The sequence below is a fragment of the Lacerta agilis genome, chromosome 7 (genome assembly GCF_009819535.1).
Source record: "Lacerta agilis isolate rLacAgi1 chromosome 7, rLacAgi1.pri, whole genome shotgun sequence".
In the NCBI taxonomy this organism is placed as follows: domain Eukaryota; kingdom Metazoa; phylum Chordata; class Lepidosauria; order Squamata; family Lacertidae; genus Lacerta; species Lacerta agilis.
In genome coordinates, this window is record NC_046318.1 from 8,897,253 (window position 1) to 8,969,097 (window position 71,845).

General features: G+C 46.0%; 1 protein-coding gene across 6 annotated transcripts; it reads left to right on the forward strand.

Annotated features, from left to right (window-relative positions):
* The first annotated feature begins 21,726 nt into the window (after window positions 1-21,726).
* On the forward strand, window positions 21,727-35,495 carry IRX2 (iroquois homeobox 2). 6 transcript variants are annotated; one of them, XM_033154316.1, is made up of 5 exons: window positions 21,727-22,364; window positions 24,203-24,734; window positions 25,664-26,467; window positions 27,446-27,516; window positions 35,348-35,495. In XM_033154316.1, exons 1-4 carry the CDS (start codon window positions 22,122-22,124, stop codon window positions 27,487-27,489), a joined length of 1,623 nt encoding a protein of 540 aa, XP_033010207.1. In that variant the 5' UTR covers window positions 21,727-22,121; the 3' UTR covers window positions 27,490-27,516; window positions 35,348-35,495. The 6 variants fall into 6 exon arrangements, with proteins under 6 accessions (XP_033010207.1, XP_033010209.1, XP_033010208.1 ...); XM_033154318.1 differs by having other exon boundaries at window positions 27,446-27,512; XM_033154317.1 differs by lacking the exon at window positions 35,348-35,495 and adding an exon at window positions 28,464-29,321 and having other exon boundaries at window positions 27,446-27,512.
* Window positions 35,496-71,845: the final 36,350 nt, after the last annotated feature.

Consider the following 71,845-nt stretch of genomic DNA (forward strand, 5'->3'; position numbering starts at 1 on the left):
GATTGTTAGCCACTTTGAGACTCCTTCGGGTAGTGATAAAGCAGGATATAAAATCCAAACTCCTCCTCCTCCTCCTCCTCTTCTCCAAAAGAAAAATAAAGTTGCACTTCGGGTTTGTGTCACCTTCAGACCTCAGGTATGACTGTGGTTAGCTGGGGCCATGGAAGCAGTGCCCTCCAGCTCTGCATTTTGCAAAGGTGTTGTAGATCAGGCCGTATGTCTGTAGCATGTATCAGTTTTGGGGGATAAATGTCATAGCAAATAATAACAGAGCGTGATCCAGCCAAGGGCAGTTCTACCGTTAAGCAAAGTAGGTGTTGGAGGACAGAGGCAGTGTGGTGTAGGAGAGCCAGTGTGGTGTAGTGGTTAAGAGCGGCAGACTCGTAATCTGGGGAACCGGGTTCGCATCTCCTCCACATGCATCTGCTGGGTGACCTTGGGCTAGTCACACTTCTCTGAAGTCTCTCAGCCCCACTCACCTCACAGAGTGTTTGTTGTGGGGGAGGAAGGGAAAGGAGAATGTTAGCCGCTTTGAGACTCCTTCCGGTAGTGAAAAGCGGGATATCAAATCCAAACTCTTCTTCTTCTTCTTCTAGGAGATGACTGCCTCAGGAGGCAGATGCTGGGGAGATACCAAGGTGTTGGAGGACAGAGCTATGTGCCTGGCATGACTTGGTGTGCACCACCAAACCTAGCTTGCTAATCCCAGTGATACCTGAAGATGCTGTCCCATTTGCACTGCTGAAGTCAGATTGAACTGCCAGTCCAGTTGGCTTCTGCACATAGAAAAGGAAAGGGCACAATCTTGTTTTCCATCATCTCAGGCACAAAATGTCTTGAGCCAACCGTAGGTCTGGACAAATCTAAGCCACATTGATTTTCATGCAGTAATTAAATGTGCACTTACTTCCATCCCTTTGAAATCAATGAGATTTCCCAGTGCTTAATTTTGGCTGATTTATGTCCAGTGATCTTTTCAAGAGAAGAAAAAAAGGGGGGGGCAGAATCAAACTGGTATACCAGCTTTTTCTTTCCCCTGTGAAAACCAATATACCTCTTTGTTTTTCAAAAGGATACTGAAGTCCTTTCCCCCCTCACGCTTGTTTGTTGAGTCTACTTGTCATTCTTTCTTTGATATTCATTTGTTTTAAAACCTTGTGCCCACAGTTGGATTAGTTATTGTAAAAAGGAATAACCCCCAAAGTTCAAGTGCTGCTCCTGAAAACAAATAGCTATTGACTTTCATTAGGAGATCTGTGATGTTATCTAACCCCGCAAAGGCATTCGAGGTATGCAGTTTACATTGTATCTCCTGATTGTATAATCATTATTGATTTTCCTGGTGTGTAGTACCTATGTCAAACAACCTAATATATTTAAATGGTGATTATTTCAGCCATCTATCTATTATTAGATAAGATCAAAGGCAGTTAAGCTTGCCGTAGATTGTGATAAGATAGGCGTTGGGTCTCCAGCCCAACAGGTACTGCTTCTGTGCAAGCTCCATCTCATTGCCTTGGGGCCTGTGGCAAGGGAACATTTTGTAAACCCCACTGACATGAAGGGAGCTTTAGAAGCAGTAAGGTTAGGTGGGTTGTGTTATTGCACACCTCCAGGTACCGTTATACCTGGAGATGGAAACTTGAAGCAGCCAAACGCGAATTCCAAGTTGCAGCAGGTGTACTACTCTGTTGACTAGCAAAGACCAACCCAAACCAGATTTCCAACATTTATACCAGGCTGGGCCAATCCACAGTCTTCGTGTTGTCTGCCAATCTTCTCTGCCTGACAAAGGCTTTGAGTGGCATGATGCATGTGCCTAGTCTCTCTAGGGGCTCATCCAGACTTCCTTTTGTGCCACGCTTTCCAGGCATAGCTCCACACTTTAAAACTCTGTGTAAGAGGGTTTTTGATTGTCCGGCACTTTCCCTGGGAAACCCACATTTTAGTGCTAAATCGGAGCAACCAGAAACTCACAGAAAACCCAATTGACATTCGCTTCGATGCAGCAGTCAAACACGGGTTTTCCCGGAGAAAGCACCGGGATAAACAAAGCGAAAGAAAACCCAGACATAGAGCTTTAAAGTCCAGGCCTGTGCTTAAAAACGCACCACAGAAGGAAGCCTGGATGAGCCCTAAGTGAAACCCCAACTTCAGATTTTGCTTCAAGTCTGAGTTATTGACAAAGGGCTCATACATACAGAAACAATATGCACAACTTTCTTCCATAGGGCAGTGGTGAGCATCCATGCTAGTCCTACTCATGGTAGTCCCGTTGAAATAAATGTATCTAAAGTTGGCATGTCCATTCATGTCCATGGGTCTACTCTTGTGGGCATGTTGAGAATAGTAGGAGAGGATATATTGATTGGATATTATCCTCCCTCACTCGCGCTAGCAAGCTTGTAGCAGAGCACATTCCCTTGCACATTGCTGGAAGCTAGTTGATAGATTCGTTAGAACCATTTGAGTTAAGCAGTCCAGTCTGGCTTGTCCAGATTGGATTGTTCCTGGTAAATCCCCTTTAGTTCCCTCTTAAAAACAATGATGACATAACAGTCTTCTTTTAAAAGTAATGATAAGGTTTACTTACATTCAGTTCACAGTATGGTCCTGAAGGCAGGCTTTAGCTTGTAGTTACAGTTACAGAGAAAAGTGTGGGTTCATCCTCTGTAAGGGATGAGCCCATGTGCTGCTGGCTGAGAGCCAGCACACAGCAAAAGGCAAGATGGAATAAGGCGGAAAAGGGAAAGTGACTGCGTGACCAGCCCTTTTATAGGATCTGTCAGGGTCACGCCCATCTACCTGGTCACAGGGGGAGGATGCTCCAGACCAGGTGTGTCAGGAAGTCCTCCTGGCTGGAGCAACATTCCCCTGTGTGTCCACTCTGGGCAAACAGGAAATGTTGAATTTAACTGCTTCAGTGATGTTACATCCCACAACTCTGAGTAGGACCAGCATTGGATACAGATCTTTGATGGTTTAAAAAAACAAGAGACCAGAGGACCATCAACTGGAGCCAGGTGCAACCTTATTCAGAAAGGAGGGGGGAGGACTTTGTGTTGTTATTGAGAGTCACAATGAAAGTTAGTAGAACCTAGACCTTGGTGGTGGGGATGTTTAGCTTCTGAGAGACAGAAAGACTGGAGTAAGCCCTACAGCAAGCCCTTTCTGTGTGAGATAGTTGCTTATGGGGAGTTGGAAGTCCTTGCTGGAACAAGTTTAAATTTTATTTAAAGAAATATTGTAATATATGAATTTTGAAATTCTAAGGAAGTATTAGGGGTTCCTGGGAAAACTGAGGAGTAAAGGAAATAATGTGATATAGAGGATAATGATATATGAAAGTAAGTTAAGGATAGTAAGGATATAGGATAAAGTTATTAGAGGTAAAATTTAGAGGTTTAAGTAACTGAAATAGAGAGTAAAAAGAAAGATGAAATTGTGTAAAAGAAAGATTTATATGGTTGGGAAACCAGGAGGGAGTGGCTGGAGGAAGCCCAACAAAGATGTGAAAGAGAAATTGAGATTAGTGTAGTGTTCTTTTTTTTGTATTGTATTATTGTTGTGATGTGTTGTTTTCTAATATATATATATATATATATATATATATATATATATATATATATATATATGGGGAAGTCCTTGCTTGGTTTCTATTGTAAATCACCAATCTACACTTGGCTTGACCCTGCTGTTGGAAGCCACACACATTTGAGCCAATTCAGCCCATGTGGGCAAGAAACAAGGGTGCAAGGAAACATTCTGAAATTGCATCAGCTGAAGGATGTAGGCTTTTGTTATAGCAGAGATGGAGAAACTGTAGCTGCTCCGAATGTTGTTGGACTCTGCCTCCCACCAGCCCAAGCCAGCATGACCAACGATGGGGGGTTAATGGAAGCTGTAGTCCTGCAGCAACTGGAGGGCCACTGGTTCCTCAGCCCTGGTCTGTAGTCTGAAGTTCAGCAATGACCCTGCTATTGACCAGGTATTGGCAGAAGGAGAGGCTGTGCATATTTATTCCAGGCCTGACCAATCCAAAGGCTTTATCCCATCTGCCTGTCAATGGTGCTGCCATGGTACATCTCTAACACCTTTCTGCAACACCCAGTCAATATATAGCTTACTTGGGTAGGCCTAAACTGCAGATCCTGAAGTTTGTGGTTCACACCCCGGAGTCCCTCATGTGCCCTTATAATATTTGCACCACTGGCTGCGCCTATTGTATGCAAACGTGCAGTTCATAGTTTTAATCATTAAACTTTCTGAGGCATGTTGTGATTTCTGTTCTAAAGAATAAAATATGACAGATGGATGGGGGGGAGGAACCCATTTGAGAAAAAAGGCATTGGAGTTATGTAAATGTAACACAATTAGATGAATTGCTTCTCAAAGACCCTGGGAAATCATTCTATATACTGCACTTCTTGTTCCCTTACAAGTTCTTCTGAAGAAAACTCAAAATGGATTTAGAAAGCACTGTGATTTCCCAGAGGATATAATCACTGTTAATCCCATGAGTACCATTTCAACAAAATAACTCACCCCCAAGCAGCCAGTGGTTTCTTGGGCTAATCTCAGGAGCGGGGTAGTTATCGCATTTTATTAGTGATCAAACAGTATTCTACTTATACTACAGTCAGAAAGTAGCTAATCTGATGCATTAATTTAATATAAAAGACAAGGATACTTTATATGTCTATATATTTTGGGGAAAACTTTCTTATTTGAACTAGCATAATTTGATTAGAATGCATGTTAGTCAAAATAGACGGCCTCATTTGTACTAAGTGAAATACCTGAGCATAATGTAATGAAGTAATGGTGCCCACAAGATGATGAGAATCAGTAGTGAAACCTGGACAAAGGATGGATGGGTCTTTCTATACTGTGAATAGTGGCAGAAGGGCAGTCTCAAATCACCCACAAGTCCAGCGCATCCCCCTAGACTCTTATAGGGTCGAACCGCAGCTGAAATGAACATCCAGAAAAATTCAGCAGATTTTCAATTTTTTGCTTTATATGCCAAAATCTGAACACCCCGCAGCGCACAAATTGCCACGTGAGTTCCAGAAATGAAATCGTCATCAACATTTGACATTTGCCAACTTAATAGAGTTCTTAGAACATTTGCTGATAAGTAATAAAGGCTTAGGACAGATCCTGAAGTTGAGGCTCCAGTACTTTGGCCACCTCATGAGAAGAGAAGACTCCCTGGAAAAGACCCTGATGTTGGGAAAGATGGAGGGCTCAAGGAGAAGGGGATGACAGAGGATGAGATGGTTGGACAGTGTTCTTGAAGTGACTGGCATGGGTTTGGCCTAACTGTGGGAGGCAGTGAAGGATAGGCGTGCTCTGGTCCATGGGGTCACGAAGAGTCGGACACGACTGAACGACTGAACAACAACAACAACAACAACAACAACAACAACAACAACAACAACAATAAAGGCTTATACGGACTGTGTACTTTGGGGCACTAACACCAAAACCAGCTTTTTCTCCTCGCCCCCGCTCCCCACTGCAGTTTGCTTAATATCCAGCCTGGGAAAAATAATTTCAGGAAAACACAAAAACGTGGTCATTATTTTGTGATTTCCATTCAATAGGTGACCATCCTCTCCCCAAGCCCCATCACCTGCTCAGTCCCCTCTCTTGTTCTCCTGAGATTCTTTACCTCCTTTCAGCTGAGCAACCTTGGTGGAAGAGATGCAGGGGACGGAAGCGGATCAGATGATTAGTGGGAAACCACAGAAAGAACCAGGTCATTTGAAGGACTGCATATGAACCTGCCCAAATTTGGATTCAAGTCACAGCATTAAGAGGGCGGGGGGAAGCGGTGTGGGACAGCCCAAGTTTAAGATCTGAAAGAGAGCCCCTTCTCTATTATGGACCTATCTGCACTATACTTACAAAGTAATGTCATACCTTTTGAAACTGCCCACAAAGAATCCTGGGAACTGTAGTTTGTTCAGGGTGCTGAGAGTTATTCGGAGACCCCTATTTCCCTTCCTCCTGCCAACCTAGCAGTTTTATACTCATACATGGGACGTGGGTGGCGCTGTGGGTTAAACCACAGAGCCTAGGGCTTGTTGATCAGAAGGTTGGTGGTTTGAATCCCCGCGACAGGGCAAGCGCCCGTTGCTCGGTCCCTGCTCCTGCCAACCTAGCAGTTCCAAAGCACGTCAAAGTACAAGTAGATAAATAGGTACTGCTGCGGCGGGAAGGTAAACGGCGTTTCCGTGTGCTGCTCTGAGAAGTGGCTTAGTCATGCTGGCCACATGACCCGGAAGCTGTACACCGGCTCCCTTGGCCAGTAAAGCGAGATGAGCGCCGCAACCCCAGAGTCGTTCGCGACTGGACCTAATGGTCAGGGATCCCTTTATCCTTTACCTATTTCCATTAAAGAGCTACAATTCTCATGTTGGTTTTACAGCCAATTCCTGTTCACAGGGCAGTATATAAATTTTATTAATAATAATAATAATAATAACTCTAGGAAGAAACTACAGTTCCCAGGATTCTCTGGGAGAAGCAGTGACTTTAAAGTGGTACAATACTGCTTAAAATGGATAGTGCAGATGGGGTCTGTCTCAACAACAACTGAGGTGCCTTTGTCAGGAAGACAAGAAATGACCTTCTCTGTGCCTTTGCCTATTCTTAGTAACATTCTACCAAGGGAGGCCCATTTAAGTCCCTTCTGGTTTAAATAAGACTTCAGCCTAATAAGGCGATTCTTTCTCCTCCCCTTGTTTCTGTATTTGGAACGGGGTGCTGCTGTTGTACCTGATAATGATTTTAGTTTTCAGTATTTAACCTGCTGTTACTTTATTTACTGCTTATTATTTGTTTGCTGTTTTGGTTTTATTTAATAATTGCTGCTTTTGTATATTATTATTGATAGCTACCTTGGGTGCCCAGTACAGAGAGGCAGGGTATAAATTTAAATAAATAAGTAATCTGTCGGATATGTCAGACATTGATTGCTCTTGCATGTCACCTGTCAGATACTGCCAAAGGTTGACTGTCATATGTCAGTCCCTGTCAGATCTTGACTGCTCCAGCACATCATTTTAGAGATGTTGTCAAATACTAAGCATGGCTGCAAAATCAGATGCCAAATGCTAATGCAAATCATGCTGAGTAGCAAATATTTGCACATATTCAGAGAATCTGCCCCCTCAAAATTTGCAGAGAATAATGTCTTGGGCTACGGATTGATTTTCATTTGGTGATGCATTCAGAGACAACAGCTGTCCTAAGTTAGAATGAATTTCACTGGACAATTTGTGTATGCTAAACTTTTTTTTTTAAGCATTTTGCATTTTTTCAGACAGCAGAAGTGTTTGTAGTTATATTCAGTACTACTACAAAATAAAAGGGAAAATGTGGAGGAAAATCACACTCTCATTTGCGATTGCGGTACATAAATAAATTGGGTTATCTGGCAATTCTTTGTGGGTTTGAAATGTGCTCTAAATACGTGAATTAAAATATTTTAAGTTTTGTGCAAATTGGATGGTTCAGAAAATCCTTTCATCAAAGTTTATAATTAATTTTGGGACGTTAAAAAAAATCGGACTTCTTCCTTTGCATATGGAAGGAGGGGTTCGTTTTTTCACATTCCCTGATTCCACCCCCAACCCTGTGATGCCTTCTTAAGACAACAGTGATGGGCCCTCACAAAAGATAAGCAGGCTGTATGACCTGTGCCCCTCCTGTAACATTAAGTCAAAAACCTGTAACATTATTGTCAAATACATTATGGCAATGCAATGGGGCAACTATGATAAAAAGTGGAACTTTAACACATTTCCTCCTTATGAAAGATGTGCAAACCATTGGGCTTGTCCCCAAGGTTCCTGGGATATACATTTTTGATGCTCATTTCCCTACAATATATGCATTTTTGTAAGGCAGCAACCATTTTACATGCGTCCAATTGACTGCGCGCACACTCGTCGCTGTGGACCCAGAAATGCCCGGGAAATGGGGCGTAACAGGGGCAGGGCAGGCTTATGCACTCTGCCAATGCACACAGAGGCCAAGGACGCAAGCCCTCTGCAAATGGGGAGTTGCCTGTACGCATTTGGGGATTGCAAAATCTGGGGGTGTGCATGTGTTGAAAGACAGCTGCCTTTCGGTTTGCAGATTGTTTCGGGTTGTGCAAATTAAGCCGTTTCACACTGAAAATGCAAGCTGGGCTGAAATTTTTTCCTAACCCTATTGCAGGGTTACCGATTTGTTTTGGCGCAGAAGCATCAACCATCAATCTATGAGGAATATAAAGGTAAAGGTAAAGGGATCCCTGACTATTAGGTCCAGTCGTGTCCGACTCTGGGGTTGCGGCGCTCATCTCGCTTTACTGGCCGAGGGAGCTGGCATACAGCTTCCGGGTCATGTGGCCAACATGAAAAAGCCACTTCTGGTGAACCAGAGCAGCTCACAGAAACGCCGTTTACCTTTCCGCCGGAGCGGTACCTATTTATCTACTTGCACTTTGACGTGCTTTTGAACTGCTAGGTGGGCAGGAGCTGGGACCGAGCAACGGGAGCTCACCCCGTCGCGGGGATTCGAACCGCTGATCTTCTCATCAGCAAGCCCTAGGCTCTGTGGTTTAACCCACAGCGCCACCCACGTCCCTTATGAGGAATATATTGCAGCCCTAAACTTGTCCTAAAGAGCAAAATAAAACAGCCCAAATTCCTTAAATCAGCAAAATGCTTTATAATCTAGCTTGGTCTGGATTTAGATATATGCAAAGCTCCCCATTTACATGCGTTCAGTAAGTGTGTGACCATGTATACGTGACCCGGAAACATCATAAAGACATCACTGAAACATCACTAAAAGGGTGGGGCACGGCGGAACAGAGATGTTTGCAGGCTTTTCCAATGGGTTTCAGTTATATGCAATTTCACCGATGTACACGGTGCCTCCAGAACATAACCCATGCATAAATGGGGGGCTGCCTGTATTGCCTTGGGAGGCCATTCATTGAGCTGGATCCAGGCTTAGTCGTGCTTTGAGGGAACCCATTGAAATCAACGGGACTTTAGCTAGTCGTGACTTAAAAGCCCAATTGGTTAAAAAAAAAATCAAAAAATCTATACCACCCTTCATCTGATGATCACAGGGTAGTTTACAATATAAAAACACAAACATATATAGAACAACAACAACAACAACAACAACAACAACAACAACAACAACAACATAACATTAACCCCCTGCCCGCAACTTAAGAGGCCATAAATTGTTTAATTAGCCAAAAGGCCTGGGAGAAGAGGAATGTTTTGCTTGGTGCCTAAAGATATGCAATGAAGGCACCAGGCGAGTCTCCCTGGGGAGAGCATTCCACAAGTGGGGAGCCACCACAGAAAAGGCCCGTTCTTGTGGGTCTACTCTGCTCTAAGCATAGCTAAGTCTCAATCCAACCCATGCTTGACATCATTATTCATCTTGAGCCAAGGCCTTGCGTTTACTATGCCACTGAACACTTTCTACCATTCACCCTGACATCCTGCCAGTCTGCAGCACCGTTCCATTGATCTGTCTTCTTTACTCTTTATTGTATCTTTGTATTGAATTCTGTACCATCCCCAATTATATTTCTCGGGAACTTTGCCTTTTGAACTGTCTCAAGCTAGCTTCCCCTCACCTTCACAGGGCAGGCAGTCAGTTCCCTGCGTTGCATGTCCACAGAACACAAAGCGGGAAGGGGGAGCTGAATGGGAATCAGAACATCACATTGGCCCTGTGTCAATATTTCTCAGAAGTGTTTCACAGATGCTTGAAGCACAAACTAGAATCTAGTTAAGTCTGGATTCTTTGGGGGAACCCATATGCTTTAAATGTACCTTAAAGGGATGGTGTAGTAGATTATGTAAAATGGTGCCAATGAATGAGAGCTCTCCTCATAGGACTAACATTAGCTTAGGGAGATTGTCAAGGTGGGATGTGGAAGGAAGAGGTGAATGTTCTTCCTTTGTACCATAGTTCTTATTAGAATTTGAAGGTGGGAGTGATACTTTTCATTATTTTTAAATATATAAAATAAAGATACAACTTCAGGCGAAGTTGTATCTTTAGCATGGTGTCTAGTTTGGCCCTGTGAGGGCCTCCCGTACAGCACAAAGGATATCTTGTTGCATAGAAATCTGGGGAGTCCTGATTGACTGCAACCGAATGGATCTGTAGATCTGGCCTTGTTTTTTATCTATAATATCTTTTTATTTGTGTTTCTATTTTATTTAAGATTAAATTCCACTTGACTTTTAAGCATTCCATCTCTCTCTCTCTTTCTCTCTCTTGGCTTATTTTTAGAGCCATGCTCCTTTCCTTCATCTTCCTGTCTGGCTGCTACTCTGGAGAATTTTCATGCAAGTCATCCCCTACCTCCCATAAAAGCTTGCTTAACATGCAGACTGGGGGTAATCTGTGCAGTGTTTGTTGACTTAAAGACATTCCAGCACTCCTGGAATTTAGAGGCATTTGTTTCCTGGTCCAAGTGACTTATCTAATTAGCTGTCTTAACTTACTGAGATTTCCCCCCTTTTGAAACCATGCACTTATTGCTGGAACGGAGACCACCAAGCGACCATGGAACTGACTTGGTGGAGGAGATAAATAGTCAGCCTGGTCTACCACTCTGCTTCAAATAGCGGAACAGCCACCTCTAGGAATAGGCTACATGAAGACAATGGTCACCCCTGGAGCCCAGCATCTGATGAACTCAGAGCCACGTGCATACACTGATATTTCTTTCAGTTGCAGCAGCTAACATTCATAGACAGAACCATCCTGCATACATTTGTTCAGTCTTTTTCTTCAGTGGTGGAGGGAGCTCTCTGTGCTCATTCCTTGTGGCAATGAGTTCCATATGTAAATCTGAGTGAAGAAGTATTTTCTTTTGTCTGCTCTGAACCAACTGCCAGAGGTGTTGCGGGGATTCGAACCACCAACCTTCTGATCAGCAAGCCCTAGGCTCTGTGGTTTAGACCACAGCGCCACCTATGTCCCATGTGTATGTTGGGTATGTGACTGTAAAATTGTAAAAACCATATGTGTGTGTGTGTGTGTGTGTGTGTGTGTGTGTGTGTCAAATGACTAGTCTATGAGCATTCCTGGAATCATCTTACAGAAGTGGAAAGGAAGGAAAAGAGGAGAAGCTGGAGTACTGAATCCCATGACCCTTCAGTACGCTAGCTGGGACTGACGGGAGTTGGCATCCCAAAACATCCAGAGAGCTACAGATTCCCCCCTGCCCTCATCACCCAAGAGTACTGACATAGGAGGCAACTCCTAGGTGCCATGGAGACTTCAGCCCCCACAAGAAAATATTTGAGGAGGCTGGGGCCCCACAAAGTTGATGGGCATTGCAATTCAAATGGTGTGTGTGCGCACTGCATCGTGTAATTGATTGTGTGGGGTGGGGTTTACGTGGGCCCCCACAATATTTTATTCATGTTGGCACCCCTGAGTCACTGCCATAGGATATGTATTTCTGCCCCATCCCTGCATCAAAGTAATACTGGGTCATTTTATCAGATGCAGAGACAGCACAGAATTACCTGCCCTTGGAGGAAGCACAGTCAGAGCAGAAACCCCAAGGAGTGGCTGTATTCTTATACCTACTCTATCCAAGGCAGCGCACACACCATACACTTAAAACACATGGCTTCTCCCAAGTATCATCACTGAGCTACAATTCCTAGCACCTTTAATAAACTACAGCTCCCGGGATTTTGGTGATAAACCATGCACTTTAAAGGTTTAGGTAGCTAAGTAGGTAGGTTTATTTCAGCCAACTTTAAAGGTTTAAAAGTAAAGCTTTGGAAAAGGAAGTGAGCATTTAAAAAAAAAATCCATGAAGGGCTGGGGTACACCTGAGGCAGCGCCCAAGACATCTTATTCTGTGAAGTGCCCTGAGATCTTATGATGAAGGGTGGTATATAAATTTAATTAAATAATAAGTTTGACACCTGGGGCAAACCACAAAATTGTGTCCCATCCCACCCCCCACCCCCGTCAGGGAAGAAGGGGAAACAGTGGGAACAAAGATGTACATCAGGAACAAGGTGGGGGGAGTTACAGGTGGGTAGCCATGTTGGTCTGCCATAGTCGAAACAAAATAGGAAATTCTTTCCAGTAGCACCTTAGAGACCAACTGAGTTTGTTCTTGGTATGAGCTTTCGTGTGCATGCACAGAAGTGTGCATGCACACGAAAGCTCATACCAAGAACAAACTCAGTTGGTCTCTAAGGTGCTACTGGAAAGAATTTCCTATTTTGTTCCAAGGTGGGAGGAGATCAGCAGAGCTTCCTATTCGCCTGAGAGGCTGCTGTGGAGCTGGCAATAGGGGGCGCTGCAGTGCTGAGCAGAAGGCACATCCAGCCTCAAAGGAGTATGCAGCAGTGGCGGCAGCAGTAAGTGAAGCATTCCTTGGAGGTCGGATCTGCTGCCCCTGTGGACCATGCCTCCCGAGGTGGTTACCTCACCTTGCCTCGTGGACGGCAGTCGCTGGCCCGAGGAATCAGCAGTTTGGGAAACACCGGGCTAACGGTGCTTTCGGTGAAGTCACCTTGAAGGAACTTTATGTTCCATCCAGAGGCTCTTTGGATGGGATGCAATGACCCTTTTGACGCATCTCCCCCTCGGTGTTTTGTGGTGCTTAAAATTATTATTATTATTATTATTATTATTATTATTATTATTATTATTATTATTATTATTATCATCATCATCATCATCATCATCATCCTATGCCTATCGCCAAATCGGCGGCTGTCACTCCCTGGCTTGGCGAAGCGAGCGCACAGGCGCCTTCTGCGCCCCCCGCGTGCGCGCCTGCTGCGGAAAAGGCACAAAGCAGGTGATCAGATGCTCTCTAGTGTTAAGAGCGGTAATAAAACCGATCGGCTGGGGAGGAGGCAAAACTACCAATTCCGGGTCTCTCATCCCGACCGCACAACCCGGCGCTTTTGCAGCTCCACTTTCAGCGTCCTGGTTCTCGTCCATTCTCTCCGCCAGCAAATGCTCAGGAGCTCCACCGTCCGAGGAACGGAAAAGTCCCCGCTCTTCCTCTTTGCCTCCACGACTCAACTGAGTGCCCAGTTCAGAAATCGGGCTTTCTTTTCTTTTCGGAGAAGGGCGTCCAAGTGGCTTTTACGCGCAGCGCAGAAAAGAGGAGGTGCGGCCCAGAAAGAGAGAGAGAGAGAGAGAGAGAGAGAGAGAGAGATAGAGAGAGAGAGAGAGAGAGAGAGAGAGAAATGAACGATTGCACGCTCGAATGCAGCACAACAAAAGTGAGAAGACTTGAACTTCCTCCCATGAACGAGAGAAGGCGCCCTCCATATTCCTTGCCTACCGAACGCCGCTAGTTACTGCGGAAAGTTTCCGAGAGATTGTCTTTCTTGTGCCTTTCTTTCCAAAGTGACGAAAAGATAAAATAAAAAGCAAAGGGTGGGGTCAAGGTGCGGTCTCTGAGACATTTTTTTTTTAAAAAAGTAGGAGCTGTTTTGCAAATTTATCAAGGTAGATTAAATCACCTACAAGGTACCACACATGCACACCGCCCCAGTTGTTGCTGCTGTTGTTGTTGTTCCTGCTGTTGTAATATCAACAGCAGCAACAACTTATTCTTTCCCCAGGAGTGTTTGAAAAGGAAGTTTCCTCTGACCTTGCGAGTTTGGAATCGCTGCTCTGCTCTGATACAGTTTTCGTTCTCCTGCTGCAAAAAAGAACCGTGAGCGCGATTCAGCTACATTTAAGCGCTTCAAAGGCCACGACGAGAAGGTCAGGGCAGTGCTTAGTTCTGCGATCCTATGGACACTTGCTAAGGCAGGCACCCCACTTCTCTTTCGCCTTCCAAATTCCTTCCATTCCTTCCAACACCGCTTTCCATTGCTTTATAGGTGATTCCAGTCTTTGATTCAGAGGCTGTGATTTCTATGGTTTATATTAAGCCGAAAACGGGACTGGTTTCTCGAGATGATCCAGAATGATACCCCATCCACCTTCTAAACGGGAAGAAGGGAAGGGAAGACAGGCTTTGGGCAAGACCCAGCCAATTCTGAGTACGTTTCATGTCCTCGTTGATTCCTGTGCAAGAGCTAAACACGTGTCTGAATGTTCCTCATTTAAATCAATGGGGATTCCGCGTTTCCTAGGTTATTAGTTTAAATTTCAGCTGTTCAGTTCATTCCTCCGGCGATCTTAGCCTACCCGGCTTGAACTATACTTTGGGGGGGGGGGTATTTGGGGTTGGGGAGCTGAGGGAGAGAGAGAGATTTCTGACACAGGGTCGAATTAGCTTATCAAGATTGAGAAGGGGCGTGAAAGTCATGGAAGGTGACAATATCTCACTTTTAACTAATGTAGAAGAAAGAGAATGAAAAGTGGAATTGAACCAGCAAAGTTTGGCTCAGAAGCAGAAGACAGATTTGGAGGTGGGGGAGTTTTCTTCTCTCAATGAGGAGGAACCACTTACAGTCCCGATCCGATCTTTGCTCGCCCTGAAATTCCTTGAGAGCCGCCCGATGAAACGGATCGATCATCGGTACTAAGGCGTAAAGGAGGACAGGGCAAAAGGAGAAAGCTCGTTCACACAGAGCAGAACCCAATGCCTCTGTGAAATTCGCTCCCACGATATCTACTGTGACCATTGAGGCTAGGGTTTCCACGCATGAACCAAAACTTGTGGCCATGATCATTAAATCAAGCCCCCACGTTCAGATACAGCGCACCCCCTACTCTGAGGAGAAAGGCTTCTTGCGCTGTTTCCGAGTTTCTTGGGACTGCTTTGGGAGAAAGAGTGCCGGGTTCTGGCCGCAATGCTGTGTTCATTTGCTCGTTTAACTCTGCAATCCTATATACGCCCACTCAGAAGTAAATCCCATTGAGTTCCATAGGGTTTATAGGGATGATAGTCGTTTTTAATTTAGGAGTGTATAAAACCCATTAGGGTTCTTTTCCCGTCCAAGGAATGTTCATAGGATCGGACTGCACCTACCTGAGTTCTTAATGTTCTTAACCTTCCAGATAAATGGATATAAGATTGCAGTCTTACTCGGGGTAAGGTCCATTGAGTTCCTGGAATATCCTGGCAGCTTGTCCAATAATGTTCAGCCATATTATTTTCCCCACCCCAACCAAGCCTTGGAGTAAATAAACCTGCTTTTACGATGCTAGATGAAAAGGCAGGCTCTGGGGTGACAAAAATTTTTTGCCCCGGGTACCAATTTACCTTGCTACGCCCCTGCGCAGAGGCTTAGAAAGGGTAGCGTGCCCAGGACAATGCAACTTAATCCCTCAGTGTTTAAGCCTAACGCAGCCAAATGCCCCCAGTCACTGAGTAGGCTACCCCTGAGAGTGTGGGGAGAGGGGATGCTGAAGCGGGGAGAGAGCGAGGGGATCCAGAAGTATGTCACTGGACAGCAGCAACCGGAGGGTATTTTCCCCATTTGTTTTGCTCGACTACGACGCTGGGGCAGGAGCAGTCTATCTGAGCTTGGGGTTTTAACAAAGTTCAGGATCCGTAGTTAGTTGGTGGGATCTAGAATTGAGGGCCTGCTCTAAGCTTAGACAGGAGGGCCAATGCGGGCACTGGGAAGCTTTGTGGCTGGTTGCCAGCCTGGCTGGGTCTCGGAGGCCTGGAAAGTCAGAATCAGGCCAACCCGTAGCCTCCCAGGCTCCCCCTGGGTTTCGTCCTCGGAGCGCCTCTTTTTATCCGAACAAAATTGGAGTCGCCTGTCCCTCGCCTCCCATGCGTCAAGTTACCGCCAGAGCCAAAGCCCTCTCCAAAATTCCGCCCTCCGAATTCTTTCACTGGTTTCCTTTTGGAATCGGAGGCTCGGTTGACCTGTCGCTTTCCAGACCGATCAAACCTTTGAAAGCAAAATCCTCAACGTCCCAATTCAGCCGGTGCCCTAGGGCTCACACACAGCCACCACCCACAAATTTATGGGAAAACAGGCGACCCCGACGCCACAAAACCCAAGGTAAGCTCCGCTACATTTATAGGCAATTGCTGCCGCCTACTTAAACTGATTGTCTCGTTCACACGTGCATCTCAACAACCTGGGGCTGTCTACATCACTGGATTTCTCTTGACGACTGGCATGCTGCATGCGTGTGAACTAACTGCACTGGAAAAGGTTGTGCCTAAAAATTATCTCTCCCCATATAGCTATGGAGGCCTGTTCACACGTGCAAATCGTCAACTGATGGGCACTAGGGTGCCAGGGAGAGCTGCCTCCGAATTCACACGAGGGACTAGTGTTACTTGTTGAAGTTGACACACAGCTGGCTGCCAGCCACCAAGCCTACCATTTTCAAGCTGTGTGCATACCTGCTTGTGTGAACAAGCAAATTACTGGAAACACCTGAGCTTCCATTAAAATAAAATGTGCATGAAGTGAGCATTACTAGGATCCCTGCAATCCATCCAAACTCCGGTTATTTCCCTCTCAACAGACCCACAACCCGAAGCTAGACATGACTGCATCCTTTTGGAGGCTACTTCAAATGAAAGTGCCTACTTTGCAAGGCTGTTGGAACGATTACCGAACTCCAGTTGTGGGAAACGCTTTGAGTGCTTAGTGAATGCACTTGGCATTCACTTGAATAAACTCGTTTAAATGCTATGAACATACACTTGATCCTTTTGTGCTCTTCAGTCTTGAATACCTTTACCCGAATGAATCTTGCCCTCCATCCCGACTGACACCACTTTTCACCCAGCCGCCACACTGATTATATTATAGGCCAAACCTAAATCTTTTGTACTGTAAGTGCAATTGCCTTTCAGGGAAAAGGCTTCCAGGTAAGTGTGCTATGCAGCGCACCTCTTGACCATCGTTTCTAATGTCAGGTCCTCTCATTTCGATGGGGCTTTACCTGCGCGTAAATGCGGATTCCATAAGCGCAGACTGACCTCTGCGCGTGCATTCCCGGAGTTAATCTGCACTCAGTGAACTTTACTCACAGGTAAGTGTGTGTGCCTGAGATTACGTTTGCTCAAAAGTAACATTCGCTTTTCGTCAATAAGTGCGTTTAAGGCAGGACTGCACGATGAAGACGCTTGGAAATGTAGCTCGTTGCTGGTGCAGCTAACGCGGTGCAGTCCAGATGCTGATTCATTCTCATTAACTCTCACCCTGCATGATCATTGGGATGGCTGGGAGTTAGAGTCCAATAGTAACTGAAGGGCGCCACGTTGGCAACCGCTGCCCTGATACCAGCGCACCCTGGTGCCAGGGAGCGAACCCCCTTATACTTCGCACAAACTGGATTGAGGATCGGATGTGACAGAGGGTTCCTTGGCTGGGTGGAACCACCAGTTCAAAGAGCAGGCAGACCGATTCCCCCAACCGCAAGTACTTTCGGAGTCTGGACTCTTAAGCCACAGTCGCTCAGAAGCAAGTCGCATCGATTTCCCTGAGACTGTCTTCCCGTTAAGCACGTCTGAGCTTGCATCGTTAAATCCCATTGATCCCAGTGGCAGAGAGTTTAAATAAGCCCCCTTCCCGAAATCAAGAGGATTTGAAAAGCCCTTATCCTGGGCAGGATCCTGTCCATGCACCTTCGGTGGCTATAAAGTTTCAGTCACAGGGAATGGGCTGGGGGGGGGGTGGGAGAGCCGAAAATGACACCCCTTCACACACACAAACTTCCACTCTAGACCTTTATCGAGAAATAATGGATTGCTCTTTCTTCGCCGCTAGTTAACCGCACCTTGAGAGAAAAGTTGTTATTCAGCTAAATCAGATGCGATTTGCACTTAGGGCCAAGGAGGCCCCGTTAATAAATAAGCATTCAGATAACAACAAGAATCCGCCTAGAAACGGCGAAGAGTCGACGCAGGCGTTTTCATATTGCTCATTTATTATCAGTAATAAGCGCGCGTAAGACAGCCCTGCTGCGTAACAATGCGGGGTGCGCGATTTTGAAAAGAAATGAGAAAAGGCGGTGGGAGGGTAGTAGTTGGGCAGTGGGAAATGGAAACCTCGGAGAGTCCGGGGGGGGGGGAGTCAGCCATTCAGGAGCAAGCGATCCCCCCAAAGCGTGCAGAGCTGGGGACAGGGATCCAGGATTTCTCATTTCATGGCATTCGCAGACCAAACTCCAGGAGAAAAGCCGAGCGAGCCTTCAGAAACCGTACAAAACGTCCCATTTCTAGCTAAACGCTCCGGATAGTTCCTTGGCGGTGTCAAATTAGGAGGGATCTCTTTGTCACACAGACTGTATTATGTTTCGCTCTTGGAAATGCATGACAGCAATGTGGTGTTGCTTTTTTTTGAAGCCATACAAAAATTATGCAAATCGACCCAAAAGCAAGGGCTCCCCTTTTGAAATGGTAATGCGCTATTCATTAATCACTTATTGGAAAACGAGCCGCTCTTTCCCCCGCCCTTCAGCCGTCCCTCTTTTTATTATTGTTTTTGTATGGAAAGCAACATTGTATATTCGGAGGAAAAGCAAAAGGTGGAAACACTATATTTAAAAATTAGATAATAGATATAATATTTGGCGCGCTTTGTCATTTTTTTCTCGCAATTGTAATTTTATTTTATTTATTAACACAGCCACTCCGGAGAAAATCCTGCACACACCGAGGATTTGCCTTCCCGGATCCTGAACGGCGTGCGCAAGACTCTTATCGCAGGCGCATTATCTGAAAGTAAATCCCACCGATATCAATGGGAATTAATTCTAAGTAATGGACTCTTTGGGTCAGGGTGAGACCGAGCCCCGAGAGAGCACACTGCCTCCTTGGCACCTACATGCAAGAGGGGGAAACAGACGTTTTGGAGCCCACCCAATAAGAATGAATGCGAGAAGCCTCGACTTTGACTGGCGCGTACCGCAATCCCACCCCCCCCCTCCGCTTGTTTCTAATTGTAACATCCAGCAGTTTAACGCACAAGCACCCCAGCAAACAAGCAACAATAACGGGGGTGGAGATATCTCCCCCATAGCCTCTTTCCGACTAGAAACTTGTCCCTGGTTAGAGCTAGAAATCCGTGCGCGCCTTCCAACGCGACTTTCCTCGGGTCTCCAGCGCCTCAAAAGGAAGCGGCTCTTCTTCTAACATTTCAAAAAATGGGGGGGGGGGGTCGAGGGAAGCCACGTTTCCTATTTTGACGGGGAGGAAAGTCATCTCGGGGGGCTTGCTGACGTTCTAATTAATTTCGCCTTCCCAAATTGCCAGCCGCTTCGAGAGTAAGAAGGATGGCGGGGTGGGGGGGGGAGGCGTGCGTTAGGCTGCAGTCCCTACCAAACACAGGAGGCAGTCGGCGCCTCAGCTCCAAACCCCTTTCCCTGCAGGTAAGTCCCCAATTGGATTTCGAAGTGATTTCAAATCACTTGCCAGTTAGAGGAGGTAATAGCCAACCGTGGGCATTTGCATTGGCATTTCTAGAATTGCCCGCTTCTGACTATTTGCAATTCTACCCTAAAGCTACCCGCATCTTGTGGCGGACTTTTTAAGCCACTCGGGGCTGCTTGAAGAAAGCGGTAACTGAGATCAGGAGGATTCCCACCCACCACCCGCCCAAATATATGAAGGGTCCGCAAGGCAGATTTCACTCTTTTGCGCATAAAGCTTAAGCGCACGTTGGCACAGGGCTGGCTGGCGGGAACTGGGGTGGTGCGGAGAGAAGACCTATTTGTGCGGCTGTCTCTAGCACCCTCAGTTGGGCTCTTGGCCCAGAGAGCGCAGTTGTCACTCTACACTTCCAAAGAGGGTAGATTCAGTTCCTACCAAGCTATAGTGCCCGCGATCACTTCTGATTCCACGTGTCCTTCTGCTGAATTTACCCCACCCCACCCCACCCCCCACCCCCACCCGCCTGCTGACAGCAAGTTGTTGCTTCGAAACAGATTCGACCTCCGAATCAGACCGCCATCTGGCAAACTGGGCAGAAGCGCGTCAACGCGGTTTATACGCACAGAGACATTTCAGATGTTTCTGTTTTGCCTACACGGGATCATTTATGGGTCCGATTAGCATTCTTGCTTTACGTACCACGGCTCTCGTTAATGCCTCGAGAGCATAGCCCCTAAATCTTAAATTGTTTGGGTAAGGGAGTCAGAGTCGCAGTAAGAAAATGGATATATAGCAAGGCCTTTAGACGGGCGCTCCTGGGGCAGGACCCTCGCCTTTACAGATTGGGGTGTGGATTATAGCACTTTCAGATGGACTTTGGACCATTCAGAAAGGAGGACAAGTCAAGAAGGAGCCCTCCCCCAGTGGATCTGAATCAAGATCTTCATCCACAGGATATTAACCAAGGCGTGAATGTATTCCAGAAATTAACGGGGGTGGGGGAGGGTTTCCACAATGCTTCCTGGTGAGCCTTCCTTGAGAAAAAGGACCTTGGTGCGTTTGGCCCTCCCACCCAGAAGTGCGAAGGTCTTAAGAGCTTGGGAAAATACAGTGGGGGAGAGTGTTTTTAACAAGTGGTTTATATACAATTAAATGTCACTTTAATGGTGAGTGGTAGTAGACAGAATAATGGCACAATCCTTGTTTTTATTTTCCACTGGGGTGGCGGGGATGCTGCTACCTGCAAATGGGCCTGCTCCAATTTGTCCTCTCCCACCCCGCTCAGCGAAAACGAACCAGCACATCGGAGTTAGCTTTCTCGTGCCAAGCGGGGCTTCTGCTGTTCTGCGGGAGCCCTCACCGCCCGATCCTAAACGCGTCTCCTTGCATTCCACACACAGCAGGCCCTTTTCTGCGCGTTTACTTGGCGGGAGAGCGCCGCGTCCCCACGAAGCCATTCGGGGTTTCCTTCCGACTCCAGGCTGCCCAGATTTTAAGATCGCGGCTTGCAAAGAGCTTCCCCCCCGAGCGCCTCAACCGCCCTCCCCTGGGGCGCGTTTCTTCGGAATCCCCGCGAAACCCAGCGGGCATAGGATCGCAACTCTCTTCCTTGACGCAACGGCGAGGCACGATCCGCCCGGGGTTGCGCTAGTCCGAAACAGGATGGCTCGCACGCCCGTTGGCGAGGCCCGGGCCTCGTGCCTGCGAGGAACATCCCGGAGCGCTCCCGGCCTCCCTCCCCCCGGCGCAGCTCTGAGAACCACGTGACGCTATATAACCTCCAAGCCCGGCGGGCGGGCGGGCGGGCGGGCGGGCGGGAGGAGATGGGGAGCACGAGACAAGGACGCCTTTGGTCGCTCGGCGCCTGGCCAGCTTCTTCAGCCACAGCGCATCATCCTCGGGCCTCGGGCCCCGCGCGCGCTCTCTCCCCTCCTTCCTTCAGGCGCCGAGCGCGAGGGGGCGGAGCTTCATTCCTCGTTCTCTCGCTCGCCGGGAGCCCCGCCCAAGTTCCTTCCTTCCTTCCTTCGGCTCCGTTTGCGGTGGGTGGGTAAGAAGCCGGGCGAGGGGCGTGTCCTCCTCCGTATGCAGATGAGTAGCCGTGACGGACAGCTCGCCTTGCCAATGCCCCGGCGAAACTCCTTTCCTCACAAAAAAACTCCTCGCCTCGCAGACTCCCTTATGCCCGCGCCAAAAGCTAGTCGCGCCGGGCGCCGGGAGGGAAAGCTCGCCTAGCTCGCCTCACCGGGGGGGGGGGGGGCGGCTCGCGAGCGCGCCGACGAGACGAGCCGCCGGGGCCGGCCGTCGCGGCGGCCGCTTTCCTGGCGGAGCCCCGGTCGAAGCTGCTTTTGCCTCACGCGCGCTCTTCTCGGACGCCCCTTCTTCCCCGCCCGGGCTGGGGGAAGACGCCTCCTCCTCCTGCTCCTCCGCCTCCATTTTCCCGCGCGCTCCTCTTGCCCAGATGCCCGCCGCCTCCTCCTCCTCCTGCAGGAGCCGCGGGTGACTTCTGCGTGGGAAAGCAGGAGCGCGGGCGAGCGCGCGAGGCGGCGGGCGCGCGCGCGCGCTCCCCGGACGTGCGAGAGGCTTTCCCTCAGCCTCGCGCCGAGCTTTCCTTTTGGCTCGCGCTCCTCCCGCCTATGGAGGGGACGCTGTGAGCTCCTCAGCGGCTGCAGCGAGCGAGCGAGCGAGCGGCGGCGGCGGCGGCAGCGCCCGTAGCTGAAGCGCCCGCAGTCGTCCTCCGCTCGCCTCAGCCCAGGCCCCTTCCTCGCGCTCGCTCGCTGCCCGTGGGCCAGCCATGTCCTACCCTCAGGGCTACCTCTACCAGCCCCCGGGCTCGCTGGCTCTCTACTCGTGTCCGGCTTACGGGGCGTCGGCGCTGGCGGCGCCCCGGAGCGAAGAGCTGGCCAGGTCGTCTTCGGGCTCGGCGTTCAGCCCTTACCCCGGATCCGCCGCCTTCACCGCCCAAGCGGCAGCCACCGGCTTCAGCAGCCCGCTCCAGTACTCCACAGACCCGGCCACGGGATTCCCCTCCTACATGGTGGGTAACGGACCGGACAGCCCACCGCCGGCGCCAGCGGCCGAATCCTCCTTCTCCTCCATCTTCATCCTCATCCATCGCTTCCCCCGCTCGCAGCGCCGAGGCTGCCCGGGCTAGGCTGGGGGGGGGGGGTCGTGGGGATGCAGCCCGCCCCGACACGCCGGGCAACCCGCGTTAGGCACACACACGAAAGCGCTCCTCCTCCGAGGCAGCCTCTCTCCGGTTCTCTCGACTTTCCTCCTTCGCTTTCCCCTCTTTCGTTGCTTCGCTTCTTTATCCATCTTCTCATTCCTCCTTTTCCCCCCTTTCCTTTTCTCCTTTCCATCCATAGCTGTCAACTTTTCCCTTTTCTTGCGAGGAATCCTATTCGGAATAAGGGAATATCCCTTAAAAAGGGGGAAAAGTTGACAGCTATGTTTCCATCTCCCTCACTCATTTCTCTTGTCAACTTATTTCCTTTATTCTTTTCTCCTCACTCACTTTCATTTTCTGACATTCGTATCCTCCCCCACTTTTTTCTTCTATCTCTGTAGCGCTTCTCTCCCTGTTCACACACACACATATATATATATATACCTGTATTTAGAAATCTATGTGATTTACCGTGGGGGGAGATGCTTTCTACTGATGGAAAGGAGTCCAAGCTGAAACTCGATTAAAGGTGTTTTTTTTTTTAATTTTTAATTTTATTTATTGTTGGGGGAGAGAAGAGAGAGGGCTCCTCTTCGGACGGATTTCCACCACCTCCTCGCGCTTGCTTCCAAGCACGTCTGTGCTGGCGATCGCGCGTGTTTTTGCAGCTATTGCAAACCGACGAAGGATTAAAGCTAGAGGAGCCAATTGGTCCTGGGAAAGTGGGGCAAAGGGTTCGTTTTGTTTCACTACACAAGAGATATCAGATCGAGCGCCTTTGGCTGGAGTCGTCTCTCCCTCCCCCCCCCTCACCTTTTCTCCCAGCCTGGCGATCTTTATTTAGGATAATGGGAGCCGATCTCAAACGCTCCTCTGTTTGACTTTCTCGTGGCAGAAGAAAAGCAGTCGCAAGTTGCCGGAGCCTTATTGTTCCCGGGCTATTTAGGAACATTAGGTACATTCGGAGCACTGTGTTTAGCTCGGTTTCCTGGACCGACTCCGAAAGTTATCAAGTTGGCTCAACTAATTCCTCTTCTCTCCCCCCCCCTCTTCTCTCTCCTCACCCTCGTATTATGCAGACTTTAAATCAGCGCAATTTAAACGTTTAAAGGGCGAATTAAAATGCTAATTATATCGCATTTGACCAATTCGAAACGGTGCATATCTTCTGGTTTGCAAATTGGATTTGCAATGCATTAGCGAAGTGAATTGCTAAGTGGGGGGCTTTGTTGTCTCTCTCCCTCTCTCTCTCCTCTCTTTCTCTCTTTCTCTCTCTCTCTTTCCTGTATAGCAACAGAGGAAATATCGTTGCAACCATGTGTGGAGGCGGAGGAGGAGGAGGAGGAGGAGAGGGGAGAGGAAAAGTAGAAAGCTATCATTTTAAGAAACTACCTGTAGGGCCTTTGGAGGGAGAAAATAAAAAATGTCTGCGTTGAATTGCAATAAACTGCAACGAAGACGAAGACATCAGCAGTTTTCAGAGGGAAGAAGGGATTCTGATGCCCTCTAGATACTTTATTTTTTTTCTTCAGTAATAATAATAATAATACAGGAGTGCTCGGCACTACAATTAAGAAATAATAGCATTGTTCGCTAGAGTGATTGCATTACATTAGTGTAAAATGTAATAGTCGCTCCCGTGGCGTTGCCTGCTAGCTCCTCTCCCCTTCCGAAGTGCCTAACGCCCTTGCTTTTGTGCTTGGCAGGGCTCCCCTTACGATGCCCACGCGACGGGCATGAGCGGGGCCATCAGCTACCACCCTTACGGTAGCCCGGCCTACCCCTACCAGCTGAACGACCCCGCTTACCGAAAGAACGCCACGCGGGACGCCACGGCCACGCTGAAGGCCTGGCTGCAGGAGCACCGCAAGAACCCGTACCCGACTAAAGGCGAGAAGATCATGCTGGCCATCATCACCAAGATGACCCTCACGCAGGTCTCCACCTGGTTCGCCAACGCCAGGAGGAGGCTCAAGAAGGAGAACAAGATGACCTGGGCGCCGCGCAACAAGAGCGAGGACGAGGACGAGGACCTCGACGCCGGCGGCGGGATCCGCAGCAAGGAAGAGGCGCCGTCGGACAAAGGCCGCGACAGCAACGAGACGTCGGCCGAGGATGAAGGTGAGGGAGGAGCAGGCTGGTTTCGTGGGGCAGGGAGGCAGATCATGGGCCTGCATGGAGCCCTGCAGCCCGACCCTGTGCAGGTCTACCTCGGAGTTCAGTGGGGCTTACTCGGAGGTAAGTGTGTGTGTGCGCGCGGGATTATTCCAGGCTGAAGGGGCAGCTTCCCGGCGTTGCGTTGCAGGCTCTTCCACATTCATCCCCAGGGATTCCGCTGCCGCCCCTGTACTTTCTCTTTAAAGACTGGGGGGAAACGCCATTCCTTGCGAAGTAAGCGCCACAGAGCGGAGTGAAGCTTGCTTCCGTGTAGGCGCTTGCCCCGGGAAAGGCCGTGTAAACCGCAATAGTTATCCCGCTTCCAGGTAAACGGGCCTGAAGGATCGTAACGCATCTCAAGCCTTCAGAGCGCTTTAGGGACAGGGACATTGTCTTGGGCAGTTCTTGCAGCGGCTTTGGAAAAGAGATGAGGACGAGGATTATTTGTAGTAGAAGCACACGACGGGGGAGCAGAGAAGGCTGAGGGCCGCTTCTCAATAAAATGTGATTTTTTTGGGGGGGGGGGCAAGTAAGCCCTGCCCCACATAACCGATCACAAGTAGCGGGGCGCGCACACCATTTGAATGGCAATGCCCATCATCTTTGGCCGGGCCAAACATACTCAATATTTTATTGGGGGGGTGGGGTTCGAAGGGACCTTGGCCCCTAGGAGTTGGCTCCTATGCTCAAGCTTGTGCCTTATGCCGACACCTGAACCCACGGCCTGGCCGTCCCAACCACCTGTCGTGGAAGCTAAGAGGCCCTCAAGAGGCCTATGGATCCGAGGGGAGTTCGCAGGTCCCTCAGGGAGACCATCTGGGGGGGGGGCTGGAGTGGGGAAGGGGGTAGGGAGCAGGGGGGTGCTCCGATTGTTTGCCACCTGTTTTTGGGGTGGCGGGGAGCGGGAGGTTTAGGAGACAGGGTGCTGCGCTCTCCTCCTCCCGCTGCTGCCGCCGCCGCCGGTACCTCCTCCTGGTTTCCTTGACGGTTCCCCTGGTTCTCTGCCGCAGGGATCAGCTTGCAGGTGGACTCGCTCACCGACCACTCCTGCTCGGCCGAATCGGACGGCGAGAAGGCCCCTTGCGGCGCCGGGGACCCGCTGTGCGAGTCCGGCTCGGAGTGCAAGGACAAGTACGAGGAGATCGACGAGGACGAGGACGACGTCGAGGAGGAGGAGGAGGACGACGACGACGAGGAGGACGACGACGAGGGGGCGGACAGGGGTCTTCCCGCCAAGCCCGTCACCTCCTCCCCTCTCACCGGGGTGGAAGCCCCTCTGCTGGGTCACCCGCATGGCGAGGACCCCGCGCGCAACGCCAACAAAGCCGCTTTGGACGCCCGCATGGCCCCGACAGCGGCTTCGCAAACCACGCCGGCGAGCAAGCCCAAGCTGTGGTCGCTGGCGGAAATCGCCACCTCGGACCTTAAGCACCCTCAGCACCCTCAGCACCACCACCCGCACCACCCGCACAACCTGGGCCAGAGCTGCCAGCCGTCGGTGCCGCCGTCTTCCACCCCGCACAACGCTGCCTACTCGCCCTCCTCTCTTCTGGGGAGGCATATATATTACACGTCGCCTTTTTATAGCAACTACACAAACTATGGGAACTTCAACGCCCTCCAGGGTCAGGGCATCCTGAGGTACAACTCGGCGACGGTGGCCTCCAGCGAGGGGCTAAGTCAGACGGTCTTAAGCAGCGGCGGCGGAGGAGGCGGAAGCTCGGTGCACAAGCAGGGCTCGGAGAACTCTTTGAAATCCATCGCCAGCCACCTAGAACAACATTACAAGCCTTCCAATCCAGACTCCAAAAAAGGTAGGTGTTTCCTGGCTAGGTTTTCTTTCCTACTAGGGAATAATGTGGGGCATAAATTTACCCTACCCCCCCCCAAAAAAAATCACAGTAAGGTGGGTGCCATAAGCAAGAAGGCAATGGTGGAGTCTGACAATCCAGGTACAAAACTCTTTTTCGAAACTGCAATCCAGGTCACGTTCTTCTGCTTGGAATTCCATAATTTAATGTTGTTGTTGTCGTCGTCGTCAAAGCAGCCCTTTTGTGTGGGATTCCAGCCTGAAGCTGTGGTCAGGCCTCTGAAGAAGAGGATCTAACTACAGAAGACGCTGAGATTTGCCTTCCAATTATGAATGTGATTAGGAACATAATGTAAATAAATTGCTCTGTGTCATTAAAGTGCCTCTAAAAAAAAAATCCACTAAAAAGTCTTAACTCCTTGAACTGTATATAATCTGAAAATATTTGCAGAAAGTTTATTCATTGTTTTTGTTGCTAAGAGGGGAGAGAAATAATAGCAAGGGAGAATATTGTTTTGGCAATATTCCCAACCCCAAAAAGAGAGAGAGAGAGTGAACAGTTTCAGGTTTGGGAGAGAAAGGGAAAAACAGTACAGTGTGTAGCAGACAGAAGTCTGATAGGTTGGTGCCTAAGCATATTTACTTGGAAGTAAAACCCTCCCCCCCCCCACTGAGTAGAATGGGACCGAATCGAATCGCAATGCATTTAAGGATTGCAGCTTCAGTTGTCTGTCCCCTTCAAAGTTCCATTATCGGCCTGAGACATTGCTACAAGTTATGCTAAATTTAAAACAAGTAATTAAGAATGCTGGCCTTCGAACGAGTTAACTCCCAGATCTGCTGAGAAATGCCAGCTCAAGGAAAGGCCTTCCAAGGGCTGTGTGCTGGGGTTTTGTGCAAGAGGGAGCTAGGCCGTGCCCAGAGTGTATAATCTAGTTAGCCAGCTGTGTCCTGTGACTAACTGACGCTTCTATTTTGACAGACCCCACTGAAGTGTGCACAGTAGGAGTACAACCATACCTATAGAAGTGCAATCACACAGCAGCCAGGCAAGTAAGTGAGACCAGCTCCTTTTCTCCTTCTTTCTCCTTCTATTCTGTTAACACCGCTTAGGAGGATCATTTGGCACCAACTCCAGAAACATATTGCTCAGCCTGCAAATTTGCTTAATGTTAATTTCTTGCTCCATTACCAAAAGAGCATTATTACAAAGAAAAGCCTATTTCATTTTCACCCTTCCTTTTTTTTTTTGGTTTTGTTGGAGAAATCAGTTCAATTGTTTCACACACGCCTCTTGCTTTTTTTTAAAATGAAAGTTGTGTATTTTCAATAAATATTTAAATCACAGTAATTTTTTTTTTAATTTCCCCAAATTGTTATTGGCAAATTGAAACTGCACTAGACTGGGAACTCCTCCTACATAAGGCCCTGTCGAAATATATGGGCGGATAGTTTTGTGTTCCCCTTGGAAGCCAGCCAGAATCCGTCTCATTGTCCCCTCTGTACTATTTGAAATGAATATCAGCACGCCAAATAAAAGAACACGATTGGACTGATTCAATGCTTTGGGTGCTGTACAGAAGATTCCCCTGCTCACATGCACCTTAAGGCATCTTTATAAACATGCAATTCTAATAGTTGTGAATCAAAATAAAGAGTGATTTTATTTAGCATGCATTGCTTATATACATTTCAAACAGCAGAGAAGGAAAATGAGACGAGTCCTGGCTGGCTTCCAAGGAGAACATAGTGTCTGCATGAATTGCCTGTTTCCCCGTTTATTTCCAAATCGCCGCTACAGTTAGGATTAAAGAATATCTTGTGGCCAACCATTTCCCACCCCCACAGGGGAGGAAAAAAAAAAAGCAGAACAGAACCCAAGCCTAATCCTCCTATGCTGAATAGAAAAGAAAAAAAGCGTTTTAGTTTGCCTTCCATTTTTAACACTCCGTGTGTAACTGAAAGATTGTGGATGATCTGGTGTTTTCCTTGGTCCACAGGTAGGTGTCACAATTGCTTTGAGAAAAGTCAACAAGCCATCATCTCTCCCCAAGCTAATCTATCTATCTCTATCTCTAACAAAATTCTAAATCCGGATCACATCTTGTGCCACTGTATAAAAGAAGACCACAGAGCACTATTAAATCTACAGACTCTCTCTAATTGATAAACCAGAATTTTGCTGGACATTATGTGAGTTTACTGGTATAGTCTAGTTCTCCCCAATGTATATGTGACTTAAAAAAGAAAGAATGAATGAAAAGAAAGAAGCAAATCTGTTTTTTCTCAGGATATCTCAAATTGATCAGCTTATTGCCACGGTATATATATATATATATCTATATATATCTATATTCTGTAGGTGTGATAGGATTTATTGTACAAACACTTTGTAAAAGATACATACAGTAGCAATTAATTAAATAAACCATGACTGAAGAACTTGAGTACTTACAAAGTGGAAACAAATTTGATATTTATTTTTGTAATGATATGAGAGCTTCTAGTAATTTATGCAAGTTGTATTGCAACGGAATCCCAACTCTTTTGTAAATAAATTATGCCTGGTTTTTATTTGAGACATTGATGGTTATACAATCCCTCGTTGTTTAACGAGAATTCTTTACTAATTTATATCTTTAATTGTAAATAAAAACAGATTAGTCTACAATAAGGTGGTGGCCTTTTTTTGTTCATTTTTAGTATTTATCTTTTTTGTAATTCATGATAATTTATAAAATATCACTGTTACAGTTGCCTAAGGTAACTTCTTAAATATTTAAAATATATTTAGCAATGTGGCTAATTAAACCTGTTGAACGTATATATTGCAGGACAATAAAAACCTTCAGAGTGAATCTGTTGCACTGGACTATATACAATTTACATTTTTTAAAGATTACTATTGTACATCCTGTTGTATTTAGTGCTAGCATTGTTAATTCAAAATGCCATATTTACTTGCACCATAAGTGAAGATTTATGTTTCATTTTTATCAAGAGATACAAAACACTTGAAAGTAAAAAAAGGAAAATATCCCACCCCCTTTAAAAATATATATATCTATAATGTGGTAATCACTTAAGAGATTCACCATTAGGTTAAAGAAATAGCTAAACCATCACTTCAATTCCCTCCCCCAACAAATAATGAGAATTCCCTTATAATATAATTTCAATAAGGAGACAAACAACCATTTATTTTCTCCCTCAAAGATAAATTGAGTGAATATAACTTACGGTTATAAAACAAGAATAATAGCTTCTTAGATTGCCCTTTAATCAATCATACACTTATTTTTCAAGAGGCTCATCTATTTTATTCCATGATTAATAATGTTCCAGCGTGAGAGCATTATTACATCCCAGCAGGGGAGATCCTGGGTGCTTTTAGCTGCTTTGGAATGGTCAGTTGGGGTTCATTACGGGCTGATATTGAACAATTTATAAAATCTTGTCTAAACATCTGCCAGCTCAGATAGGCCGATGTGTCTGAAGATGGGAAATTGCTCGACCAGTTGATATTGACAAACGGGGCTCTCTCCAGTGGCTTTTTGTTCGCTGAAAATTAGTGGCCTCCTGCTCAGGGGCTTGTTAGAAAGGGCATTTGAAAGTGATCTTAGATACTTCAGGGTTCAGCCTGGGGAATGTTAACGGGATAAAGAGTGGAATCTGTGTGCATGTCTGTGGTGTAATTACAGAAGGTTACCTACAGCTTATGTTGTTACCAGAATGTATTTGCTTATCATCATCATCATCATCATCAACAACAACAACATCATCATCACTTTCCCCTTAAGTACACAAAGTAGCCTAACCAAAAGACAGCTCTCTTGGGCAGATGGCTGCCTTGTGTGTGTGTGTGTGTGTGTAGAAAGTAACATTTAAAATAATAATAATAATTTTAAAATATTCATACTCTATGTTGCAACCCTAAAATCACCCAAGTTGAAGTTTTCACTGATGTCACCAGAACCGAGTTCAAAATAAATATTTTGGGATAATATTTTAGCACAGGTTTGGATGTTGGTTCAGCAATAATGGGGGGGCTATTTATTTATCTGAGTGATTCAGGCCTCCCCCTCTCCCACCCCCAGAGCTATTCCCAAGTCGGTGTAGACTTCCAACCTATTCCTAAGGCGTTTCTTCTTTACAGCAATTCTGACATAAACCAAATCTGTTTGCCTGCCTCCTTTTATCTAAAAAAAAAAAAATTCTTCACGTCTGTACTTTTCATTTCTTTATTTATGATTATAAGATCCTTTATATGTGACATGTCAAATTTCTCAGTGCAGAATGTTAACAGGATCAGCCGAGGGGAGCAGTTCTCCTGTGCAAGTCTCACTTGAAACGAATTCTGCTTTTCCATTCGGTTTCCCCACCAGTACTCTTGCCCACGTCTCGTTCATTTTGATGGGGCGTGCGCAGGAGAACTTCCCTGGCAGAATGGTGCTCTCAGCAACTGGCCGCAACAGGCTTCAAATGAAGCTGTGGAATTTGTTGTGTTTTGGCTTTATAATGGTAACTTGTGGGTTTAATACAATTTTGTATCTAAATACTACTCAGCGTAATTTTTATGTGATATATATATATTTGCAGGCTGAAGTTCTTTGAGGGAACATAGTGCCATCGGGCAGATGGGCGATATAGATGCCAACAATTGCATCGTATCTGTCAGATTATTATTCTAAAGGAGAAAAGTGTAAAATTATCCCGCGCTCCCTTTCGCGGCGACCTTTGAATGGGAGCTTCCTCCCTTAGCGTGGATAGTCTCTCTCTCTCTCTCTCTCTCTCTCTCTCTCTCTCTCTCTCTCTCTCTCTCTCTCCTTCTTCGCCTTATTATACAGCAGGTTCTCTGTTGGATAACGTACATTTCAGTTGGTTTTATATTTTATTTTATTTTATTTTGAAAATCCATTCTGTGGCAGAGATTAGGAAAGCTAACGACTCTCCTTTGATGTTTATGCACCCAAAGAATTATCTAAGATTTCCATAATTTACTCACCCCTTGCTAGAATTTAGACCTGGGATTTCTTTTTCTGGAAGGAAAAGTCGAAAGACTTTGGGCAGCTGGCTTTGAAACATTTCCCTCTTTGCCTGTCACATCCAACGGTTTTGGTATAATCTAATTCACACACACACACACACGGAGAGAGAGAGAGAGAGAGAGAGAGAGAGAGAGAGAGAGAGAGAGAGAGAGAGAGATGTGAATTACTATCCCTTTGCACTGGATTCAGTCCACACCGTCTCGCCCAAATCAAACCGATTTATTAAATAGCAATTGAGGTGCATCCATCGGGAAGTTCTCCTGCGCAAGCCCCCCCCCCCCCACTGCGATGAGCTGAAACGATATCGCGTTAGATATTAAAAGGTAGTATAAATGAACGGGAAGCCCCTCATTGGCTGAACGCGAGTAAAATCTTGCGCATGCCCCATTCATTTAAGCGGAAGTTTGGCGCCGTTTAAAGCTCCTCTGCAAAGGTCTTCCTCGAACATTACGAAATGGAAGCTTGTGCAGGAGAGCTTCCAGCTGAATTCTAACCCTAAAATAAACGAAACGTGAGCTAAACTGCCATACCTACTGAAGAGTAAACAACAGAAACAATGTAAATCCAGAAGGAATTCGTGCAAATACTGGCCTGCTGTTCTTGGTGGTGCACATGCTATTGAAAACCCATTGAGTCCCCTTCCTTGCAATATTATTATTATTATTATTATTATTACTACTACTACTAGTACTAGTACCACTACTACTAGTAGTAGTATTATTATCAGCAACAGATTCAAAACCCAAACAAACATCTCCCCTCCTGTTTCTCTCGCTGCGACCCTTCCCAACTTCTCCAACTCGCCCAGTTTTCAGTTTGCGCTTCCTACTTGCGCGCAAGCATCTGGGCCATTGGCCTGATCGAACCGGGCTCCTCTTAATGTGCTTGCATGAAACTGTAGCGAAAAGCGACCTCGCCTGGCAGGTAAAAGGTCCACACACACACGCCTTACATCATCAGGACTCGGAGAAAGGGTCAGACTGGGCTAGCGGCGGTCCAGTAAGGGGGAGATATGATATAACACCCCCCCCCTCGCCCCATCTCTGCACTGCTCCTTCCTTTCCTGCCTTCAAATGTCAGCAGTTGCTGGCAAGAAGGGAGAGCTTGTTTGCCTGCAGTGAGGGGGGTGGGGGGGAAAGAACTGGCGAGGGCAGGACGCATCTTCCTCCGCTCGCCTTTCACTTCCTTGGTCAGACGTTGTTTGCGTGTTTGTTTGCTTTGTGTTGACTTGCTTGTTTATTTCAAAGGAGACCGAGAGGGATTTGCTCCCGCGGGCAAGCTCACGATTGCAGGGTCAGAGCTAAATTCAACGTCGTGCATTCAAAGCGCAACCCCACCCCCCCTCCAAGAATTCTGTAGCTGTTGTCTGTTCAGGGTGCTGGGCTTTGCAACTTGGCGAGGGGCAAACTACAGCTCCCTGGGTTCTTGATGCGCGTGTGCTTTAAATGCGCTGTAAATGTCTGGTGTACAGGCAGCCGCGCACCAGCAAGAGGTCTGTAGCCGTGAAGCCTCTGGCACGAGAGGGAGCCTTTGCGGTACCTGGGGCTTCTCTCACGGAAACCTGTCCGCAAATCGCTCGCCCGTTTACTGGAGGATAGACTGCCATTCAGTTCAATGGGACTCGCCACTTGACCTTGCGCGCCTTTACGCAAACGCGAAGTCCTATGGGGTTGTTTCTAGTGAATGTGCAAACCGATAAGTTTGCAAACGCCAATGATATCATCTTTGAAAGCTGGTGGATCGCACCGCTGGGGATTTTCAAAGATGCATTGTTAGCAGCATGCAAGGCCAGCCGTCTCGGGAGGTTAAATTGGTGTCGCCTCTTCATTTCCCAGCCATGCCTCAACCTCGCACAGAGAGAAAAGAGAGAGAGAGAGAGAGAGAGAGAGAGAGAGAGAGAGAGAGAGAGAGAGATTGCAGGCCACCACCAGGGCTTTTCGCCTCAGGGGGGTTGGGGAGGGATCCCTAAACTGGAGTGGGGGCGTTCCTCTTCGGCCGTGCTGAGCCAAGCACAAAGCGGAACACAAGTCCTTAACAAATACACGAGAAACGTCACAGCTAATAGCCGGGCGTCAGAAAAGTGAAGCCGAAATCCAATTAACAGCTCAAGGCTTTGCTGCTTATTAACAATAAGGATTAAGGTTGCAATCTTATGTACACTTACCCGGGAGTAAGTCCCGCTGCACCAAGTGGGACTTATTTCCGAGTAAACATGCAAAGGAAGGGGCTACCTATCTGTCCACACTTTCGCCATCCTATCGAAGGATGCTCACTGAATGAACACGTCATTTATTTTGGGTGGGTGGGTGGGGAGTATTGAAAGCACGCTTCCGCCGCCCCCACGAAGAGCTGGCGGCGGGGAGAAGGAAGCGGGGAACTGGAGCGAATCAGGAGAAGAATCAGATTCTGAAATAGGAAAGAGTAAAGCGAGGCAAGAATTTGGAAACACCTTTAGAGCTACTCATCTGACAGAACTTCTCTGACTGAGCAGAATGCACACATAACGTCAAGACGCGCCCGCACAACCCCGCGTTTAAAAATAATAAAATAAATCAAAGCAATGGCATTCTCCAAGCTTGGAAGCTTTTTTTCTGTTTTGAAGCCTCGCCATGCCCGCGCTTCATTATTTTGCATCACCCCCCCTTTAAGGCTTAAGCAGATGTGGCAGGAGTACGGGTGGGGGGGTGGCTACGTGCCCGACAGCAAGCAAAACCGTTCCCCCACCACCCCTCGGATCGTTGTTCTCCAACGGTATGCACTTCTCAGTGACGCAATTGCACCTTAACCGTGGCTGCCGTTCAAATCTATGGGAACTTTGCCCTTGAGACGAGGGCGAAGAGAACCATCCCACGAGGATTTCAGCGGTGTTGGGTGCTATATAGGAAATATTTTATTATAATATATTGTGTGCCGTGAGCTACGTGCTTCTTCTAACAGGCCCAAATCCTGCCCCCCCACCTCAGCTGAACCAGCGCGCCCCCACTCTCCCTGTAAGGCCTCCAATCGGGGGAAGGCTTGTATATTAAACAGAAACCGAACAAACCACAGGATTTAAAGAATCAGTTTTCTATGAAACGTGGCAGAACAGCTCTCGCCCTTTTTAAAGGCTTCTGTGCGTATTTGTGCACGAGCGAAGGTTACCGAATTATCTCTCCAGGGCTAAAGGCGAACCTTACGTCTTAACTTCCCGTTAAATAAAGCGCTAAATCTAACAGCAAAAGTCAGAATACCTGCCCAGCCCGGTGGCTAAAGTGTGACCCTCCAGCTGTCCTTGGCTCCAGCTCCCATCAGCCTGAGCCAGCATGACCAATGGTCAGAGGCGATGGGAGCTGCAGTCCAGCCCCGTCTGGATGGCCACGGGCCTAGGGAGGCACCAATCTTTTCAGTTCCCCAGGGCGAGAGAGATCCTCACCTGAAACCAAGTTCCCCATGCCAAGGAAAATGTTTGTGATCCTATTGACAGGGAATCCCCCACCCACCCACCTCCGCCCCGCTTCCTTAAAAGAAATAGCCATATAGCCAAGGAGAATAAACTGACATTTCATTGTGTAGTACATCCGATCAATTATTAATCGTTAGCGTCAACAATGGGGTTATAATTACTTTCGGTTACTTAAAGGCATATTTATTTATTTTTCCTCTCCGTCTCTCTGATCTGGTAATTAGCTAATCCTCTCGTGTAATGGATTCCGAGCTGATTTCATTAGGATGTCACCGCGGCCCTCCTTCCCCTCCCTCCTCCGGGCAGGTCCTTCTGGCTGCTCGGCTTGGCTGAAGTCGGCGCCCCCGCCAAAGACAGTCTTCTTCATTGGGTCATTTTCTTTCTCCCTTCCTAGAGAGCGAGTTAGTCCTGGGAAGAGAGAAACGGCTTCAAAGCGGATCGTGGCCGGAGCGGTGAGAACTCCCCCGAAGGAGCTGAGGAGAGCGCCTCCAGTCTTCCTCTTCCTTCTCCCGAGGGAGAAGAAGATTGCTTTAAAAAAAAAATTATCCTTATTGTTATTTAAAGTTCTCAACTTCCGAAGGTGGATTCTGAAACTGGACGCAAAGCAACAGGGCCGTGGAGACCTACTTGTTTGGAGCGACAAGCCAGGGGGCATCGAGGGTCGCGCGCTTTGTCTAAGATGCGCAGACCGATCCTGTGCTTGTTTACTCGGAGGCCCAACCCCCCCCCCCCCCAGCTCAATGGATTCAACAACGTTTGCTCTCGAGCAAGCTGCGCAGGACATGCCTTCGGCAGGAGTGACTTGAACTGCAGAGTGTAAAATTAAAGAACTTTATTTGAAACTGAAGAGATAAACGGTTCTGCTTTCAGGCTTGAGCCCCATTCTCCAAAACATTGGTGAAAGGTGTTAAAAGGAAACGCCCCAGGTCTGAGCACCCCTAGGTCGAGAATTTTGGCGTTGGTTTTTTAAGTGCGTGTGTTGAACGTTGCTTTGAAAAGAATGCAGCCATTCATTGTTCAAAACAAGGACTCGACCTTCTTGGTTTTTTTTTTTTTTTTTTTTTTTTTTTTTAAAGATAAAACCATTAAAGAGCCATTCCTCTCTGTTCGCGGACTTTTGACGAACTGATGACATTTTTTTTTCATATCTCACTATGAGAGTTTCACTACGCGGGGCGGCGAGGTGGGAAAATCTCTTCTGGGAACAAACACACCTTTTGTAAACGGAGCTTTTCCAGTTCAGATCTCAATTCACCACTTTTAATGCCCCCATATAAGCAGCGTGAGTCCTGGACAGGTCACTACTCTCTCTTAGCACATTACAAAGCGAATATGTCTTTGCCACGTTCACACTTGACATCTTTGGGGGCGTACACCTCCAGCTCACTCCAGGAGCGAAAAGGCAATCGCCTTTCGCCCTTGAGTAACGCACAAGATCGCGAGGAGAAATGAGAGAACAGACGCAGTGCCTTTATATATGGAAACGCACGGGTCAATAAATAAAGAGATGATGCAGATTGTACAGATCTATATATAAACTGCGTCGAAGGCTACCTCGCGTCGGGAGAAAAAGAGAGAACAGAAATCGACTGTGGGTGATGGACTCTTCCCCTCCCCCTTCCAAAAAACGCAATAGCAGCAAAATCGCAAAGGGGGAAAATGCAAGCCCCCCCCCCATTAATTCAGCCTGACAGCTCTGTCGTCCCCCCCCGCCTCTCCCTGCCTCTTCCTCCACCAATGAAAGCCTCTTTTCAGAAGGGTATGTTTTAATTTGTCACATCAAGGCAATAAAAGGCAGCAATATATACTTAACCAGTTAACATCGTAATAGCAGGTTTAAAAGGAGCAATTAAATGGTCGAGAGTCGTGCGTCTGCTTCCCCCACCCCCGTCCCACTTTCCCTAAGCATTATTATTGTCACATCAACCAACTTCGCCCCATTGTCTCACTTCGCTCAGCTCCCTCCGGCCCTGAGTTTTATGGCGAAGTCTTTGTTGAGTAATCGACGTCTTTTACGCAAGCAGAGAGGGAGGTCTGCGCTTAAGCCAAAAGGGCCCCAGTAGATCGCCGCAGAGTTTCTCCCGGCCCTCCTCCAAGGACAAAATACCGGTAGCTTATTTTAAAAGCTGTCTTTGGACTTGCTTACACAGGTAAGCGGGGTATTAGGGTCACAGTCTAAATAATAAACGAAGCGCAACTGAACTCACTTCTGAGAAGACTGGGGCAAGATTGAGCTGCCCGTCAATTCTATGCACCGCCTTGGGCCGCGTTCAAGGCGGCCTATAGAAGAACAATGGAGCCAAACAAATCCAACGTGTCCAACGATCGGCATCTCAAAAATACGGATCCATATAGGCTACAAATATCAGCCACCTGAAACTAAAAATGCAACAAAATACACTCCAACAGCTCATCTGAAAAAAAAGGTCTGCCTCGCACCTCCTCGTCCCTTTCTCTAGACATTTAGTGATATCCATGTTAATTGTTATTAACCTAATTGACTTAGTTCCAAAATATGGGTAGCGGCAAAGAGCAGGTTGGTAGACAAAGAAGCGCTTATTCCTGGGCCTTTCCAGAGAAACAGGACCCGTCTTCTTTAGGGTTAACGTCAGGCACCAGGCCTTCCTTCGTGGTTGGGTTTGGGGTTTTTGCGCCGTTCGCTGGCCAGGTGAAGGCTCTTCTGTTTCCCTCCAGCTTCAAACGGCAAAATAATAAGGCCCAGGGCGCAGGCAGGCGGGTTTCTTGAGCGAGTAACTCCTAGTGGAATGAATGGGGAGGCGGAGAGGGCACCGTTTTAGCGTTTCATTTGCAAGTGCAAGGCAAGGTCCAGCTAATGTCGAGCACTTCTAAATCCAACTGAGAGAGAGACATAGTGCAACCCTATCGCGCCTTGACAAAAGCAAGGCGCACGGACTTCCTCAGATTATATAGGATTTCAGCCTTAAAAGCACATCCAAATCGAAGGGCAATGCCACTCCAAAGGAGACTCGCGCAAGAAAACTTCCCAGTGGATCGTGCCCATATAGTGCTTACCTCAAGACTTTCAATTTTAGTTTTTTTTTTTAAAAAAAAGAGGGAAAGTGTCATATATACTAACTCAATCAATCATACAAACAGACTCATTCTCCCCATATAAGAAGCGTGGGAGAAGCGTCACAGATTATCTCAGTGACTTCACCACCGAAGCAGCATGAGAAAAGGACCCTCCGGCTCCCAGCTCTCACCCACCTGCTTTCACAGAAACACATAACTGTAGAGTTGGAAGGGACCACGAGGGTCATCTAGTCTGACCCTCTTGCCCAACGTGGGGCTCCAACCCGCCACCCTGAGATTAAGAGTCTCATGCTATACTAACTGGGCTGTCCCCTTACTCAGGTGCCGGAGGCTAGTGGGGCGAGCGAACTCCAACCAGGCGCTGGTGCATTTTATTTTATTTTTTTAAAAAGACCGTTTCCTTGGATTAAATTATGCGCGCGCCGCTGGGCAATGTGTGGAGTTCGGTGCAACGGGGTGCTATGATGCAACCCAGCCTTAACCAAGCTAATACGGTGGGAAACTCTCAGGTAAGTGTGCCTTAGGGGACGCCGCTATTACAGGCCCGATACCCTCGTTCCACACACAAGTTCTCCTAGCGGCCTGGTTAGTAAAAGCACCGTTAGTTGGGTGTGTGCTGGATAGCCCTAAAGAAAAAGGAACTCCCTAGACGAGCCTGCCGGGTGTGGGTGGGGTGGGGTGGGGGGCAGGATCAGGTGAGAAGAATATATATACAGGTGAAACTCGAAAAATTAGAATATCGTGGAAAGGTTCGTTTCTTTCAGTAATTCAACTTAAAAGGTGAAACTAATATATGAGATAGACTCATGACATGCAAAGCCAGATAGGTCAAGCCTTTATTTGTTATAATTGTGATGATTATGGTGTACAGCTGATGAGAACCCCAAATTAATAATCTCAACTTTGGGGTTTTCATCAGCTGGGCGCCATAATAATCACAATTATAACAAACAAAGGCTTGACATATATCGCTTTGCATGTCATGAGTCTATCTCATATATTAAACTCCAGTAGATAATGAAGACAATTGCTTACATAAATGAACTTTTCCCACGATATTCAAATTTTTCGAGTTTCATCTGTAGTTCCGAAAGAAAAGGAAGGCTCGTGCGGGCTTAGCTGAGCTGGAGGTCTGTCTTTAAGCAGGTCCGGATTTTCTCCGGCTCTCAGTCTGGGTGGAAGCGAGCAGCCCTGGTGGCACAATGGGTCAGTGCGCCCGGTTGCTTCGAAGCCACCCCACCCAGGAACGGCTATGGGCAGGATTCCTGCATTGCAGGGGGTTGCAGTCCATGGGACTCTCAAGAGTCTCCTATGGTGCTGGAGGAGACTCTTGAGAGTCCCATGGACTGCAAGAAGATCAAACCTATCCATTCTCAAAGAAATCAGCCCTGAGTGCTCACTAGAAGGACAGATCCTGAAGTTGAGGCCCCAATACTTTGGCCACCTCATGAGAAGAGAAGACTCCCTCGAAAAGACCCTGATGCTGGGAAAGATGGAGGGCACAAGGAGAAGGGGACGATAGAGGATGAGATGGTTGGACAGTGTTCTCGAAGCTACTAACATGAGTTTGGCCAAACTGCGGGAGGCAGTGAAGGGTAGGCGTGCCTGGCGTGCTCTGGTCCATGGGGTCACGAAGAGTCGGACACGACTGAACGACTGAACAACAACAAGGGGGTTGTACTAGATGACCCCGGGATCCCTCCCAACTCTACAATTCCATGATTCTAAATTTCCAAAGCCTAGCCCACCTGCAAGCAGCCCTGTTTACAAAGTCCTCGCCATGCTTTTGTTTGGGAAGTGTGTAGCAGTGCCTCCTTTCATTAGCTCTCCCAACAATGCCTCCCGGATAAGACAGGCCGGGAGTGGGCCTGCGACTCTTTAAGATTTGCAGATCTTCCCTTTCTCTCTCTGCCCTTTCCCTTTTTCTCCCGCCTGCACATTACATTTCAGTCATGCTTTGCAGCAGAACACGATATCCCCCAAAGAACCCAAAGAAGAGACAGAGGGAGGGAGGGAGAGAGAGAGAGATACCCTGACAGCAACCATTAGTTATGAAAAAAACCCTCGCGCAAGAGTATCAGCTAATTAAGATTCTGTTTAGCAATCCTGGGTGGAATGTTAATGTTTCCCTCGGAAGGAGCAAGGAAGAGGGAGGGAATGCAGTGGGAGGGGAGGGATAAACCCCAAACACCCCCAGCATCACGACTAGCCCTGTTTTCTGAAGAGGAATGCTGATGCTTGGGTGATAACATCACTTGCTTGTGTCCAAGGTCTGCCCAAGCCTGTTAGAAAGCCATTATCTCAAATTACTCCTGTACTTCATTCGCTCCCTGGTTTGGGGCTGAGCGAGCTTCCCTTGGCGTTGCAGCCGTGCCTGGAGCCTGGCAAAAGCCAATACTCTCTGAGGGAGATGGAGTCTGAATCAAGCTTCTCTCTCGTTTTGCTTGGAACGCTCTTGGCCTGTCCCCAAATCCTTGGGCAAATATAGCCCTCAGTCGCTGCAAGCCTGATTAGGATCTCTCCCCCGTTGGCGTCTGGGCCCCGTGTCCCCCAGGGAATCTGCCGACCCCTTTGAAGGCCCTTCCTCTCTTGCTTACAGCAAAGTTGACATGATTAACCGGGGTGGTTTTTTTTGTTTTTTTTTACAAGGCGAAGTTGGTTAGCTCCCAACACTCAACACCTTCCAGGGGTGGAGAGACAGGAGGGAGAATAAAAGGAAAATATACCCCGAGTTGACCTGCAGCACATTTAGCTCCAGAAAGATTCCCTTGGGGCCTATTCACAGGAAGGTGGGGAACCAGGTAGGTGGCTGTACCACTTTGTACTGTGTGCGTTTGTGACATGAAGAAACGCACCTCTGTATAAAATCTTTCTGTACACAGAAAGGCCTCCTGGCCTCTCCAGCCCCTGCAATAGGCAGCCATTCGCTGAACAAGACATTTTGTTACACAGGGAGAAACATTCAGAGGTATGAAGTGCGAGCTGAAGTGGTACAACCCAGACACAGGTTGTTCACCTCCAAGAGAACCAGGCCTTTGACATGATCTAGCCAAAATGAAGGACCTTTAATAGACCTGATGTACATACATACATTCTTTTTATTCGACCGTCAGTCAGAAAAAAAATACATTTGTACAGAATTAAAAAAACCTCTGAAGGAACTTTGAAGAAAAAAAGGAAAAACATAACCCTCAATGGAATGGAGCTAAACAGATAGCCCCATATTGATACAATCAATTAAAATCTTACGGCGCTTAGAAGCTAAAAAAAAAGAAATTTAGCCACCTGGGAGGCTGTATTTCTACTGACATTGTTCAGTAAGGATAAAACCCGTCTTTCTCTGGATAGAAAGCTGGATTGACGTATCAGTGGAGCTATAAGGTTTTGCCTGAGTTCTACATAGAGAGGACAAGTCAGAAGAATATGTTCGGTAGACTCAACCATGCCCATAGTACAATGACAGGTTCTCTGGGTGTATTGTACCTTCTGCAGTATTCCACATAGTGGATTTCTGCGAGATAAGGGGCTGGTGTCATCTGATATATCTGGTCCCCTAGGAACATCCCTGGTTTCACTTGGGCTATGTCCTCTTGTCTGGCAGTATTGCTCAATCTCCGGGAGATTGCAGTTCTAGCTTGATTGTACGTCATAGACTCCAGGTAGAGGTGTGACACTCCACAGGACTGAATCTCTTTTATGACCTCCCTTTCCCACAATGACTGGAAATCATCCCTCAGTGTCAAGGGGGCGATGCCCACTGGCTTAAAACAAAGCATGAGCCATAGCCAAAGCTTCGTCTTCAAGGCCACATATTGTAGAGCTTGCCAGCCAACCTCAAGTCTCATAACCGCGCCCGTCACCGAGGGGGGGATCCTAAGGATGGCTCTAAGAAAGTGCGTTTGGACAGAATCCAATTTCAGGAAATCCCTACGGGAGCCTAAGGAGATGCCCACCAAAAGAAGAGGGGGGACTTTCAGACTTGATGTTAATGGTGAAGTCCTTGCTCACCTCCCAGATCAAGGAGACGGAAATCACTTAACACTGACCAGCATGGTGGTCTGACTTTCTACCCTGGACAACTGGAGAAACCTGATGCACTCTTTGAGCTTGGATGCCTTTTTATTGTTGTGGAGCTTCTTGATGATTTCTTCCAGGTTGCAATGATAGTAATAGAAACTTCAAAGGCCTTACCAAGCCAGCATGATTGTCCCCAAATTGTAGGTGGCAGACTGAGGCTGAAAGACAGTGGTTTGCCCCAGGCAACCTGGCCGATTCTGGGCCGGTTCACCAACATGAGCCATTCATGGGGCAACATGACTAGAACTGAAGAAGTGTGCATGCACACGAAAGCTCATACCAAGAACAAACTTAGTTGGTCTCTAAGGTGCTACTGGAAGGAATTTTTTATTTTATTTTGTTGGAACTTCAGAGACAGCAGAGAGAGGACTGCATTCCTTCAGGATGGATCTGTGGGAGGCTGCATGCCAATGATGGTCAGTGCCAAAGCCAGCAGGGTTTGGAGCCAGAGCCCAAAGTGGACAAGGTACCTCCTTCTCTCTCTTTTTCTGCCGCACTCTTTCTAATTTCCCTGCGCTTTGACAACCACTTGTAATTAGGCCACTGGGCCACAGTCTACATCTAGGGTAGCCAAAATGTGCCCTCCAAATGTTGTTAGACTACAGCTCCTGTCATCCCAAATCAGCATGTCCAGTGGACATATATGATGGAAGCTGTTGTCCTATGACAGCTGCTGGACACCACCCCTAGCCTAAAGACTCTCTGGATGCTCAGAGAGGGAAAGAAGAAAGCACCAGAGATGGTGCTGAAGAGGACAAGGCGAAGGTGATGACAAGAATAAATCAGTGTGCACATCCATGGCTGGAAACCAGGCACCAATATTTTAGAAGAAGAGCCTCTTTGGGTGAAATAGTTGGCGCCTCTTTTGCTTTCAGTAAATCCTTGAAGTTCCCTTATGTATTTATTCAGCTGGCCCTGGATGAGTTTGTGGCTGAAAATGGTTTATAAGCCAGTGATTTTCCTACTCATAGATTCACGACCATATTCTTGACCATATATTCAAGAGTTGTAGGGGCTACATTTTGTAACCAGACCATGAAACCAATACCTCCAATGGTGAGGTGACTAATGCATGTATGGGGAAAAATCCTTTGAATGGCAGTTTATGAACGAACATACAAACACAGACAGGCTGGCTGAATCCAAGTGTTTGGATCTCTATTTGTTTCTCAAAAAGCCAATTCATTCCTGCTGAAACCAATAAAACAAGAGACGAGTACTGTAGAATATATTAATCACATTGCGGAGTGGCCTGATTGACGGCTGTGGTGCAAAGTAGGCTGGGAAGGGTAGCTAGCTGAGTTACAAAAGCTGTGAAACAGCAGAGAACCACACTTGATGAATTCGTTGATTTGCAGCCACTGAACCTGCAACTGCTACTCCAGAAGAGTTAGAGGACAGTAAATGAGCCAGTCAGAAACCACCAGATATGTTTCTTCTTTCTTCCAAAGAGGGATTATAACATGGACATGCAGGGAAGCCAGGACAAATCGACCCTGGGGCTTACGTTATCTTGGCATCGTGGCTCTGGGCTTTGGATAGTCTCCACAGAACGATGCTTGGAATTTGTGATATTGCATGGGGAGAGCCAATGGCTCCAGATCGAGTTCCATATTTGAAACTCAGGGCTGGCCCTACCGAAAGGTAGAGTGAGGCAACAGGCTCAGGCACCAGTGCCAGATTATTGCAGAGCCGTGGAGAGGTGCTGGACAGCTGTGTGTGTCCAATGCTGACTATTCTGTTCTCCTTAAGCTAATCTCTCTTTTTGCATTCAGGCCCAGGAGAGGACACTTCCCCAGCATCAATGTTTAAAATATCCAATCAGCATCTGTAAGGGGAATGGGTTCTAACTTGTCCTTTGCTGCAAGCATCAAAATGCGTTTGGCTGCTTCTGTTTGCATATGCAGAACATTTCAATGGTAAGGATATGGGAACAAGACTAAACATTAAAAAAATGAGGTCACTGTCTTGGACATCTTCAGGATTAAAGTTTTAAAAAAGACAGTATCTCTAACATATTCTTGATATGCTTATCTTTTTATACCTCATAACCTTGTTGTTGTTCAGTCATTCAGTTGTGTCCAACTCTTCATGACCCCATGGACCAGAGCACGCCAGGCACCCCTATCCTTCACTGCCTCCCGCAGTTTGGCCAAACTCATGCCAGTCGCTTCAAGAACACTGTCCAACCATCTCATCCTCTGTCTTCCCCTTCTCCTTGTGCCCTCCATCTTTCCCAACATCAGGGTCTTTTCCAGGGAGTCTTCTCTTCTCATGAGGTGGCCAAAGTACTGGAGCCTCAGCTTCAGGATCTGTCCTTCCAGTGAGCACTCAGGGCTGATTTCTTTAAGGATGGATAAGTTTGATCTTTTTGCAGTCCATGGGACTCTCAAGAGTCTCCTCCAGCACCATAATTCAAAAGCATCAATTCTTCGGCAATCAGCCTTCTTGATGGTCCAGCTCTCACTTCCATACATTACTACTGGGAAAACCATAGTTTTAACTATACGGACCTTTGTTGGCAAGGTGATGTCTCTGCTTTTTAAGATGCTTTCTAGGTTTGTCATTGCTTTTCTCCCAAGAAACAGGCGTCTTCTAATTTCGTGACTGCTGTCACCATCTGCAGTGATCATGGAGCCCAAGAAAGTAAAATCTCTCACTGCCTCCATTTCTTCCCCTTCTATTTGCCAGGAGGTGATGGGACCAGTGGCCATGATCTTGGTTTTTTTGATGTTGAGCTTCAGACCATATTTTGCGCTCTCCTCTTTCACCCTCATTAAAAGGTTCTCATAACCTTAGTGAACTTGAAAAATGAAAGTCAATCCCACTTGCTTTTATACAAAGGTTTGTGGCTTTCACAATATCAGTTTTTTCTAATAACAAATTCAGGTGGTCAAGTGCCTATCACTTAAGCATATAATCAATATATTTTAGTTTCAGAAGTTCATGGGGGGTGGACCTGTATGCACCATAACAAACCCCCTCAAACCTCTGTAAAGAATAATATCAAATCACTTCACAGATGCTGCCACATTAGAGTTGCTGAAGCACTGCATTTTTATAGGTCTGTATTATCCAGCAGTTCCTGTTCACATGGTCAAGATCCTAATAATATATTTGTTCAGAAGCGGTAGTAGTCTACCTGCTCCCTGCAATTGAACCTTACATTATTTGCTTCTTCTTTTAAGTAGCCAATTAGCTGCTTTCGGTTCCATAGGTCCATGGCATGATTGAATTACAGAAGAAGAGCTCTGCTGGATCAGAACAAAAGTATATCTATCCCACCTTCTTGTTTCCCACAGTGACCTTCCAGATGGCTCAAGGAAACCCACAAACAGGACAGTAGTATCAGCAACTTGCATTCAGTGGCATAAGGCCTATTAACTTATAGGTTGGCTGGCTGGCATCTGTCTGTCTTGGGAGGCAATGGAAGAGTGTGCCACTGGAGAATTACAGCACCTGCAGTGGCTGTAGAGACTGATACAGAAGAGACATGTTTTCATAGAATCATAGAATCATAGAGTTAGAAGAGACCACAAGAGCCATCCAGTCCAACCCCCTGCCAAGCAGGAAACACCATCAAAGCATTCCTGACAGATGGCTGTCAAGCCTCCGCTTCAAGACCTCCAAAGAAGGAGACTCCACCACACTCCTGGGCAGCAAATCCCACTGTCGAACAGCTCTTACTGTCAGGAAGTTCTTCCTCATGTTTAGGTGGAATCTTCTTTCTTGTAGTTTGAATCCATTGCCCCGTGTCCGCTCCTCTGGAGCAGCAGAAAACAACCTTTCTCCCTCCTCTATATGACATCCTTTGATATATTTGAACATGGCTATCATATCACCCCTTAACCTTCTCTTCTCCAGGCTAAACATACCCAGCTCCCTAAGCCGTTCCTCATAAGGCATCGTTTCCAGGCCTTTGACCATTTTGGTTGCCCTCCTCTGGACACGTTCCAGCTTGTCAGTATCCTTCTTGAACTGTGGTGCCCAGAACTGGACACAGTATTCCAGGTGAGGTTTGTTGTAGCTGGGGCCGATGCAGGCATCCGCTCCTCCTGGTGGTCATTCCTCCTCTTCCACTTTGGTCACAATTGCTTCTTCTGAGAACAGAAAAGTTTCCTACCGTGCCGACGACTTGAAACTTGTAAAACTGTAACAGAGGAGTGACAGCTCATATAAGTGGCTTGAAAAACTCTATTGCGATTTCATAATAGCACAAACAAACACAGTGTTCTTAATTGTGCTTGGAATTGGATTGGCTTTTATTTCTAACAAGAGCAAAGCTTCTAATCTTATCTCAGAACACATCTTTTCTGCCTGAACCCACCCCTTATCTCTACCCCCAAATTGCCAGTAGCTGTGCTGGTTACATTTTCCAGCTGTGCTAGGAAAGCTCTGTTTGCCTGGGGTGGGCCAGGCACAGCTGCCAGGATCTGAGGGAGCCCCTCAGATTCTCCACTCCAGGACTATTTAAAAGTGGCCTTGGCACTGATGTAGATCCGGGTGCTACGCTGTGAACAAGGCTTCACTTTCTGCTACCATCACATCCTCCCCACTTCTTAAATATTTATCCTGGCTCCTTGTCATACATCACATCAAGTTTAAGCTTCTTGCTGCCAGTTTTAAACCTCTCCACCTCTGTGCTCCTGATCTAGATTTTCCTCCGGTGTCTCCTCTGGCACCTTTCCTTGCTCCTCCTGTTCTGCATGCGCTCATCTACTCTCAGCCACCCTCTAGCCCGCTCCCTGCCTCTCATTTGCATCTCTGGGTGCTTCCGGACAGGTGCCTCGTGTGTGTGTGTGATCAGGGTTCCTCATGCTTGCGAGGCTTTTTGCAGTATCCACAAAATGCCGTTGGCATAAAAATGCCAATCTGTACCTCCACTACCCTTTAATTTGGATTTACACTTTCTGGGGGGTGGTAAGTAAAGTAAAGTCTCCCTGCTTATTTAACTTATATGCAGAATACATCATGCGAAAGGCTGGACTGGATGAATCCCCAACTGGAATTAAGATTGCCGGAAAAAATATCAACAACCTCAGATATGCTGATGATACTACCTTGATGGCAGAAAGTGAGGAAGAATTGAAGAACCTTTTAATGAGGGTGAAAGAAGAGAGCGCAAAATATGGTCTGAAGCTCAACATCAAAAAAACTAAGATCATGGCCACTGGTCCCATCACCTCCTGGCAAATAGAAGGGGAAGAAATGGAGGCAGTGAGAGATTTCACTTTCTTGGGTTCCATGATCACTGCAGATGGTGACAGCAGTCACGAGATTAGAAGACGCCTGCTTCTTGGGAGAAAAGCAATGACAAACCTAGACAGCATCTTAAAAAGCAAAGACATCACCTTGCCGACAAAAGTCCGTATAGTTAAAGCTATGGTTTTCCCAGTAGTAATGTACGGAAGTGAGAGCTGGACCATAAAGAAGGCTGATCGCCGTAGAATTGATGCTTTTGAATTATGGTGCTGGAGGAGACTCTTGAGAGTCCCGTGGACTGCAAGAAGATCAAACCTATCCATTCTCAAAGAAATCAGCCCTGAGTACTCACTAGAAGGACAGATCCTGAAGTTGAGGCTCCAGTACTTTGGCCACCTCATGAGAAGAGAAGAATCCCTAGAAAAGACCCTGATGTTGGGAAAGATGGAGGGCACAAGGAGAAGGGGATGACAGAGGATGAGATGGTTGGACAGTGTTCTTGAAGCTACTAACATGAGTTTGGCCAAACTGCGAGAGGCAGTGAAGGATAGGCGTGCCTGGCGTGCTCTGGTCCATGGGGTCACGAAGAGTCGGACACGACTGAACGACTGAACAACAACAACAAAGTAAAGTAAGCCATGTCCCTAACTACCCATTTATGATTCCTCAATTACTTATTTACAAATTAAGCCTCCAGCTGGATGTCTCGTCCCTTCCTTCTCCTGTGATGCTCACCCTGTAGCAGCATCCTCCCCCTCTCCTTTTGTCAAGCTTCCCTGCTCCTTTTCCCTTCCAGTTTTCATTCTCGCCACTTTCCTTCTTAAAATAAAGCCTTTACTTCACTGCCCCAGCCTCATTTTGCCTGCCTCTGCACTCCCATCTGATCCTCCCCATTACTCAGCATCGGTATCTGATCACCCTGCTCCTCCATCTTTGACTTGCCTATCTGATATAGATTGTAAGCTCTTTGGGTAAGAACTGTATCAGTTTTATGCCCTTTACAAAGATAGCCTTGCCACAGTTATACATGCTCTGGTAACCAGGTTGGATTACTGCAGTGTGTTGCTCAGAAACTTCAGTTGATGTGGAATGCGGCAGCTGTTAACTGCAAGCGGCCAAACTGAACATATTCTGCAAGGGTTAAAAAAAATTCCACTGTCTTCCAGTGTGTGCTTGGACTCAATTCAAAGTGCTTGTTCTGATAAAGCTGTGAGCTAAAGGTAAAGGCACCCCTGACCATTAGGTCCAGTCGTGTCCGACTCTGGGGTTGCGGCGCTCATCTCGCGTTACTGGCTGAGGGAGCCGGCGTACAGCTTCCAGGTCATGTGGCCAGCATGACTAAGCTGCTTCTGGCGAACCAGAGCTGCGCACAGAAATGCCGTTTACCTTCCCACCGCAGCGGTACCTATTTATCTACTTGCACTTTGACGTGCTTTCGAACTGCTAGGTTGGCAGGAGCAGGGACCGAGCAACGGGAGGTCACCCTGTCACGGGGATTCGAACCGCCGACCTTCTGATTGGCAAGCCCTAAGGCTCTGTGGTTTAACCCACAGTGCCACCCACGTCCCTTAAATAGCTGTGAGCTATAAAGCCCTTAATGATTTTTGATAAGGGTATCTGAAGGATCATTTTCTCCCTGTCCCACCTCTCGCCATGCTTTGTGGCTTTTCTCTGCATGTCCACACCTTTAGAGGTAGGTTAGCGACAAGGAAAATGGCCATGTCCCATTTGTGGAAGAACCTTTCCCATGTTTGCCTGGTACAGTCTGTTTTCAGACACCTGGTCAAAACAACACCATTTGCACAAGCATTTGGGGCATGTCTCTGTTCCTTTCTTTTTCTTGTCTCTCTGGCCATTTTGTAAAGATTTTATCTTATTGTTGCTCTCTCTGAACTCCACAGTCTGTCTGATGTTGCTGCTGTTACTGTTAGTGGTTTCGTGTGATTTTATATGTTCTATTTATTATTTTGGTTTCGTTCTTACCTACCGTTGTAAGCTGACTTGGGAGCTAAGCGCTGAAAAGAACTGCTCTAAAAATCAAAGTATGCTGCATTCTGCACATTTTTGTTGCTGCATGCTCCTGGATATATGGAGAGCCAGTGTGGTGTAGTGGTTAAGAGCGGTAGACTTGTAATCTGGTGAACCGGGTTCGCATCTCCGCTCCTCCACATGCAGCTGCTGGGTGACCTTGGGCTAGTCACACTTCTCTGAAGTCTCTCAGCCCCTCTCACCTCACAGAGTGTTTGTTGTGGGGGAGGAAGGGAAAGGAGAATGTTAGCCGCTTTGAGACTCCTTCGGGAAGTGATAAAGCACGATATCAAATCCAAACTCTTCTTCTTCTTCTCCTCTGTCACTGGAAGACAAGAAGCACCTATTATCAACTATGGCTAGTTTCTCCATCTATGGCTGTTTTTGGACCCGAAGAGCATGGCCAAAGTGTTGCATGCTCCAGTAACCTCCTACCTCCATTACTGTACCATGCGCTATGTAGCACTACTTTGATTGCAGAACAGGTCTGCTCAGTGCAAGGAACCAGAGTTTATAAAACATCAATCAAAGTTTGCCCAAACCTTTGCTTATTGTTGTAGAATGATTTTGTTTCCTATTTTGTTTTAATTGTACTCATTTAACAAGCTGTTCAATGCTTCCTACTCTTCATACTGGCTGACAGCACTAAGGATCTGAGCTAGAATCTCTCTTAACTCACTGAGCTGGCCTCTGGCCCATTAGCTGCCAACCTCTGCTACCTGATCCCTGGCAACAGTTGTGTCCAGTGGAGAAAAAAATAATAATCACTAAACACTACGCTCCAATTTGCACATAGCGATTAAGTAAACCAAATGCCGCCGTTCTGAAAAATGCTAGCAAAAATGTTATTAATACAGTGAATTTTGAGAGGTGATTAAATGGTTTAAATCTGAAATGTACTCCTTTAGAAATTCCTCAGAAACCATGGGAATCAGGTATGCTGTGCAGATACTTGTGAAATTCAGCTATAATTAATGCTAAACTAGAAAAAGCGACCCATCGTCCTTGGGTATTTGCTGGCATTCCCACCTGCTGGCTGTTCCCCTCTCCCGTCATTCAAAACATCTCTGTTAAGCTGAAATCTCCTGTTGTACTGATTTGGACACCCTCCTCCTCCTTAAGTCTCTGCACCGGCTCCATGCTGCTTTCTGCATAGGCTTTAAGACCCCATGATTTACCTTAAAAGGCCTTTCCCCTCTGCTTCCAACCATGACCATATTATATGACCCGATTCCTAGCCATTTCCACCATGCCTCCCCCATCACTGTCACATGCCCTTTGTGCATCCCTCTTTCTCATAGGGTCTTCTCGCCACCTCTGTACACTTCGCAGCACTATCTTTTGGCAGTGGTGGGCTGAAAATTTCTTCTATGTCCCCCACCCCTGCGCCCAACCATTCTCTTGCTAATCAACAGCTCAAAGAGGTCCTACTGACAATGACAGTAGATGCTCCCTCTGCAGGGAGATAAAGTTAACGGAAGCCTTATTTAGGCTGGCTAGACATTAAGTATGGGGCGTGGGTGGTCCTGTGGTTTAAACCACAGAGCCTAGGGCTTGCCGATCAGAAGGTCGGCGGTTCTGCTCCTGCCAACCTAGCAGTTCAAAAGCACGTCAAAGTGCAAGTAGATAAATAGGTACCACTCTGGTGGGAAGGTGAACGGCGTTTCCGTGCGCTGCTCTGGTTCGCCAGAAGCGGCTTAGTCATGCTGGCCACATGACCCGGAAGCTGTATGCTGGCTCCCTCGGCCAATAAAGCGAGATGAGCGCCGCAGCCCCAGAGTTGTCCGCGACTGGACCTAACGGTCAGGGGTCCCTTTACGTTTATAGACATTAAGTATGGTAGTCTTTGGAGGAGCTGGCTGGCTGATTAAAAGGCTATAACCTTATTTTGTAACCTTTGTGAGGCTAGAGGGGCAGAGTTTCTGCAGGGTTGTGTCCTCTGGCTGAGAAGGTACTGGAGCATCTCACTTTAAGGAATTAGACTGAACCTCAAGTGTCTTCCACTGTGCATTACAAGGTCCCCGTCTCATGGGTCGTCGTAGATTGTGTCTCTGAACCCAAAGTGAAAACAGGAATGCTCCCAGCTTTACACATTTATGCCCCCAATATTGTTTCAGCCATTGCTTCATTGTATATGGCTAGTGCCCCCAGACAGGGAGATACATCTTCAGAAGAAGAAGAAGAAGAAGAAGAAGAAGAAGAAGAAGAAGAGGAAGAGTTTGGATTTGATATCCCGCTTTTCACTACCCGAAGGAGTCTCAAAGCGGCTAACATTCTCCTTTCCCTTCCTCCCCCACAACGAACACTCTGTGAGGTGAGTGGGGTTGAGAGACTTCAAAGAAGTGTGACTAGCCCAAGGTCACCCAGCAGCTGCATGTGGAAGGAGTGGAGACATGAACCCGGTTCCCCAGATTACGAGTCTGCCACTCTTAACCACTACACCACACTGGCTCTCCAAACGCATTCAATGTGATGGATAAGCTACACCTGTGAGCTACATCCGGTTTCACACCTGCATCAGCAGTCCATAGATTTTCCTATGTGGGCTAGGGCATTCTTGCCCAACAAGCATAGAAAGCACATTAAACATGGGAAATTTAGCTAGGTTTATAGTTCCTGATTCTGAAATATAGATGCGAAGCATGTCATCTGTGCGATTGAAATAATGGCTGCTTCTCTTCCTTATCGTTTTGTAACACCATATTGTGGGAAAGAAGATGTAAGTATCAACATTTTGTGGAGATGACAGTGGCTTGGAAATAACTCCTTGGCAACCAGATGCTGGCTTGAAGCTTTTTCCTTTGGAAGACTTTGTATCACGTGGTTCTTCCCTGGAGTGACTCTCCAGGGTTTGGAATTCATTTCATTAGAATGCTGGAGAAGGTTTTTGACAGCAAACCCAATTGAATTAGACACAAGTTCATTTGCACAGATTTTTGAGGCCAGGAACAGAAAATAGAGGAAACAGCATTTATCCTGTAGTTGGTGTGTTAAAAATGTTTAAATAATTGCAATAGTTAAAAAAAAAAAGTAGAAGGACCAAGGCTGCAATTATTCTGTACGGGCCTGAACACGAGCAAGTCCTTTTTTAAAATAAAGAATTTATTGGTATTTCCACACAAAACAACAAATAAAAAGCATACATACTACATAAAATACAAACACACTACAAAATACAAATAACAATCAAATAAAACTGATACATACCTAACACCCCACAGGAACACAGGAACACACCAATATAATTATTTTAACCTAATTTCAAATCTTACTTAGGGGACTTTCTCACGTTCTCTCTTCTGCGTTCAGTTCGAATTTACTTTAGTAACTTTGTAACTACTTTAACACTGAACACGAGCAAGTCCAACTGAATATAATGGAGCTTACTTCTGAGCAGAATGCATAGGATTGTTCTGTAAAACTACAATTCTATGCAAACTTACTTGGGAGCCAGGATGGAAGGCAATTTTTGGGTTTAACTTTTTAAAATATGAATTTGCACTTTCCAAAAAAAATGCACCAACCAAAACATACTCTTCAAAATTTGCACTCCTCCTGATTTTGTGATTCAGTTCTCTAATCAAAAATATGTATATAAGGGAAAAGTGCATTGAAATGTGTATATATGTGAAAACAACGTAAAAATGCATATATTAGGATAAATATGCATGAAAATGCACGTGACTTTTCAAGTATACATTTTTTTCCTTTAAATTGCAAACTGATGAAGAAATGGGGTGAATCCACCCTTACCTAGGAGTAAATGCCATTGAACACAGCAGAACAATCTCTACTCAAAGAGTAGGGTGCTTTGCATTTCTGAATAAGCCGATTTCCCCTTGTAAAGCCATGTGACACATCCTGAGACCTGCCTGCCTTTTGGGGCAACTGTCTTTCAGCAAATCCACACAGGAATATTAGTCTTTTTGCATTTAATCACCAAATACTAACAATGAACTATTCACTTCATTAAAGGCACTCAGAAATTCTGGCCAGCTGTTCCATGCCACTTGGCTATAGAGAAGATGGAGAAAGATGCTCTCCGTTGCATCCAGTGTGTAATTTTGCCACACAATTAGATTTTCATCATTTGATTGCTAAACTGGAATCAGAACCCTTTTGATGGTTTCTGGGCTTAAATTTTGACACGTTTCCATTCACATTGTTAATACCTTTACATCGCCAGAGATTTTGGGAACAGTTTCCAATGAGTTATTTAAAAGTATTTTCCTGTATAGTCATCATTTGAATGGGAAAAAAGCATTATTCATGTTTAATTAGGACTGAACTCAAACATTTTTTTTTTTGCGGATATTTCTGGCTGTGGCAAAACTTTAACTCCTTTCACTAGTTCTTTTGCCATCCGTTATGTACAGAGTGAAATTGTATAATTGGTCAAATATAATGATAATCTGGAAATGAGGATGTCCAGATTTGGGGAGGTGGAATCAGGGCTGTCTTAAGCATATGTGGTGCCGGGGTGCAAAGATCCACCCAGCGCCCTCCCCCCCAGGTTGCCCAGAGTTGTAAACCATTTTTTTGGGGGGGGGGTACCCCAAAGTTGTTGACCTTTTTTTAGGGCGGGCCGGCAAGGCGCTCACTGCAGAGCTGGTCTGGCCAGCCACCTCAGCGGCAACAGAGGAGCCTGAGGCAGCAGTGGCAGTGGCAGTGGCGACTGAGGAAAGCCGGCCACCTCATGTGAGCCCACCAATCCTAGGTGCGCAAGAGGGTGGAGCCGGCCAGCTGCCTCAGCGCTTCGCTCGCCCACAGCAGAAAAGCTGCGGCACTCCGATGGGCTCTGCTCCGCTCAGCAGTGGCTGTCGGTTCTTCCCAATCCCCGGACTCCAAATCTCGGCTCTGGACTCTCAGCCTGGCGCCCCTGAGAGCCTGGCGCCCAGGTGCCCCGCACCCCTAGCTCCTATGGGTAAGTTGGCCCTGGGTGGAATATGAGAAACCTAACTAAGGTTGCTGTGCAAATGAGGTGCTCACCAGATGATTGAAATGCTTGAAATCTGCAACATGGCGATCTCCCTCCCCCCTGCCCAATACACAGTATGAGCTTGGGATTTTAATATTCAAATAAGGCAGATAGCAGAGGTTTGGTCTACTAGTACCCAATGCTCCTAACTACGCACGGAGAGAGCTATTTCCTTACTGCATTTGCAGGTTCTTCTCCAGGTCCTAGGTTTCCCAAACACCATCTGTTCCATTCTCTGCTCTCCGTTCTTTCTGGTGATACTTGTAAAGTAGTTTAGGAGAAGGAAGCGTTCAACCAACAGCTGCAATCACTTGTAGACATCTGGAACTTTATTACAGAGGATGGTAGAACGTGACCAGGTGCCGCCTGTGATGGCCAATAGCTTGTCAATGCTCTGATCTCCAGAAACCTGCATCCCATATGTGCCTTCCAATGCAAGTGCACCAGTAAGATTAACCGTGGCTCATAGAGACCAGGCTTCCCCCCCTTTTTTTAAAGCATCTAGCATGTTTTAATCTTTTGGCATAGCATAAAGGCATCACTGCATGCAAACCGTGTTGCTATTAACAGAAAGAATCCTGCTTCACTTTTAGAACATTTGATCTTAGAAGTCCCCTAGAGATGAAAAGACTTATTCAGCACAAGTGATTGAAGGATGCTTCCCATTTAACAAGCAGAAAATTCTCTGGTTTTCCTGTAGTTTGCCCCATATTTATAACTTTTGCAAAGTGTGTGTGTGTGTTTTTGGGAAATGCATAGCATCTGCTTTGGTTGAAAGGAGTATTCACAGCCTGGACTTTGCTTTATCATTATTAATGCATCGTTTAACAACATAGTTTGTATTTTTTTTAACAACTTGGGGAAAAGTTGGAGCAAAAGGGGCACAGAGTGTTTTGCAAGCTCTGCTTCTCCACGGGACAAACAAGGCAGCAGGTGATACTCGAAAAATTAGAATATCGTGGAAAGGTTCGTTTCTTTCAGTAATTCAACTTAAAAGGTGAAACTAATATATGAGATAGACACATGACATGCAAAGCGAGATATGTCAAGCCTTTATCTGTTATAATTGTGATGATTATGGCATACAGCTGATAAGAACCCCAAATTAACAATTTCAACTTTGGGGTTTTCATCAGCTGTATGCCATAATCATCACAATTATAACAAACAAAGGCTTGACATATCTCGCTTTGCATGTCATGAGTCTATCTCATATATCAAACTCCAGTAGCTAATGAAAACAATTGCTTACATAAATGGACTTTTCCACGATATTCTAATTTTTCGAGTTTCACCTGTATGTTAGAATGGATCGCAGGCGATCTTCCATAAAACTGGTTAATGAGGGATGATTTAACATGGCTGAGCTGATGGGGTGGAAGTCCTGAACCTTTCTCCCAGAAGCAACTGATCCTCAGCTGATTTTCTCCTAGTGGGGCTTCAAGGCCAGAAGTCACCCCTGTGAGGAGAAAAATAGGAGAATGTACGATAGAGCAGGTGAGAAGGAAATAGTCACACACAACTAGGCAGTGCAGGGGTAGGCAACCTGCCACCCTAGGACCACTGTGGCTCAAAAGCGCTATGCAAGTGATCGTCACAGAGCAAGCCAGGCATTAAACCGCACAGTTCAGAGTTGGAGTTAATTCTTTATTAGCAAAAACACGATCTTCACAGCCTTGGCTGAGTGTCAGGCTAATGAGCACAGAAGCTCATTCCCTGTGGGACTCAGTTGCCAAGGCGAAAGCTCCCTGCCTGCTTATGTCTCCACCTGTCCAGGGCTTTCCAAAGGCGATTGCAGACTGTGGCTGCGTGCAGCCAATCTCTCCTTGGCCAAAAGAGACATGAAGACATGGAGAAGGGCAGTTTGGGGGACACTTGTGACTCTTCACCAGCCTGACTAATCTCTGCATCTTTACCGACCTCCTCCCACTTGCCAGCTTCAGCTTCTGATTCGGGACTGCTCTCTGCCACAGACTCCTGTCCTATTCAGCTTTTATCCTAGGGTTGGGTTCTCCACCAACAAACCTACATTCATGGTCACCGCAAGGTAGTTAAAGATAGTAGCAAGAATAGTTATGCCTGTGGGACAAAGCAGTGGTGCACGTCCCCACTTCACTCGTTGTCCTCCATGAGATCTTAATCGCATGGAGTGGGAGAGGGAGGTACTGCATGCCGGGTTGAGAGGACCATGTTGCACATGCCCAGACTTCCCTTGAGACGTGGAATTCTGATTGCACTGAGCTCCACATCACTGGGAAAGACTCTCTGAACACAGCAGGTTCCCTTCTACAGGTGTGGCGTGGCCAACCTGTGGACAGCAGGGGGCAGGGCCAGTGGGACAAATCCCATTTATAAATGTTTATGGTTCTGTGAAGGATAACACACGAAGGGGCACAGAACCCCAGGACAAATATGGGGGATGCCCATCAGCTGCAAGCGAGAGAGGGAACTTGTGGCCCTTCCGATGTTACAGGACTTCAGCTCCCATTGACAATGGTCAGGAGCGATACTGGATACAATATACAATTTTCATCACGGGAAAAGTTACGGAGGGAAGATTTAAAATTTACCGCATGCTGTAAGTTGAAGGAGAATTATATGAAAATGATGTATCATTTGGTACCAAACTCTTACTAAAATAGCTAAAATGTATAGAACTGCTACAAATATTTGCTGGAAGTCCAAAGAGAAGGAAGGCACATTCCACCATATGTGGTGGACGTGCAAGATGACAAAAGCATATTGGGAAATGATTTATAATGAGTTGAAGAAAATGTTTAAAATAACCTTTATGGGGAAAACCAGAAGCTTTCTTATTAGGAATTTTAGGTCCAGAACTACCAAAGGAAGAGAAAAGACTGTTTATGTACGCTACGACAGCTGCACGGATGCTGTTGGCCCAGAGATGGAAGGAAGATAAAGTATCTACCAGAGAAGAATGGTTAACAAAGATGATGGACAATGCCAAAATGGCAAAAGTGACTGGGAAGATCAGAAACCAAGAAGATGATAAATTTAATAAAGAATGGGGGAAATTTATAAGTTACGTAAAAGAACACTGTAAACAGTTAAAAATATTGGAAGGATTTTTTTTAAAAAAACACTTGGAATGTAACAAGAACTATGGCAAGGACTGACTGTTAAGGAAACATGGAGAACAATATACGATGCAGTTGGAAACGAATAACTATGGGACCCATGAAGGGGTGGAGGAAAGACAAAGGATTCAGAGAATCCTATGTGTATTTCATTATGATTTACATGTGATTCTAATTGTTAAATGTAAAACTGAATAAAAATATTTTTTTTTTAAAAGACAATGGTCAGGAGCTGTAGTCCAACAGCTTCTGAAGGGTGACCATTTCCCCATCTCTGCCCCACCAGTGCTGAACCAGACCCAGTGAGGCTATTCTTCTGCTCTGACATTGACATGTTACACCCAGGGCCAGATTTAGGTTTGATGAGGCCCTAAGCTACTGAAGGTAATGGGGCCCTTTATATGTGCAGCTGTCCTTTGGCAACAACAAATCGTTGTTGTTTTTTGTGTTGAATATATGCTATATGGTAATTTATGGACCTAATAGGTATCTCAAGCCATTTGCACCTAACAAAATATGTATTTAATCAAAGTTAATTGTGGAACTGAAATACATACATATATCAATAGTGAAATACAATTAAGAAGAAGTACCATATTTTTCGCTCCAATAGGGCACACCGGACCATAGGGTGCACCTCATTTTTAGAGGAGGAAACAAGAAAAAAAATATTTTTCTGGTTTTCCTCCTCTAAAAACCCTGTTTTTTTGAGGATCAGCTAGAAGTTTTGCAGCTTTTTTTTGCAAAGGGGGAAAAGCAAAGCTCCTTTTGCAAAGGGAGAAAAGCAAAGAGGAAAAGCTCAATTTTTATGGAGTTCAACTCACATTTCTGCTGCTTCTAAAGGAAAGGGAGCCTTTTCTACAGTTTCCAGACAGATGTAGCTGGGGGAAACAAACAACCTCCCTCTGCAGCACATTCAACAAAGGAGGGCGGGGCTGAAAGGGAGCCGGGGACTCTTATCTCTCTCCCGATCTCTTGCTGATCAGCTGCTGAGCGGGGTCCTTTCAACACCCCCTTTTCTCTTTGTAAAATAAAAGGCATGATCCTCTTTTGGTCCCTGGGCAATTCAGCTCCAGGGACCACCATTCGCTCCATAAGATGCACAGATATCTCCCCTTACTTTTTAGGAGGGAAAAAGTGTGTCTTATGGAGCGAAAAATACGATATATATATTTTTTTGGGGGGGGGGCAAGAGAGTGGGATGCTAAGCTATAGCTTGTTTAGCTTATACGTAAATCCAGCACCATGTTAGATCCAAGAAGAAATAACCACTGCCATCCAGGGTATAGCATACTGCAAACAGGAAGTAGAACTGAACGAAACCTATCACCAGTGCAGGATGCTGCTGCTATAGTGCTGATTGGGGGACCTTTCAGGAGCCACAAAACGCAGATCCTGAGCAATCTTCCTTGGCTCCCTGTCGCCTTCCAGGCTAATTTTAAGGTGTTCATGTTGACCCATGAAGTTTTAAACAGCAGGTTCCCCATCCTCCCATCCTTGAGTTATAAGCTCTGCTGGCAAGCTTTCAGGGGCTGGCATGCCAAGGCACTTGGAGGTTAAATAAATTGGAGTTCTTGTTATTAAATGCACCAAGAAAAAAAACACACACCAAGAACTCTGGCCAATATAAGTTTCAATAGTGGGAGTAGTCCCTACTCGCAAATCAATAGTAAATTATAACAAAAAACTAATCCATTCAAATACATATATTCAAACAGAGGTTACAAACTCAAACTCACAAAGATATGTACAACACAATAATCCGTTACAGTATTGGAAATGAGAGTCTTTGAATAGAGACAAGTTCATGTTAATCCATAGTCAGGTATGATGTGAAGATCTTAGTTTCAATCATTGAGCCGAAGTCAGAAGTCAGTTATGGATCAGAAACCAGGACAGGGCCCTGTTTCAATGTATTCACCTTCATCAGCTGGAGGTATCATACATTACATGAAAATACATTTTGTATCGGTTGCATAGATTAAAATTTAAATTCTAGATTATTATACAACATTTAAACATGTGGTTCCTTACCTAAGTTTTAAGGGGTCGTATAAGTTTGCTGAAATCGTATAAGCATATCCTGTTATTTTCTACGTTTCTCAGAGATAACAACTGAAAATAATGAATAATAATAATTACATGCGTTGAGTTGTTTGAGTTTGTAATCTCTGTCTGAATATATGTATTTGAATGGATTAGTTTTTGTTATAATTTACTATTGATTTGCAAGTAGGGACTACTCCCATCATTGAAACTTATATTGGCCAGAGTTCTTAAGGTGTTTGGAGGGGGATCCTTCCCTGTATTAGCCTTCCTGGATTGTTAGATCTGGAGGGGAGACCTTTCCAATGGTCTCATCACCAGGAGAACCTCATTGCATGGTGTCACAGGATAGGGTCTTCTCAGTGGTGGCACCCTAGTTGTGGAATGCTCTTGCTCCAGAAGTATGATAGATGCTGACAATTGCTGACTCCACCCTCTCTGTTTACAGTAGGATTGCTCACTGCTTTAATTGATCACATTTTGAAGTTGGATTTTTTTTAAAAAATTCTGTATAGTTTGCTTACTATAATGTATCCTTGCTTTTAAAAAATAATATTGTAACCATCCTGCATTCCTTTGAGTGGGGTGGGTTTAAAATGCTGTAACTAAATAAAACCACAGTGCCAGAGATGTGCTGCTTTGGACAAACCATTGTGTTGTTAAGCATGCAGCTGACTCAGACAAGCAAACCAAGTTGTATTCTGCAGGGGAAAAGAGACGACTTAAAAAAAAAAAAATCTCAGCTGAAGAAAATCTCTTCCAACCCCTGAAATATTTCAGCAGATCAGATGAAGCAGAAAGCTAGGACAAAGGCTTTCTGAGGACTGTTTCACATACTTGTGTACATCACATGTGTACATCATGTGACACCCGAACACTGAAAGTACTGTCAGAAGTAAGGGCAAGTTGATCCCACTCACAGGCTGAAAAATCAAGGACCAGTGGGGAGTTACATCCCTCCTGAAAATGCTTTGCTTCAATGAAGCCTTTGGCTCCTTCTTCTTTTTAAAAATTTTTTTCAATAAAATCTTTATTTTATTTCCAAATAGTTTACAAAATTTTACAAATTTTACAAATACACATTGCATACAATAAAAGAAACAATTTACATTGCAAACAATAAAAGAAAAGAAAGAAAGAAGAAATTACAGAAAAAGAAAAAAGTAAAAGACCAAAGAAAGAGATAACAAAAAAGGTAAATTATTGTTAAAGTTACAATAATCAACTTCCATCGCTGCATTTCACTACCTACACTATCTGAACATTTTTGCCATTCTTCCCTTCAACATCAAAATTACCATAAATCCACTTAATCGCTATTCTAGACATAACCAAAACCTTTCTCTTAATCCTTGTTTACTCAAATATTCATTAAAACAGTTCCATTGGTCTTGAATTACCTTTTTTGGCTTTTGTTTTATTATATTGGTCAGCTTTGCCGATTCCAGATATTCCGCTAACTTACTCAGCCACTCTTTCTTGGTTGGGATGTAGTTATCCTTCCAATGCTGGGCTATTAATGTTCTCGCCGCGGTTGTCGCGTACAAATCCACTTTCTCTTTCGGGAAATGAAGCTTCATATTGTTCCTTTTCCTGCTGTTGTCTCCTCTTTCTGTCTATTTATATTGTAAGCTCCTCAGGACCGGAACATGTCTTTTCCCACCTATGTCCATTGATGGCTCTGAATAAATAAATAAATAACAGTTATTAGCAATGAATAATGATCAACTGACTGTGTCAATAAGCCCACCTTTCAAAGTCCACCTCACTCCAATTTCTGGCAAGAGTAAGTTCTGACTCTTTAGAGCCGGGTGGGGAACCTTTGACCCTCCAGATGTTGATAAACTACAAGTCCCATAATCCATAGCAAGGTTAGCCAATGTTCAGGCGTGATGGAAATTGTAGTTCAGCAACATCTGGAGGGCCAAAGGTTCTCCACACTTGATTTAGAGGGGGAGGACCAAAATCTAAACTCCTATGGTTGTTGTTGTTGTTGTTCAGTCATTCAGTCGTGTCCGACTCTTCGTGACCCCATGGACCAGAGCACGGCAGGCACGCCTATCTTTCACTGCCTCCCACAGTTTGGCCAAACTCATGTTAGTAGCTTTGAGAACACTGTCCAACCATCTCATCCTCTGTCGTCCCCTTCTCCTTGTGCCCTCCATCTTTCCCAACATCAGGGTCTATGGTAGGAAAAGAGATTACTTTGGAAGATCACTACAGATTATGACGGTGTATGCACCATTTGTGATGGCAAAGTAGGAAATAGGTACCAGGGAACTTAATTATTCACAGAGAAACAAAATAGAAAATTCTTTTCAGTAGCACCTTAGAGACCAACTGTATTTGTTCTTGGTATGAGCTTTCGTGTTTCAGTGTATATTCAGGACTTCTGTTTCAGTGTATCTGAAGACGTGTGCATGCACACGAAAGCTCATACCAAGAACAAACACAGTTGGTCTCTAAGGTGCTACTGAAAATAATTTTCTATTTTGTTTTGACTATGGCAGACCAACACGGCTACCCACCTGTAACTATTCACAGAGATACCCTGCATACATTTTCAAAGCAATAACTTTGGGGAGTTGGTCTCATGGGGATTTGAAGGAGCCTTGTAGGGAATCAAATAGTTAAAACATTTTTCTTCTGATCTCCAACCTAAATTTATTAACAGGAGAATTTATAGCCACTGGCTCTTATACTTGCAGGCTCCTTTAACCTCAAAGACTCTTCCCCTTCATTGTGTTAACCTACAAGGCGGCAAGACAAAAGCAGTTGGCTGAAGCCTTTAAAGAGAAAAAATGTGTCATTTTAATGACTCCAAAAGTGAAACTGCTCTGGGGCAAAGTGTCCGTGGAACTATTTAAGAGGCTCTAGGCTCATCAGGCTCCTAATATCGCCGTTTGACACATTTGAACAGGCACTTTGACTAGAATAATCACTACTGCTGCCTATAACAGAGATAAGAAATTAGTTGTTTGCTTAAACTTAAAAGGATTTCATCACGAAAATGGAAACTTCCAGATGTATGGACAGGGCATAAATATGCCAGGTGTTGTACTGGGCTGTTGAAGGTGAATAGTAGTGTATTATTACTTAGATTTATGGCACAACGCTCTGTGGAGGCAGGCAGCAGCAGAACTTCATGGCTAGGAAGCCTTTTTTTCTCCATTTGGGTAAGTAAGTAAGTCAGTAAATTTTTATTTATACCCTGCCCTCCCCGGCCAAGGGCGGCTAACATCAGATATCCAATACATTAAAACACAATCAAACAAATTGATTAAAATACAGCTTAAAAATTAGAATCAGGATAAAATTACCGTAAATGACTGCCCACCAATTGCAACCGTAGGGTAAAGATAACCAGAAGAGACTGTATGTTTTATATTGCTGATAGTGCAGGCTAATAGGTCAGATCAAAACCAGGTGATGAGTCCTATGGTATTTCGTTTATCCTAAAGTTTCCCAAAGTTTAAATATGTGGGGTGCAGGTTTAACTCTATTTTTCCTGAATGAAAATAGGAAGGGCACCTAATTCTTAAGACTCAGAAAGAGGGATCCATTAAGGGGGGGGGGAAACTTTGATCAGTTCCCAGAACAATGGACAAGTATTCTCTAGGTGCACATCCAGGAATTGGGCTGCAAAAAATGGCATCTTGGCGGATTTTTACTGAATCGGCAAAATATCCAGGAAAACCTGGATGTATGACAAGGAGGGTTCCCCCCCACCACCAAAAATGCTGAAAATATCCCCCAAAAGCCCCAAACTACTTTGGGGGGGGAGATGTTCCCCCGAAAAATTCAACTTTGACAAAAAGAAAGAAAGAAAGAAAGAAAGAAAGAAAGAAGCTCAATAACTTTGTCCTGACTTTCACTTTTGGGAATATGGCAACCCTAGGTATACTCCATTCCATATTGTCTCCTGCCATCCAACCCCCCCTTGCTCCTCCCTTCTGAGGATGGGACTGACTGTGTTCTCTGGGCAATGGGAATACTTTTGGGATTCCCACACACATAGTACTGGCTACGTCAGAGAATGCCCAAAAAGTGACCTCCCTGTGTTGCATTTTCTTTTCCTTCCTGGACTCTGTAACTTGTATTGTGAGATGCCACCATGCAACGTTTCGCTGCTCCACAAATATGTGGAATGAGGACAGGGAAGTGCACAGTATATCACGGCTCAAAGACTGTGCCAGTTACAGAAGCTACAGAAGAGGGGAAGAACACAACATGGGAATGCCACCTCTTGGCAACGAACGCTTCTCAATCCCTCTGCCAGTTCCACCCTCATATGCTTATGCTGGGACCCTGCCTTTTGACAAGCTTTTCTGCTGAGTCGCTGTCTGGATGGATATCGGTTGGTGCCATTTTTACTCTTACACCTGCTACCAATATGGCTTTAAGCATTGTTTGAAAGTTATTTCAGAAATAAACCAGTCCATTCTTTGGTTTGGAATTCCATGGCTTTGCCTGCAAAATTCAATATTGCAGATGTCGCTGGATCATCTTATTATGGCTCAGTTTCTCCCAGTGTTTGGAATTCATGCCACAAATTACAACTTCTGGGAATGTGGGTTCTACGCAGTATCCTGACGGTGAAGGCTGCTTAAACCACTGTTCAGCTGTGCTGATCTTCCCCATGTGATTATTCCTACCACTGACGCATGCATGTCCGTCTTGAGTGGCAGCTATGCTTACAGACTTTTTCTGCAGTGAACTTCTGAATTCTTCCCAACATCTGGAAACCTGGTGAGATGCCTTCTGTTATGGCTTTTCATTGGCCCTGCACCTACTTGGTTGGGATGTATTTTATCCTGTAGCATCAGATTACTGGGGTGAAAAGGAGCTACCAGAGGTGGAAGGCAGGGGGAGATTATGTCCTCATGTAGACATCAATGTAGTCAGTCAGAATGAAAGGGATCTAACCTTTACTTTTACCCAGAGCTGAAATAAATCTGCAGCTAACAGATCCAGATCTGCTGTCACCGTTTCCAATGCAGTTTTTTTTGCAAAAGGGCAAAATATCGCAGAGTATCAGACTGAAAGCCGTGCCAAAATGATGTCTCTGGATAAAAAGTCCCCACTTTGCTGCTTGCAAGAGATAAAACAAAGACTGTATGCTGGGGAATAGTAGCACACATGTTTTCCTGACTGAATTCTTCCTAAAGAATGGCATTCATTTGCATATTGCTAATGGGCACACCCCATAATTTCAGCACACAAAATAGATGGAAATTTAATAACAGAGACCTGCTGTGATGTCTCGTGTTAGTAATAATTACTTACACTGCAGAACATTTACTAACATGCTATAAAGCATTATGATAATTAAAATAAATATACATGCCAAACCTATCAAAAGCCTTTGTGCAGCAGGAAGAATTCGCACCTGCACAGCGCCAGAAGTAAACAATCCTTCCCACACATATCTGTTGCGCTTGAAGGGAGTGCTATAACTCTTAGCAATCAGCCTTGATATAGTTGTAAGTGGCTTTGTCACCTTGTGACTGGGACTTTCTTGGCAAGGCCTTTAGCTCAGTGCAGGGGCATAGCTAGGTAAATTGGTACCTGGGGGCAAAATTTTTTTTGTCAACCCCCCCCCCCCAAGGCATGGGAAGGTCAAGTGGTACCCAGTGTGGAAAATTTCTTGTCAACCCCCCCCCCCATTGACACCCCCCTGCAAAAATGGTTTTACGTTATTTCATATTTTCTTACAAAGGAATAATAACAAGTAATAATAAAAAAACCCTTTTATTTATATCCCACCCTCCCCGGACAAAGTCGGGCTCAGGGTGGCTAACATCAGATACATAACATTGGTATAAAATCAAACAATAATTAAATTACCTCCTAAAAACCTCTCAAAGTGTAATTAGATGGCTTTCCACAGGGTTAGGGTTGGGAACAGTAAGCATTCTCTGAACTGAAATTTCAGCCTTCATGACATAGGAAAACAGCCAAGTGAACAGCTATTTTGGTGGAGGAGGGTCAAGATATTAACTGATATGCATGAAATTTCATATATAGCTATATAATCCCTAGTATAGTAAGATAAGACCTTCGGAGCAGGCATTTTTAAAAAAATATATCCTTGCTAATTTGTCACCCCCTCCATTATGGAACGCGGGGCGGACCGCCCCCCTCGCCCCCCCATGCTACGCCTCTGGCTCAGTGGTAGCAAATCATGTCTTCTGCAACCAAAAGCTCTCAGGTGTGACACCTGGCATCTCTAGGTAGGGCTGGGAAAGACCTCAATCCAAAACTCTGGAAAGCCACTGCTTGGCTGTGTGGACCAGCCTTCCCCAATCTGATGCACTTCAGATCTGCAACTCCCATCAACTTCAGTCAACATGGCAAATGTTCAAGGCTGGTGGGGAGCTGTCCAAAAGTTCTGGAGGCCACCAGGTTGTGGAAGGCTAGTGTCAACGAAGCTGAGCTAGGACCAATGATATGAAGCAGATTCCTAGGCTCCAAATTTTGTTATGTTTTATTATTGCAATTTTAAAGGAAAAGGGTGGTTCACTTACGTATTTTTCTTTCTTGATGTGATCTTGGGAGTGTTTTGATGGTTCTATATCATGTTTGGCCTGTAATAATACTGTATGGTGAGTGCTCACTAGAAGGACAGATCCTGAAGTTGAGGCTCCAGTACTTTGGCCACCTCATGAGAAGAGAAGACTCCCTAGAAAAGACCCTGATGTTGGGAAAGATGGAGGGCACAAGGAGAAGGGGACGACAGAGGATGAGATGGTTGGACAGTGTTCTCGAAGCTACTAACATGCGAGAGGCAGTGAAGGATAGGCGTGCCTGGCGTGCTCTGGTCCATGGGGTCACGAAGAGTCGGACATGATTGAATGACTGAACAACAACAACAACAATTCTGTATGGCCCTAGCTGACTGGCTTCCTCCTTTTAAATGGATTGTGAAGTCATTGGCGATAGAAGAGCTCTCTATCCGCACCAGAGTTGGTGCACCCGGAGCAGAGCATAGGCCTAGCCCAGTCTCGCACAATTCACTGGTGCAACCTTCATGCCTTTCAAAGGCTACCAATGTCTATGAAAATGAGCATGGATCTTAGTTAACTGATCCCATAAATTTGTAGAACATGAAAAGCAATTGAAAGCATTTGGCAGTGATTCATTGATGTACATGAGCAGTGAGGGACCAGAGGCCATATCTTGAGATGGCCAGGTGTCATTCAAAACAGCTGCCATTGTAACTTCCTGCAGCTCAGGGTACTGAAGAATGTATTTCTGTATTTAATTTTCTGTATTGCGCATTATTAACCAACAATTCCTGGCAAAGATTTTACACTTGTGATTATGGTAAACGGTAACATGAAATCACAGCGTTGCCCTTCTATCTTCACAAATATGTTCACACTTTGATGTCCAGATGTCTTTCTTTTGTGTTTAGCCTCAGAAACGACATCTGGAAGAGCCCCCCTTAAAAAAGATACTATTGTACCCTGAAGTAAGAATGACTTAATTAAAAATATGACACTCATAAACGCTAATTAATGCTGCCTTTGCTTGTATAATATGCATCCCCTCTTTTTTTGAAAGGAGGGAAATTGACCGATTTAAGTTGTTGGGAGGGGCCTGTGTGGTAATTGTAAAAGAGGGCTACAGTGTAAAATAAATCCTCAGCAGCTGTTATGATAAAATATTATCTCTTAAGCATGAGGTAAAATGAATTGCAGCCACACATTTTTACACAGACACTGTGGACTTAAAATCTGCTCAGTAGTTCTGGGGTGGACAGTTGAACTGATCACTCCAGCTCCAGCTTCTTGGAAATTGCAATTTTCATGTTTGCTTTTTAAACAGCAAGTCACTGGATCTTCTGGTTGCAGGAATGCAATTCTTTGCGGGCATTGCTAGGAAAGACCCCCCCCCCCCAAACCAGAGAGGTGTCTGAATCAGCTTTCCAGCAGTTGGGGGCATGGCTTTAATGCCCAGAGCAGCTTCTTCTCCTTCGTAGGGCCAAACGAAATCGATCGAATTCTGCAGAGTGGTAAAAATTTTAGAATGAGTTTTATGCAGGAAAAGAAAACAAGAACATTCTCGCATGTATTTTCAGTTTGCACAACCCAAACTTACTGCAGAAGAAGAAGAAGAGTTTGGATTTGATATCCCGCTTTTCACTACCCGAAGGAGTCTCAAAGCGGCTAACATTCTCCTTTCCCTTCCTCCCCCACAACAAACCCTCTGTGAGGTGAGTGGGGCTGAGAGACTCCAGAGAAGTGTGACTAGCCCAAGGTCACCCAGCAGCTGCATGTGGAGGAGCGGAGACGCGAACCTGGTTCCCCAGATTACGAGTCTACCACTCTTAACCACTACACCACACTGGCTCTCACCACACTGCAGAATTCGGCTTTTCGTGGTGGTGAGATTAGGATTGCTTGGGTGCAAAAATGTAATGTTATCTCTTTAGAAAACACGCAGCCCTGATTTAAACCCGTAAAGTGACTGCGAGCTGTTTACACAACAGGCACTGTACAACCCAGCAGGAGTCATTTTGCTGAACAAACCCTACTGAAGTAAACAGGAGGCACTCAAGAGAAAGTGCTCTTCCCCAGTTACGCGTCATTTCAAGGGGTTTCCAAAGGACACACTCCCACTGGGCAGAGCCTCATTAGCTCAACTCTTAAGCACGCTGCAAGTCCACAATGCCTTGTACAATATGTCTCCAGTGCTATAAAACCACTCTTTCCGCTGTCCATCTTTTTAATTTGTCCGCTGTATTTTTACACAGCATTGGACTGATTTCTCAACTTGTGTCTCAATTTTAGTATTAAAGACAGGTTTAAGTCAGGGAAAAAAAAATACACCCTTTGAACACAGCTTTCTATTTTCCAGTGGTGGGGATATTAAAATAAGGTCTTAGTTCTGGGTGCATTTTGATATGATTCTCTCTGTTTGGTATCAGCCAAGCAGAGACCTTCTTAGCGCCTTTCATTTGTGATCTTTTAAAACTGTCAGACCGGAATGATTTTCAGTCACTTCAGTCTGGAGTGGATTTAAAATCCTGTCCCAGAGGTGGTAGATTAATAGATTCAAAAGGCAAAGTATTAATCTAATGCACTGATCTGTCTCCCAGCCCATAACTTATAGCATAACTGTCACGAGATTATGGCAGTTCTCCAATGAAACAAAGTACTTACATTTGATTTTGCAATAATAAAGCATTTCACTGACCATTACAATTGCTACTTTAATACATAATCTTCTGCGTTCTGTGAGGTAGGGAGGCAGGCACCAGGGGGACTTTTAGAGACTTAAAGGGCATGTAATGGTTCACAGTGCTTATATTGGACATATTTGGGTTTGACTTTAATTATGAGAAGTAAATCCAACTGTTGGATGAAAGAACCTTTGGCTTTTAAGACCGTCTTTCAGGAGGCAGTCTATGCTCTGAAGGTAAATGCCGTCATGGCTACTGAGAGTCAGTCATTCTATACTTTCCACCGTGTGATAAGGTGGATTTCTGGATGAGATGTGGCAGTATTAAAAACAAACAAACAAAAAACAAATATATATTTCTGCACATAGCAAACTCTCAGAGACTGAGCAGTGAAGTCCACCGTTTTCTGTCTGAACTCACTGAATGGACTTATGCAAGGCATTCCCTCCCTCTGCCTCTGTTTCTCCCCCTCTCTCTGTTTTATCCTTACAGTGGTGCCCCGCTAGACGAAAATAATTCGTTCTACGAGTGTCTTCGTAGAGTGAATTTTTCGTCTAGTGAAGCAGCAATGCAGCACGGAGGTTTTCGTGCCGAATTTTTTCCCCCCCGTCTTGCGAGGCAGCCCCATTGACTTTTTCGTCTTGCGGGGCAGCCTTCCGCTAGCAAATGCCATTCGTCTAGCGAGTTTTTCATCTAGCGAGGCATTCGTCTAGCGGGGCACCACTGTATCTGCAATAGGAAAGGCCATTATTAGTCATACCACTGCTCACTGCTGAACCCCAGATCCTTTTTCCAGACTCTGAATCCCACCCTCCCTTTTACATGCACAGGGCTGTCTTTAGCATATGCGCCGCCGGGGTGCAAAGATCCTCCCAGCACCCCCAAATTTAGTTTAGCCCCCAAATTAACTTTTATTATGCTTATGCCTTCCTCGCCAGTGACTGGGGCGGCTCAAGGGCTTTCTTATTTATTGAGGGATGTGGGGGAGGGGCGTGGGGAGAAGAATATGAAGGCAGCAGGCAACAGGCACCTGAAGCGGCGGCGGCGGCAGCTGAGGTGAAGTGAGGCGGCAAAGGCAGAGGACGAAGAGGGCAGTGAGCGCAGATCATCTCCTCCGTTTCGTTATTATATTATCCTTCAGCTCCCTGCAGAGGGAATGGCTCATGCCGGGGCTGCGGGAAGTGACGAGGAAGAAGAAGAAGAAGAGGAGGAGTTTGGTTTTGATATCCCACTTTATCACTACCCGAAGGAGTCTCAAAGCGGATAACATTCTCCTTTCCCTTCCTCCCCCACAACAAGCATTCTGTGAGGTGAGTGGGGCTGAGAGACTTCAGAGAAGTGTGACTAGCCCAAGGTCACCCAGCAGCTGCATGTGGAGGAGAGGAGACGCAAACCCGGTTCCCCAGATTACAAGTCTACCGCTCTTAACCACTACACCACACTTCCAGCCACAGAGATGGCAACGAAGGCCGGTCTCTGGCGGCAGCGCTAGTGATGCAGGATGCACTGTCTCTGGACATGCGCGAAACCCACCTATCAGCTTTTCTCTTGCAGCCAGAAGCCGCAGCAGCAGCAAATCCACACCAGCCCTTGTCACAGCCACCAATAAACATTGTTGACCATCTCAGGCTAGCGGAAGCAACAAATCCGACACTGAAATGCACTGACCATGGGTAAGATCCCCCCCCCCATTTCTGACATTTGTTTTGAGGAAAAAAACCTCGTCTGATACATGGAAAAGTACGGTTGTTAAGAGCTTAGGTTGCTTCAGCGGCGGGCACCCGGCGCCCCCCAGAATTTGGTGCCCGGGTGCCCTCCACCCTTTGCACTCCCGGGTAAAGACGGCCCTATACATGCACAGATACATACACCTTTGCTTACAGCCAGGTCTTAAACCTTTGGTCCCACAAGCCATGCCTGACAACAGTGACTAAGGGAAGCCCTCAACCCAAGCTCGCCTCAGGTAAGTGTTCCGTTTTTCTGAAATCTTCTTACCTGCCTGGAATATATGACAATTAGCTAAACTGAAGGAACACCGCTTCAACAGACAAATGTCACCCAACAGTGTAAAGTGTGTGAAAAAGAGAAGAATCAGAGCCAATAAGAGTCTCCCCACACACACACACAAAATCCTACTCAGCCCCTGAAAACAGACGACTAGCTTGTAGGCCCATACTGCAAAAGGGTGGGCAAAATCAACCTCACAGGGCATGACATTACCCACTAGGGAGATACCACCTCTCCTTTTCTTCCAGCGAGAAGGGGTATGGCAAATCCCCCCCACCCAAAAGGCAGGGGGTGGCGGTACTGTTCTATTCATTTTTTCCCTTAAAATATTTGGGCACATGCCAAGCCATGTGAATTCCTTTTAGCTTCATTGATTTTCATGGGAAAGTTAGAACGCATGTTGAAGAAGAGTTTGGATTTGATACCCCGCTTTTCACTACCCGAAGGAGTCTCAAAGCGGCTAACATTCTCCTTTCCCTTCCTCCCCCACAACAAACACTCTGTGAGGTGAGTGGGGCTGAGAGACTTCAGAGAAGTGTGACTAGCCCAAGGTCACCCAGCAGCTGCATGTGGAGGAGTGGAGATGCGAACCCGGTTGACCGGATTACGAGTCTACCGCTCTTAACCACTACACCACACTGGCTCTCAAAGGTCACCCCCCCAATGAATTAAGCGGGCTCATTCCTCAGGCAAGTGAGTATAGGATTGCAGCCCTAAGGACATCTTATTTATATTCAGTGCTGTTTTTTTTCTGGGGGTACGCAGTATTTCTGAGGGGCAGTATTTCAATATGAGTAGGATAGTACCCTTAAACATTTTTTGAGAAGGAAAAAAAAAGCACTGTTTACATTATACATACTTACATTTGAATCAACCGTGCCTATTTGTTCCTCTCTTTGCTAACTGTTGCACAACGCTTTGGGGGATCGTATTCAAACCAGGGAAAAATAAATAAGTAAAACATCCCCTCCCTTCAAAGCCTCCTTCAACTTTTGCTCTTTTTCGAAATGCCTCTGTGCACCTGTGAAGACCTGCCCTTCCCCAAAGGAATGAGCCCCTGACTAGCTGGGAGGCTCCGAGAGGTGTTATATGTGCAGAAATGTCCACAAGATAAAGTGGGCAACATTTCTGCAAGACCTCCGCATGCACCTGCCTCCCTGTTCTTCCCTTACACGATCAGATGCATTTTATTATTTCCAGCGACTATAAACACAA

What these genes read in the sequence shown, in the direction of transcription:
- IRX2 (XM_033154316.1), top strand. Translation starts at nt 22,122, where the DNA reads ATGTCCTACCCTCAGGGCTACCTCTACCAGCCCCCGGGCTCGCTGGCT. An exon ending in TCAGTGGGGCTTACTCGGAG is followed by an intron (nt 24,735 to 25,663) that starts GTAAGTGTGTGT and finishes TCTCTGCCGCAG; the next exon opens with GGATCAGCTTGCAGGTGGAC. An exon ending in CAATCCAGACTCCAAAAAAG is followed by an intron (nt 26,468 to 27,445) that starts GTAGGTGTTTCC and finishes CTATTTTGACAG; the next exon opens with ACCCCACTGAAGTGTGCACA.